The sequence below is a fragment of the Citrus clementina genome, unplaced genomic scaffold (genome assembly GCF_000493195.1).
Source record: "Citrus clementina cultivar Clemenules unplaced genomic scaffold, Citrus_clementina_v1.0 scaffold_3, whole genome shotgun sequence".
Classification (NCBI taxonomy): domain Eukaryota; kingdom Viridiplantae; phylum Streptophyta; class Magnoliopsida; order Sapindales; family Rutaceae; genus Citrus; species Citrus x clementina.
Window position 1 is genome coordinate 5,099,391 of NW_006262339.1, and position 57,064 is coordinate 5,156,454.

The 57,064-nt window shown below is 35.4% G+C and overlaps 5 protein-coding genes, 1 long non-coding RNA gene and 1 other non-coding gene across 8 annotated transcripts; 4 read left to right on the forward strand and 3 right to left on the reverse strand.

Annotated features, from left to right (window-relative positions):
- Positions 1-4,107: 4,107 nt before the first annotated feature.
- On the forward strand, positions 4,108-4,211 carry LOC112100435. The gene has a single exon (XR_002906807.1). It is a non-coding gene; the product is annotated as a small nucleolar RNA R71 (small nucleolar RNA).
- A 3,702-nt stretch (positions 4,212-7,913) lies between these two features.
- LOC112100321 lies at positions 7,914-8,513 on the reverse strand. The gene has a single exon (XM_024189437.1). It carries the CDS (start codon positions 8,511-8,513, stop codon positions 7,914-7,916), a length of 600 nt encoding a protein of 199 aa, XP_024045205.1.
- Positions 8,514-11,545: 3,032 nt separating this feature from the next.
- On the forward strand, positions 11,546-13,656 carry LOC18047100. Its single transcript, XM_024189811.1, has 6 exons — positions 11,546-11,700; positions 11,779-11,815; positions 11,914-12,146; positions 12,345-12,381; positions 12,472-12,740; positions 12,862-13,656. Exons 3-6 carry the CDS (start codon positions 12,066-12,068, stop codon positions 13,336-13,338), a joined length of 864 nt encoding a protein of 287 aa, XP_024045579.1. The 5' UTR covers positions 11,546-11,700; positions 11,779-11,815; positions 11,914-12,065; the 3' UTR covers positions 13,339-13,656.
- Positions 13,657-14,906: 1,250 nt separating this feature from the next.
- LOC18047101 (ubiquitin carboxyl-terminal hydrolase 3) lies at positions 14,907-19,593 on the forward strand. Of its 2 annotated transcripts, XM_024189285.1 has the most exons (11): positions 14,920-15,165; positions 15,354-15,415; positions 15,492-15,582; positions 15,979-16,110; positions 16,208-16,246; positions 16,517-16,622; positions 16,825-16,883; positions 17,021-17,095; positions 18,027-18,075; positions 18,204-18,280; positions 19,192-19,593. In XM_024189285.1, exons 3-11 carry the CDS (start codon positions 15,508-15,510, stop codon positions 19,276-19,278), a joined length of 699 nt encoding a protein of 232 aa, XP_024045053.1. In that variant the 5' UTR covers positions 14,920-15,165; positions 15,354-15,415; positions 15,492-15,507; the 3' UTR covers positions 19,279-19,593. The 2 variants fall into 2 exon arrangements, with proteins under 2 accessions (XP_006440219.1, XP_024045053.1); XM_006440156.2 differs by having other exon boundaries at positions 14,907-15,415.
- A 1,826-nt stretch (positions 19,594-21,419) lies between these two features.
- LOC18047102 (G-type lectin S-receptor-like serine/threonine-protein kinase LECRK3) lies at positions 21,420-23,972 on the reverse strand. The gene has a single exon (XM_006440157.2). It carries the CDS (start codon positions 23,932-23,934, stop codon positions 21,520-21,522), a length of 2,415 nt encoding a protein of 804 aa, XP_006440220.1. The 5' UTR covers positions 23,935-23,972; the 3' UTR covers positions 21,420-21,519.
- Positions 23,973-36,775: 12,803 nt separating this feature from the next.
- Positions 36,776-39,291, reverse strand: LOC18047103 (increased DNA methylation 1). The gene is made up of 8 exons (XM_024189448.1): positions 38,581-39,291; positions 38,430-38,496; positions 38,095-38,177; positions 37,738-37,982; positions 37,549-37,635; positions 37,337-37,436; positions 36,991-37,186; positions 36,776-36,894 (listed from the first exon to the last, which is right to left on the reverse strand). The coding sequence occupies exons 1-8, from the start codon at positions 39,289-39,291 to the stop codon at positions 36,776-36,778; spliced, it is 1,608 nt and encodes a 535-aa protein (XP_024045216.1).
- Positions 39,292-46,773: 7,482 nt separating this feature from the next.
- On the forward strand, positions 46,774-48,272 carry LOC112100310. Its single transcript, XR_002906645.1, has 3 exons — positions 46,774-46,832; positions 47,109-47,172; positions 47,854-48,272. It is a non-coding gene; the product is annotated as an uncharacterized LOC112100310 (long non-coding RNA).
- Positions 48,273-57,064: the final 8,792 nt, after the last annotated feature.

Here is a 57,064-nt window from a genome sequence, read left to right on the forward strand (position 1 = left end):
GCACCACCATCACTGATTATTGCTCGAGGGAATCCAAAGCGTGAAACAATGTTGCTTTTCAAAAATGCTATCACCACCTTGTGATCATTGGTCATACATGGAATTGCTTCTACCCATTTTGATACGTAGTCAACAGCAACCAATATGTATTGATGGCCAAAAGAAGGGGGAAAGGGTCCCATGAAGTCGATACCCCATACGTCAAAAATCTCAACCACTAAAATTGGATTTAGTGGCATCATGTTCCTTCGTGTAATGCTTCCCATTCGTTGACACCTATCACATGAAGAACAGAAAGTGTAAGCGTCTCGAAATATAGATGGCCAATAGAAACCACATTGTAAAACTTTAGTCGCTGTCTTCTTAGCACTGAAATGGCCTCCACAAGCTTGTTCATGGCAGAATGAAAGGATATTCTGAATTTCACTTTCTGGGACACATCGTCTAACAATTTGATCCGCACAATACTTGAACAAATACGGGTCATCCCAAAAGAAATTCTTTATCTCTGCAAAGAATTTAGCCTTGTCTTGCTTGGTCCAATGCTCTGGAAGTTTACCTGTAACAAGATAATTCACGATGTCAGCATACCACGGTAATACTTCCACATTCATCAATTGTTCATCAGGGAATGACTCATTTAATGGTAATGGCTCTGTAGTTGTGTCAAAATGGAGACGAGAGAGGTGGTCCGCCACAACATTTTCTATCCCTTTCTTATCTTTGAATTCCAAGTCAAATTCCTGCAAAAGTAATACCCAACGAATTAGTCTGGCTTTTGCATCTTTCTTTGTGAGAAGATATTTAAGAGCAGCATGATCTGTGAATATAATTATTTTACAACCAATAAGATATGATCGAAATTTTTCCAATGCAAACACTACTGCTAGCATTTCTTTTTCAGTAGTTGAATAGTTCAACTGTGCATCATTTAATGTCATACTAGCATAGTAAATAACGTGGGGAATTCGATCAACTCTTTGTCCTAATACTGCTCCTACTGCATAGTCAGATGCATCACACATGAGCTCAAATGGTAAGCTCCAGTTCGGGGCCTGAATGATGGGTGATGATGTCAACAACTGTTTTAATTTTTCAAACGCCATAAGACATGAATCATTAAAGATAAAAGGTACATCCTTAGCAAGTAAATTGCATAAGGGCCTAGAAACTTTGCTAAAATCTTTAATGAAACGTCTATAGAACCCAGCATGCCCAAGGAAAGATCTTACTTCTCTGACTGTTTTGGGTGGAGGAAGATTGGAAATGAGATCCACCTTGGCTTTGTCAACCTCAATACCTTTGCTCGAAATGATGTGACCGAGAACAATACCTTGTTTTACCATAAAATGACATTTCTCCCAATTTAAGATCAAGTTCTTCTCGATACATCTCTGCAGAACTAGTGTTAGATGATGTAAACATTGATCAAACGAATCACCAAAGACAGAAAAGTCATCCATAAAGACTTCAAGGAATCGTTCAACCATATCAGAAAAAATGCTTAACATGCATCGTTGAAATGTAGCAGGTGCATTACATAATCCAAATGGCATTCTCCTATATGCAAATGTGCCAAAAGGGCAAGTGAAAGTAGTTTTCTCTTGATCTTTTGGTGCTATGGGAATCTGATTATATCCTGAGTAACCATCTAGAAAGCAGTAAAATTCATGGCCTGCTAATCTATCAAGCATTTGATCAATAAATGGTAAAGGAAAATGGTCTTTACGTGTGACAGAATTCAATTTTCTATAATCAATGCATACACGCCATCCTGTAGTCACTCTAGTGGGTATCAATTCATTATCAGCATTGGTAACTACTGTGACTCCTGACTTTTTAGGGACAACTTGTACAAGACTGACCCATGAACTATCAGAAATTGGGTAAATGATACCTGCATCTAATAGCTTAAGGACTTCAGTTCTAACAACTTCTTTCATGTTAGGATTTAACCGACGTTGCATCTCCCTAGTAGTTTTAGCATTTTCATCAAGGTGAATGTAATGCATGCAATCTACTGGGTTTATACCTTTAATGTCTGCTATGGTCCATCCTAATGCTCCTTTGTGCTCTTTTAAAACATCCAACAACTTACCTTTTTGTTCATCATTGAGGGATGATGAGATGATTACCGGCAGAGTACTTTCTTCTCCCAAAAACGCATATTCCAAAGTGTTGGGCAATGGTTTGAGCTCGAGTTTCGGTGGTGATTCTGATGATGGAATGAGTTGCTTCTCTGATGGTGCTAGTTGCTCAACTCTTGACTTCCATTTATTAGTGTCCATAGATGGTGCTGAGTCAAGCAGGGCGTTGACCTCATCAACTGATCTGTCAATATCAAAATCAAAACCAAAGTGAGTTAAACATGTTTGTAAGGGATCATCACTAAGGTTTGAAAGAAAAGTGTCATCAACTAATGCTTCAATTAAATCCACATCAACAATTCCATCATCTGCACTGTGAGGTTGTTTGGCAATGTTGAAGATGTTCAGCTCCATAGTCATGTTGCCGAAGGACAACTGCATATTTCCAGTCCTGCATTGAATGTGAGCATCCGCAGTTGCCAAGAAAGGTCGGCCTAGAATAATGGGGATGTGCTTCCTTGAATCCTGTATTGGTTGAGTGTCAATTACAATAAAATCAACAGGAAAATAAAACTTGTCTACCTGGATAAGCACGTCCTCCACAATACCACGAAGTATTTTCGTGGACCGATCTGCAAGTTGTAACACCACTGGAGTTGGGTGTAATTCTCCCAGTCCAAGTTTCACAAACACAGAGTAAGGCAATAAATTTACACTAGCTCCTAAATCCAACAAAGCATTCTCAATTGTGTGGTTCCCTATACTACATGAGATAGTGGGGGAGCCTGGGTCTTTGCATTTTAAAGGAATTTTATGTTGGAGTATAGAACTAACGTTTTCTGTTAAAAATGCCTTCTTTTGAACATGCATGTTTCTCTTTTTAGTACACAAATCTTTAAGAAACTTGGCATAAGATGGAACTTGCTTTATAGCATCAAGTAAAGGGATATTAACACTTACCTGTTTGAAGATTTCGAGAATCTCACCTGTAGATTTTCCCTTTTTTCCTTTCGCTAACCTCTGAGGAAATGGAGCTTTGGGAACGTATTCTCGTGGGTTGGCTTCTTCTCTCTCCTCCGGTGGTGAGTCCTCAACGTTCACAGGTACAATTTGATTTTCCTTTGTCACCGGCATCTCCACTTTGTTGTCGATTTCTTTTCCTTTTCGCAAGGTCATTATTGCTTTGACCTCTCCATGCTGCTGTGGTGAACTGGTACTCGCTTCATGCATTCCTTTAGGATTAGGCACTGGTTGACTTGGAAATTTTCCTTTCTCAACAGTCATTGCCAAGGTCTGAACTGAAGAAGCAAGTTGTCCCACCATCTTCTCGAGGCTTGAAACTGATTGAGCTTGTGAGTTGAAGCCCGCTCTCAATTCATTTCGTAGTCCATCAATGGTGCGGTTCTGTTGCTCAATCGTGGAGTGAGTAACATTCTTGAAATTTTGGAATGCATCCTCCCATGGTCTGGGCTGAGAGTAATTCTGGTTCTGATTGTATGGTCTAAATGGTGGCTGAGAGGCTTGAGGAGTTTGAGAAATTTGTTGCATTGGTGGAGCTGGAGCTGCTGGTCCATTCTGTTGGAATCCTTGAGACCATGAAAAATTAGGGTGATCTCTCCATCCAGGGTTATATGTGTTGGAGTATGGGTTGTAATTTGATGGCTTTCTCATTACACCTATGGCATTGGCTTGATCTGAGTATGAGTCATGGTCATGTGGTTCTGTTGATTTAGCAGTCGATAATGATGCTATTTGTCGAGCAAGACCTTCAACCATCTCCTTGACTTCTTTGATTCCCGAAGTTGACTCGCCAATGTGAACCTCATTCACTCCTTTAATCCTTCTAGTATTCCTGAGTGATCGACTCCGTTGTTGGGAATTGTCCGCTTGTCGCTGGAAGAATTCCCAAATCTCTGATGCACTTTTTGACATTAGCTCTCCTCCACTTGTTGCCATTAGCCATTCTTGCACATTCGGCAATAATCCCTCCAAAAAGTATTGGCATTGGTGCCATTTCTCGTACCCATGATGTGGACACTTCAAGAGTAGCCCATTGAATCGCTCCCATGTTTCGAAAAATTGCTCGTCATCTTTCTGGGTAAACTCCGAGATTTCCCTGCGAATAGCATTGGTTTTATGCACTGGGAAATATTTATTTAAAAATTTTGTAACCATTTGTTCCCATGATGCAATGCTATTAGCAGGCAATGTATTAAGCCATGAACGAGCTCTATCTTTTAAAGAAAATGGGAATAGTCTAAGTTTAACATCATCATCTGAAAAATTCTCATATTTGAATGTTTGACAAATGGCATGAAAATCATTCAAATGATTATATGGATCCTCATTTTCTAGGCCATAAAATGTAGGGAGACAATTTAACACACTAGGTTTTAATTCAAAACTCCTAGCAGCTACATTTGGGTATCTTATGCATGACGTGCTCAAATTAGCTAAGGGACTAAAATAGTCCTTAAATGGCCTCTCCTGTGGTGCTTGTAAATCCATTTTATTTTTAACGTGTTTGTGTGTGCGAAGTGTTTTTTCTAATTCAAGGTCTATAGGTTCAAGATTAGGTAGTAATGACCTACGACCATGCATGCAAAATAAATAAAATAAAAATAAAGATGCAAACAAAACAAAAAATAAAGATGGGAACAAAACAAATAAAAATAAAGAAGAGGGAGAAATTACGATACTAACCTTATTGCGCTATTACAACCTTTCTATAAAAATACACAAAAATAAATACGTGAAAGAAATTAACTAAAAATTAAATTAATAAGATAAAAAAATAAAAAAAATTACAAAGAAAAATAAATTGAAAATTAAATCACAGAATTTTAAAGAAGAGAAAAAGAAAAGAAATACTAACCTTTAAATGTAGATTCACTTTTTTTTCTTTTTTTTTAATTAAAAAAAATAGAAGAAAACAAATAAAAGAAATTATTAAACAAAAAGTTTAATTCTATGAATTAAAATTACTTACCTCCCCGGCAACGGCGCCAAAAACTTGTTGTGCAAATTTTAATGTACTCGCAAGCGCACGAATCTATTGTAGTATAGACTAATGGTGACGAGTGTCGATCCCACGAGGAGGTGGATTTTAATTATATATAGAATTAATTTTGTAAATGGGTAGTTGGATTTATGGGGGAAATGATTTGGAATATGCTAATACTTAAATTAAAATGGCGAGAATAAATTCTAAAATTGGAATTGCAATGGAGAGAATAAATTGAAGAGAAAATCTATTAAATTGACGTACTTGGGTATCTGGATCCGTATCAACATGCATCATGGGCTAAATAATCCGTATTAATGCCAATTAAATCATGAGGGGGGAATCCACACCTCATGAACCACGCTCTAATCAATATGGTGCTAAGGGCTTATCGTGCCAAATAATAATAACCTTATACTAGAGAGCCGGTGTAACCAAGGCGGTATCTAGACAAGACTATTATTATTTGTCGACGAGAAGTCAAAACATCCACAAAAATTAAAGGGGAAGAGAAAATAAATTTACCAAATTAAGCCCATGACACATGTTGAGACTTCACCTTCAACCCAAGCTTGAAAGAAAATTAGCCACTCATAATTGAACTACGGGCAAAATGGGAATTTATTAAAATACGAAGAAAATACAAGATGGAGAGGGAATTACAGAAAATGGATCCCAAAAATGGATTCAGAGATATCAAATTAGGGGGGGGAGGCCCCCTTTTTATAGATACATGGAGTAAATCATGGCCATCGGATTAAAAACAGTTTGGACGCTCAGGATTGCGCCACGTCATCAGTCAACAATCCACGGTTTGACCACGCGGATGAACAGTAACACGGTTTGACCCGGATGAACAGTAACGCGGTTTGGTTGAAAATAATCCTGTGTGATGCATGCACCGTACGCGAGATTTTTCGTCCACTGATATGCTGCCACGTCACCATCAACAGTACATAAGAATTTTAGTCCAACAGGATCGTGACACCTCATCAGTCAATGCCACATCATCGGTCAATGCCACGTCATCATCCGTCTATGTGAACAGTGTCGTGAACAGTAACGTATACAGTATCGTACACGTGAATAGTACCGTACATGTGAATAGTGCCATTTTTCCTTTTATGCTCCTCCTAAGGTTTTCGACCGTCCTGAGTTCAAAAGTGATGTCCGTTTTGCCGTCTGATCTCTCCTTTATTGTGAAATGACTATAATGCCCCTAAAATACATAAATTACTTAATTAAAATAAAACACACGTAATTAAATCATAAGAATGTTAAATACATAAAAGTAAGGGTTGTTAGTAAGACTTGAAATGTAAAATGACAGTTTTCTCCTTTATAAATATGCATTTTCTAACACTCAACACAACGCCACATCAATTTGTACAAGAGTTTGTAACTATATCATTACTCTTTGTTTTTTATGTTCTTCACTCAAAATTGTTCAAAATAGTAATAGTAATGGACATAAAATTACTGATACTACAATTGCTTACTAATCTGATTTAAATTCTTATGTGCCATACTACAATTATATAAAGTGAAGACAATAATTTTTTATCATAATAGATGTAGTTAACAATGTGACAGTATAACAAAGTATTGTTAATCAATACCAATTTTCTTTGTTATTCATCATGACATTTCTCAACGTGTGCTATGGGTTTATATCTCAATTTTATAAGTGAATGATTTTTTTAGTTGTCAAAAATAGACATTTAATTAATAAGACACCTTGGTTTGATTCATATATGCATATTGGGATACTTACCCAAAAAAAAAATAAATGTATGTCTAATTTTTTAGTCCTAACATTGATTGGCTAGTTGTTTCTGACATTTTTGCCCATATATATAATTCTCCTTGTAAGGAAAGAAATCTAATAATATTATTATCTTTACCTTATTTAGTTATGGCATAAAAGAGTTTAATTGTGGTAATTAGTCCTAACACTGATTGGCTAGTTGTTTTTGACATTTTTGTGCATATACACAATTCTCCTCGTAAGGAAAGAAATCTAATAATATTATCATCATTATCCTTATTTAGTTATGGTATAAAAAATTTTAATTGTGGTAGTATTGTTCTTATCTGTCTGCTCTTTTGCATAGTTATCTTTGTTATTTAGTTATGGCATAAAAGAGTTTAATTGTGGTAATTAGTCCTAACACTGATTGGCTAGTTGTTTTTGACATTTTTGTGCATATACACAATTCTCCTCGTTAGGAAAGAAATCTAATAATATTATCATCATTATCCTTATTTAGTTATGGTATAAAAAATTTTAATTGTGGTAGTATTGTTCTTATCTGTCTGCTCTTTTGCATAGTTATCTTTGTTATTATTTTGACAATCTATTAAAAGAATCTAATTGAATACTATTTATTTACCTTAGGATTCTCTGCCTATTAATTTTCTCTTATTTGTTTGCTTTCTCTCTCTCTTTCTTTTTTTTTTTTCAAAATTTCATATTTAGATCTTTCATTAAAGAATAAACAGTATAAACAATGAAATATTAGATAGTGTGATGATAGAGTTACAAATTTTTGTAAAAATTTATTTTATACAAACAGATGTTGTATAAATTCATTGGTTGGATAAAAATACAAAATAATAAAAATAGATTTGATATGTACAAAGTCAATTATATCCTCTATATTTATTAAATTTTTTTTTCATTACAAGGTTATGTTTTTCCAGGTATATTGATTATAAATTGAGTTGCCTTTATTTTGTTTTTTTAAAATGGAAAAGATTTCATTAAGCAAAAGGAATTACAGAGTATTTAATAGCCACCGAGGTGGAACGAAATTCCACTTTTAGGGACCTGACATAGAACTTGCTGCTCTTGCAACAGAGTGAGCAGCAAAGTTCGCAAACCGACATACAAACGAGAATTGCACTTCTCCTAAAGACATAACTAGAGCTTGACATTTTTCGATAATTAATCCAAAACCATTTGGACCTGAAAACTCCTCAACCAAAGCTCGGAACACTTGTAGGCAGTCTATCTCTATAATAACACAAGGAAACTGCAACCCTTTAAGCCAACTAAGAGCTTCACAGATGTCAAGAGCTTCAGCTTCTCGAGCTCCAAAATTTCCTGCCATACCAGCACACCGTGCTGCCAAGAAACATCCTTCTGAATTTCGAAGCAGACAACCAAACCCAATCTTTCCCTGAGATGCAAAAACAGCTGCGTCCACATTGCACTTAACCCAGCCAAACTTAGGCTTCTCCCAATACAATGCCCCATAAACCTGCCTGGGAACATCATCATTAACAAAATACAGTTGCTTATTTGCTGCTTGCCACTGATAAAGAAGCTGCCCAGCTGAGTTAAGAACCTGATAAGCTGAGCTAGCTTTGTTGTTCCAAATTCTATCATTGCGATTAATCCAAATCCTCCAGCAAAGCATTACAACAATATTGCACTCATCTTTATTGCAACGTGTAAAGATGTGATCAAGCCAATCCAAGAAAGAAGAGCAGTGGCCAACAAAACCCACAGGGGAAGAGATTCAACAAGACTTAGCAAAGCTGCACTCAATCAAAGAATGTATAACAATTTCCTCATAAGCATTGCACACAATACAAGTAGAGGGAAAATCCACCCTTTTAGAAATTAAATTAACTGCAGTAGGCAAAACATTGGCTGCAGCTTGCCAAATAAAATTCTTAACCTTGTTCGGCACATTCAAGTTCCACAATTTTCGCCATACACCCGCAAAAAAATCAGGGGTAGTAGAAGTTAATAGTTTATAACAGCTACGAATCGAATAGCAACCTCGAGAGTCAGCCAACCAATACCACACATCATTATCTCGGCGGGAACTAAGAGGAATTTGCAGAATCAATGCTTTATCTCTTGAGTTGAAAATGTTCGAAATCACATCATGATCCCATACTCGTTAGTTAGACATCATTATACTACTGACAGATGTTGTAGCAAGTTCTTCATTAAAATTAGAAGAAATAAAGCCATCATTGAGATCTGGAAGCCACGGATACTTACTAATGGAAATCGTCTGTCCACTGCCAACTTGCACTCTACTCCCTTAAATCACCACGTCTTTTGCTGCCAAAATAGAGCACCACACATAGCTGGGATTGTGCCCTAAAGAAGCTCGCAGGACAGAAGTTCGTGGATAGTAATGAGCTTTAAGAATTTTAGCCATAAGAGAATCAAGACGGGTTAATAATCACCACAATTGTTTTCCTAGCATCGCAATGTTGAATAGATGAAGCTATTTAAAGTCAAGACCACCATAACCCTCTGGATTGCACAAATATTCCCATCTAACCCAAGTAATCCCTTTCCCTCCACTGTGATTGCTATGCCACCAAAAGGAATTCATCATCACTTCTAATTCTCTACACAACTCACTTGGCAGCAAGTAAATGTTCATAGCATAATTAGGCATAGCAAGTGCCACAGTCTTTAGTAAAATCTCTTTGCCAGCCCGAGAGAGCATCCGCGTACTCCACCCTTAAAGTATTTGCCAGAGCCTGTCCCAAATATATCTCAAGACTTCTTTCTTTTTCCTGCCAATGTATGATGGCAGGCCAAAATAGGCTCCATGATTAGTGGTGTTGGTAACCATAAGAATATCACATACTTGCCGAGTTCCAACTTCAAGCACATTAGTACTAAATGAGATTGAAGACTTGTTAAAATTAACCACTTGGCTAGAGGCTCGACCATACACCGCCAACAAATGCTTAATTAAGGAAGCTTCGTTGATGTTTGCTTGAAAGAAAAGAAAGCTATTATCTGGAAAAAAAACAAATGAGACACTGTCAGAGCTCCTCTCGCAAATTTGACTCCATGAAGCAAGCCATTTCTTTCTTGCCTTCAAATTAATGAGCTTAAACCTTCCGTACAAATAATGAATAAATATGATGATAATGGATCTCCTTGGCGAAGACCTCTGCAAGGAATAATCGGACCAATCACCTTACCCTCACGCAACACACTATACCGGACAGTAGAAATGCAGAGCATAATTAAGTCCACCCATATCGCATCAAACCCCAGCTTGAGCATCATAGCTTGAAGAAAGTTCTACTCAATCTTGTCATATGCCTTAGACATATCAATTTTCAAAGTAGCTACCCTATTTTTTCCTTGCCGCTTTTGCTTCAAGAAATGCAAAAGTAGGGATGGCAATGGGGTGGGGTGGGGGTGGGGAGGCCTACCCCATTCCCCACCCCGTTATAAATTTTTGCCTCCATTCCCCACCCCAGTCCCCAATAAATTTAGTGGGGTGGGGATGGAGAAACCCCATGTGGGGAATGATTTCCCCATCCCCACCCCATTCTCCATTTATTTATTTTATAATATGTATAAATATATTATTTTAATAAGTTAAAAATTAGAGATTTAAAATAAAATTATCATCATATTATAAAGTATTTAAATTCTTTTAAAAAAATATCTAAAAGTTTGAAACAATATCTTAAAATGATATTAAAAGTGAAAAAAATTTAAAGAGCGTAGCACCTTAAAAGAGAAAAGAAAATATAACAATGTTTCAGAGTTGAAAAATATTATAGGATTTTCTTTCATTTATATCTTGTTTATATTGCATAAAAATTAAAAAAAATTATTAATTGACATTATAATTGATAAAATAAAATTATTAAATAAGAATTAAAAACATATTTATATATAATGGGGATTGAGGTGGGGAGTACAAAACCAAATCTCACCCCAATAAGAATTTTGGGATTATTTTTCCCTCACTCCCCACCCCATTCCTCAAAAATTATTCAAAATTTTTCTCATTTAGGGTGGGGCTCCATAGGGCCCCAAATTCATGAAGGATTTTGTCATCCCTATGCGAAAGTTAAGTATGGATGGTTGTTGTTCTCCAAGAACGCAAGCCTGATATAATTTTCCTTTTGGAAAAAAACCCCACAAAATTATAGGAGGCCCACAGCCCCTACCCATTCTATTTTGATGGGTACCTCACCGCCCGAATTGACTTTACACCGGATTTGACGAAAATATAGCGCCAATTTGCGCCCGCGAAATTCAAAAAAAAAAATAATAATAAACAAAAACATGTTGCTACCACCGACCACCGTTATCTTTCTGCTGGGAGGGAGAGAATATCCAAATCAACTCGGTTCTCAGGTACGGATAATTCTGCTGTTACATATTTCAATCATTATCATCTGCTTCCTGTTTGGTTCCTTAGAAAACGCAGGAAAATGAACGAATTAAAAGGCTATTTTCAAACTCCCCATAATTCCTTTATTTATCCATAAATACATATGACAATAGAAATTTCTGAACTCTATAATACGATCTTTATTGTCACAGATTCAAGGTTCCACAACTCCGCTATCGCTTCCTTCTGGTCAGTACAGTTCTTTTACATTTGGTTTTATTTTTATTTATTTTTGCTTTTGCTTCTTTGTTGTGAGGGGGGGGGGTTATCAGAGCCGCCAGATGTTAGAAACTGGTTCTTGAGCTATGAGTATGAATCCCCTGTATTGGGCACAACTGATGGATTCAAAGATCCTGTTACTAGAGATAGCGGATGTTTCGTTTCCAAAGAAAGCACCGAAGAGACAGAAAATCATCTTATCATCAGTGAGGTACTTGAAACCGAAGACATTTATTTAATGATGCATAAGGTTAGAGTCTCTTTTATCTAATTATTTTTATTGTGATAGATTCTGGATTCCTCATGCTTGCCCTCCCAGGTTTCTGGTATGAGTTGCTTCTTTTCATTGTTCATTTATGACGTTTGTTCGAATGTTCGATGGTTGCAAGAAGATGTGATTTTTTATTTTTTCTTGTTTTGTTAGAGCCCGCTGGCATCGGAAACTGGTTTTCAAGCTACGCTTATGAATCTTTTGTATTGGATACGAATGATGATGTTCAAGATTCTGTTTCTGAAGGAAGTGAATGTGAAAAAGGAGGGTCTCTTGTGGGAGAACGCCATAATGGACAAGAGAATATGGCTGCAACTAGAGAAATTGATGTTAAGAGTGATAGTTCTTTAGGAGATGATGAGCCTGACGAAAAGTCCTCAATTAAGGTAAAATTATGATTATATTTCTATGGCCTTTTTGGCATTCTTTTTCCTTTTCTGGCTTATGAATAAAAAGGTGTGTCCAACATTATCTCTTGTAACTAGACATTATTTATTTACTTTCACAACTATTTATAGCACAGCTGTAAAAGCCAGCTGCAAAGGGCTAAGTTTCTTATATCTAACACATTGATGTTGATTCAGATTTTGGATTCTCCTGATCCATCTACAGTCTTTACAGGTTAGTATCACTGACTTTGAAAATTCATATTTGGTCGTTCAGTAATTTTGCACAAGTAAATTTCCCCTTTTTCTTTTTAATTTGTGTTAGAACCTCCTGATGTCAAAAATTGGTTCTCAAGCTATGCATATGAATCTCCTGTATTGGGTACAAGTGATCAATTTGAAGATTCGCTTCATTTAGAAATGGAACCAGAGAAATTTGTTGTTGAAGATAGCGATTTAGAGACAGAAGAGAAATTGACCATAATTAGAAAAGTTAGAAGTGGAGATGAAAAGGTTGATGAGGAGAAAGAGCATTATAATTTCACAAGACATAATAGCTCTATTGAAGTTCGTGAGCAGAAACAGGTTTGTAAGGTACACCTTCTGTATCTGTCTATCTCCTTGTTCCAAAAGAAAATTAAAATTGTTATTAAGGAGGGAAAGCATTTCACATATTTGTGGAAGTCATATTTTAACGTTTGTGGTCGTGTTGCAGAGAATTGATAGGATTGGAGGGAAGAGAAGTTCGTCTTCTCAGAATAAGATACATTCAGATAAGACTTTTAAAGACATCTTGGAAGGTAAAGCACAGCAAAGCAATGTCACGAGTCCATCCAAAGACATTAGAGAACTAAGCTTTGATGATGAAGGTTCTATCTCCAAATTGGAGCTAAAATTGTCCCAGAAGCTTGTTCTGTGTCATGGAATCTCAATGGAATTTCAAGCAGTAAGAAGGATAAACCTCAAACAAACTCGTTCCATACGACTGACTTCAAAGAGAAGTTCATGGAAGAAGTTAGTCCTTTATCACCTACGAGTAACTCTAAGTTGGCTCAAGATTGTGGAGCTTCGCCTAGGAAACAAACTCATAGGAGGAATGACAAGGAAAATTATCAAAAAGGAATTGCAGAAAATGGTTTTGTTGCAACAAGGAAAAATGGGAGTACAAGAACAGCAAATGCAGATTCTTTGAAAATGTCCCAAGGGATTTTATTAGAGTGTTCAAGGAATAATAGAAGTGTTTCGCCTGCTGGTGAAAAGGTTGTTGATAGAAGAAAGGCATTGATAGAAACGACCAATTATCAGAACTCTGATGCTTTAGAGGTCACTGGAAAATGGAGGTGTCCCCAAAAGGGTAAGCCAAGCCTCGGTCCCCCTTTGAAGCAGCTTCGTCTTGAGCGATGGATTCATAGAGTATAGAACTCTTATCAGTGTTGGGAGAAGTCTTGGACGCTTAGGAGCGACTTAAGCTAATTGGTATTCAAATTCTAAAATAAGCAAGCAGGATCAAGTGCAGTCAACTAGTTAAGAGCATTCTTATGTTTTGCAATATTCGTTTGACGAGAAGGAATTTTTTTTTTTGAAAAAACTTTTCTAGTCTTTTTAGATGAGTATCAAAAATCTATTTTTAGAAACGATTTTATATGTTTTGAATTGTTCTTAGAAAAAAGATTTTGGGCATTGGATAGTTTTGCAAGACAAAAAAAGTTCAAACTTTTTTTTAAATAAAAACTACAAATCAAACTTGGACTCTATGCTGTTAAAGGCGTTTGAATTTATTTGCCTTAAATAGATCATATCTGAATACTTGAAACCTTGAAGGTATGTTTACAATTTTAGCATAACTGTTGTGGGATAAATTCTCATATTAAATATATATATATATATAAAACGAGCGCCTGAGTGATTTGAACTCTTTTAAGTTATGTCATGTAATAGTGATATAAGGTGGAATATTTTTATTCTATTATTTTTGTAAATTCACTGTATTTTAAAAAATAATTATAATAATTTCCTGTTATTTTTAAATATTTGACAATTAATATTGTTCACCCGCGGGCCAGATTCACAATCAAGAATTTAAATGAACTAATCGTTGTTATGGTAGTATATTAAAAGAATATATATGAAATAATCCTCTTATTATGCTATTGTATACCAACAACTAGCAAGCAATTACGCAAAAGCTTGTTCAATTTGAATGAAAATTGCTGGGAAAATTATAAATAGATATCACCTATTTTAATAATTATTTATTTCAAACCTTTTCATTTATGTTAAAAAAAAAAAGAGAGAGAAACGTTTCATTTTAAATAATATGGTATTTAGTACCTCGATGTCAATGATGGGATGAAATATACTTTCTAAAATAATTTTAACAACTCAACAAAGAAAATTTTTAATATAAAATAGCATCTCTTGTATCTTATTATATGTACATCTCAACCGATCATAAAAGTAAAGATTAAAAAATTTAATGGATGAGAAAATGTACACCTTAAACACCTCTAAAAACAAGAAATTTGGATATAATTAAATCTTATTTTGTTTAGTGTTTCTATACAAACTTTGGGACAGAATTTCTAGGTTAGCTAGCTACTATAAGGCCTTGCAATTTTTCAGTGAAAAGAGAACTAAGCGGACCCGTTATGATTCCACAAGCAGTTTGCAGCCCATAAAATTTAAAGCCCACGGCCCACGTTTCTGTGGCCGACTGTCTATCGCTCTATCAAAACTCTCCTCGTCGTCGTCGGTGTGCTCGCATGGGATCAATTTTGAGTCAACGATGAGTGCTTTAACGAAGCTAACAAAAACACTTGCACATCACTGCGTCAAAAAATCTAAAACCCATTGGTGCAAACCTTCGCAGCCACTTTTAAATTTATTAATCTCTGAAAATATTGTTAACATCAACACTTCTCGGTTTCATCAGTACCAAAGCCGTAGAACTCTCATTCTAGATTCCGCTTCCTCCGAATCGGTCCAGCTTCATGGGTGGCTTGAAGCTGTATATTTTGTGGTAGCCTAATTTTTATCATTGTCATCAACTATTATATTTCATTAATTTAACATCGGCCGCCGCTGACGTTGTATTGTTTATTTGTTTCAGTTTCATAATTTAGATTTAAACTTAACAATTATTATTATTATTTGTTCTTCCGTAAAAACTCGAACACCTGTGTCCTGACGGCTGGCGTTCGCTTCCAGCCATTTATAAATAAAGACGGGGTATTTTTGTCAGACCGATAATATTTCAGCAGAAATAAAAGGTACACGAAACCTATATAAAAGGAATAAGGAAGAGGAAACGACATTATTTTTTATTCGGTGTTTCTTCTGATCTAGCTAAAGAGAAAGCACAATGGCAGCAGTAGACGAGCGTCCTTCAGCTAAGAGGTGGCTTCCTCTTGAAGCTAATCCCGATGTCATGAACCAGGTATTATTCTACTTTTCTTTTCTTTTCTATTTTGTTGGTTTTCTCGTTTAGTTTATAGATCATCCGCTGTTTGTTCACTAAAGAAGAGAATTGAAATGAATTTTTGTATTATTGTTATTAATCGCATAACAATTTCGAAGAGTTTTTTTTATTTGGTCTTTCGGTTTTCCTTTCTATTTTTTTTTTTTAATTTGAAATTTGATAGATTCTGGAAGTTGTTTGAAAGACACCCTTTTTGTTTACTGAGAAAAATGAAAGAAAGTATCTATTGAACTGCTTATCTATGGTTATGAGTTGTTGCTTTTATTACTTAAAAAAAAAATGGCCACATAGAGGTTTATTCTGTTTGTGAAGAGTATTCTTAGTTTAGTTTACTTCATATTTTTTATTTTGTAGTTCCTTTGGGGCCTTGGTCTTCCAGCTGAGGAGGCAGAGTGCTATGATGTGTATGGCTTGGATGATGAGCTCTTGGCAATGGTTCCACAACCTGTTCTTGCCGTGCTGTTTCTTTATCCCTTACCTCCACAGGTCTGTTAAAACCAAATTTGTTTCTTTATACTTGGTATGCTTCACGAGTATATACTTGTTTGCTGATTTTTTTTTTTTCAAATTTTGATTTCTTCAGAGTGAAGAAGAAAGAAGGTTGCAGGACAATGACAAAAAGGTGGGTGTGAATGTGTGATGATAGGACGTAGTTACTTTTGCTTTATTATGCTGTTCTGGATCATAAATCATCTCTTTTTAATTATGAATACATACATATCATTTGCATCCTCTTTGTTATTTTTTGGTTATAAGTCTCTTGGTTTTCCTCTTATCATGGTTGATCAATTGTTTTTGTTTTCTAACTGAGCAAATGCAGCCGGTGTTGTTGTTCACTTCTATTTGTGGAGCACAACTTCACTCCACTTTCCTCATTTTTTTCTCTCTGTAGGAATCTAGCAAGAATGTTTATTTCATGAAGCAAACTGTTGGAAATGCTTGTGGAACAATTGGACTTCTTCATGCTGTTGGGAACGTCACTTCGGAAATCAAGTTTCGTAAGTTGTGCTTACTTTTCCTTTAATTAAGTGTTGCTAGTGTAGCAGTGGTGCTGGCAATACAAATACTTTAGAAATGCTAGTAATGCATGCAGCTTTTCTTGCATTCAAGGTACCTCTAAATGCTCATAGTTATCAGCCAAGTGCTTGTTTGTATTGTCATGTATATTGCTTCCCTTTACATTTTTTCTTGTTATTGCAGAAGATGATTCATTCTTCGATAAATTTTACAAGTCCACAGCGAACTTGGATCCACAAGAGGTGATTCATTCTTGGTTCTATTTCTGCTTTTCCTTTTTTCCCACCCCTAGAGTTATCTGTTGACTTTGAATAATATTGTTTATTGCCTCTCATTTCTCACTTCTAATTGCTATGAGTTTTTCATATTCTTTCTGCAGCGTGCAGCATTTCTTGAGAATGATAAGGAAATGGAAGTTGCTCATTCGGTAGCAGCTTCAGCTGGTGACACAGAGGTATTTACACATGCTTGTTTTCATTATAATCAGTAAGGACACTAGTACGGCATGAGAATATCAGCTAAAATTTGTTAATCATATGGCTGGGCATTACATCTTCATGAGAATATCAGCTAAAATTTGTTAATCATATGGTTGGGCATTACATCTTCGTGAGAATATAAGCTAAAATTTGTCTAAAATGTATTGCTTTTGTGACCAAATGGAAGCTTAGCTGTTAAATTAGACATTCTCATAAAGCTGGGATTTTGGAAGTGAAAATTGCTGATTCATATTTGTGGTGGTAGTGATTACAACCCTCATGCTTTTGTGTGTATAGGTTAATAATCCATGTGAGTGTGATTCTATATGAATTACGCATTATACTGAATTCTAAAGGACCCATTATAAATTCCCATGAGAAGCTGGCTCTAAGAAATATCTTATTGTTTTATTTGGCACTATCAAGTAAGGTTTGGGTGCTACAGTATACTATTGGATTGGACTGTAGGAGTCTTAATTGTAAAAATGTGATTTGTCGGGTCAAATTACTTTCTTAGCAGTTATTATATACAAGGTGACATGAAAAGTTGACCAGTGTTGATCGCCGTCTTTGTGAAGTTTCATGCTCAGCTTCAAAATGTAGATTTAAATGCACTGGACTGGTGGTTGAGGATATACTTTACTGGCTATAGAATGATTGATTCCCCCACCTCCCAAAAAAAAAAAAAAAAGTGGAATTAAGAGTTCGCCAATCAATATAATTTTTCCCCTAACTTTTTTTAAAAAAAAAATTAGTAAGAGTTCGTCAATCAATTTCTTTTTTTCCGTTTCCTTCTGTTTTTTCCTAATTATCAAATGATGTATAACATCGTAAGCTCCAATTAGTTTAATATCGTAAGTTGCAATTGGTTTATCTTCATTTGTCTTACCATTTTCTTATTTACAGGCTACCGATGACGTGAATGATCATTTTATCTGCTTCACCTGTGTGGATGGTACATGCTTCCTTTCGATAGTTGACTTATTTTTTTCCCTCTCATATTGATTAGCCAATGTTCAGCTGTTAACCAGCTTTTGAGAAATTCTATCTATGCTTTTGTATTTATCAAAATCTTCTATGTAGGGGAACTTTATGAACTTGATGGAGGGAAGTCGGGGCCAATATCCCATGGTGCTTCGTCTCCAAGCAGCTTATTGCTGGTATGGTAATTAGCATTATAAAACTGTGTATTTCTACCCTCTTTAGATTCTTAGATCCCAAAAGAAGCAAAAATAAAGAAATTCTTCAGTTTTGGATCTGAGAAAGAAAAAAATATAAGAAAATGAAAAGACATCAATAGTCTTAAGGTCATATTTAGTATTGAGGTTGGACAGCTGTATCTTAAAATCTTTAAGTGTTTGGGAAATACTAACTACTATGATTTTGAAGTTAAGTTGATTTGAATGATGAAAAATCGATAATATTTTTATTATTTTTGTCAAAATAATTATTTAAAAGTAAACATTACTACACACTATTAATTTTTATTTCATAACTATAGTTTTTTTTTTCTACAATAGCTGTGGTTTAAAAGCTGCGACACCTTAATACCAAACAAGGCTAAAACTAAGTGAACTTTTCTTTAAAGAAAAAGAAGAGAAGAAATATTGATTACTCTGTAGGGCTATCTCTGAAGCAAGTTTAGATCATCAATATCTTTGTTGGGCTAGGGTTAGAGTTGTTGCACAAGGTTGGGTTTGGTTTTGGGTTTCAAGTATAACAAATTTTATCCTGATTGGATAAGCATCTTTCTGTTTAATGAACTACAGTCAAGGAGGTTCAACTTGCTAATGTGTCTTTTCATCTTTAACCATAAGCAAAAAGTGAGCGTGCCTTGGTTGTAGCTCTTTTTTGGCAGTTTTCTGATATTGTATTTCACATGTACTTTACTCTGAAGTTTGATTATTGGGAGCTGCTACCTTACATGTAATGTAAGGTATAGTCTCTCACAAATTGAATTGTGGGTCTCATTTGGGCCCACAGCCTTGTGAGAGGCTGTACTTTACATTACATGTAAGGTAGCAAAATCCTTGATTATTAATATTATCTATTATTTATTTATTTTTTACAGGATGCAGCTAAAGTGATAAAGGGCATGATCCAGAAAAATCCTGAATCACTGAACTTCAATGTAATTGCCTTTTCGAAGAAAGCTTGAGGTGCATTTTAATGTTGAGAATCTGAGCTTATTCAGTTCCTGCAAATGATAAAGCTTCTTACTGCAGTTTTCAGTTTGTGCACATCCACATATGCGCAAACAAACTAGTTCAGTGATGGTTGTAGGTCGACTTAGGTGGCTTTACTTTCAGATGGTACAGCATGTTAATTCTGGTTGCTGTGTTTCAGTTTTAGAGCAGATTCATTTTACACCTTGGGAGTGCCAGCATGACTCTTAGCCCTACAATGCATGTTATGCTACATTTTCTGCTGATGTTAAATTTAAATGGGTGAACAAATTTGGATTTGGAAACAAGGCTTATCCTTTTCTCTACCGATTAAAACATCACCAAGATTATTAAGACCTTGTTTGGTATTGAGTGAGGTTTATGTGAGGGAAAAGAAAGAAAAAACAAAAGCATATAGCTATGAAGAAAAATAAAAGTTAAAAATATTTGGTAAATATAATTTCTAAGTAGTAGTTTTGACAACAAAAAAAAGAAGAAGCAAAGATATTAGTTTTTTTAATTTAGTTTTTAAACATCATAACGAGTGTTTATATTTAAGTTGCTGTAACTTAAAAGTGACAGGCCGTAGAGTGCCCACCATAATGAAACAAGGCTATTAAAAAAATAAAAATAAAAATCTTTTAAGTCGGATTCTTTTTCAATAGGGCAAAGCTAGTTTCTTCTTTCTTCTTCTTATCACATATACTCTGTTAGTAGGGTATCTAATTAGTCGAATTAACAAGACATTTTGTGGATGATATAAGTGATTCTCATGCAAGGATAACTGGAGTTTAGTTTATATATATATAAGAAATCAAAGTTATGAAACAGCAAAACAAAGGCCTAAATAAATATGGTGGTAATCCGTGAATTGTTTGGCAAAGAGGGTGAGGGAATCAGCTTCTAACTTCTTCCTAGTCTCTTTGGGCGTCTCACCTATCTCTGTATTTTTGCAACCGCGCTCAACAAGCTTATTTGCGAGTTTCAAGAGCTTGATTTCAATCTTGAGCTTCGGTTCAATCTCAACCATCCCCTTACCAGGCTTCCTGTTCACTCCAACCTTGGTATCTTTCTTTGGCTCCACCGAAAGCTTGTTGGCCTGCATGTTTTGGTATCCATTAGTCTCTGAAACTCTTCTTGCCCTACGACTTGGCAATCCCATGGCCATGCATCCAAAACAAGATAAAATCTATTTCTCCTAAGTTTAACCCTAATCAAATCGACTTAATAAACCCCTTTTTTTTTGTTTCCAAAGGTTTGATAAGACTTGTTTATATGTTGGAAGATAAGTGGTTCCCCGCCCAAATAGGATTCCCATAGTTAATGCGGGTTCCAACTCTGCGACAACCGGGTCGCTCATGAAATAAGGAAGATTCCCACTTCTTCCTTTGAAAGCACTCTTATTTACTACTCACCAGTTCCCCTTAGTGTTTTACTTTTCATAATATCTACGGCTGTCTTAACCTTAAACAAAGTTAACGAAAAATGTGAAAGTTAAATAATTTTCTGATATATTGTCAAGTGTATGCCCAAAAAAAAAAAACTATAATAGCAGACAACTTTAAAAATGAAAAAATACAAAATAATAATAAAAAAAAACAGCCTTTATTATATTTTTCATCTATCTCCGCAGCAAATATCAGCTCCTAATAACTATAGAGGTGGCACCGACCTCCATCCCTGGGTAAATATTGTAGTGTACATAATGTGAATACTGTAGCTTAATGTGGTAGATTTTCTAGAAATTATAAATTTTAACACTGTTAATATTTTTTAAAAGAATTTTATAAAAACTAACATTTTCCAAGCATCTACATTTCCTATTATATGAATTTTGTCTGTGTGTGTATGGTAAAGATTAGTATTCTGTTAACTTTTTATAACTAGATGGGACATGACATTATGAAAACATTAGGACGAGGTAATAAAAGTTGATTTCTACTAGAGGGAAAGTGACAATCTCGGTAAATAATTAAAATTATGTATTCTCACTTTTCATTTCTTTCTTTTTTTTTCAGCTGAAAATTGCTTTGAGGTTAAACATCAAGTGATTTTAAAATGAAACTTCCATTTTTTATTATAGCCTTTTTTTCTTTTTTTGAAATCCTATCAATATATAAAACTTAAACAAGCTAATAACAATCCCCCCAACTGGTTTATGATACAGAACAAATGTGCCATAAACGTTTACAAATAAAATTATAGTAAAATGCACTTGCTAGTTAGTAGTGGCTTCAGCTTTCAATTAACTGCAGTGAATGAAGTGGGGGCATTGGGGGATTAGGAACTTCCAGATAACCTTCTAACATTTGCACGATCATCTTTGTTGTAGGCCTTTTTAGTGGATCTTCTTGAACGCACCACAGTGCTGTCATCAACCATTTACACACCCTTGATTTGTCAGCCATAGCTGCTTTATCATTGTCAACCAAAACATCTAGTCTTCCTTCAACATAGCAGTCATAAGCCCAATCTGTTAGTATTGCACTTCTTTCTTCCTCCAGTTCCATCTCCACACTTCTCCTACAGCAAATGATTTCCAATAACACAACACCGAAACTGTAAACATCCACTTTGGCCGAGACAGGTACATTCTTGAACCATTCTGGAGCCACATATCCTCGAGTTCCTCTGATCACGGTGCGCGTTCGAGACTGATCAGAGAGTAACAGCTTGGATAATCCGAAGTCAGAAATTTTTGCAGTGAAATCTTGGTCTAGAAGTATGTTTTGAGGCTTTATGTCACAGTGGATGATGGGAATATTGCATTCTTCGTGCAAGTACAGAAGCCCTCTTGCAATCTCCAGGGAAATCCTGACTCTTAGACTCCAGTCAGGTCTTGGACTTGCAAAAAGTAGGTTAGCCAAGGTGCCATTCCCCATGAATTCATATACTAAAAGCCGGTTAAGACCTTCGTCACAGAATCCAAGTAGCTGGACAAGATTCTTGTGATGTGTTCTGCCGATTGCCCTCACTTCAGTTTTGAATTCCCTTTCCCTTTCTTGTGCCAACTTGTCCAATTTCTTGACTGCTACAGCATTTCCTGAAGCGGATTTGAGGACACCTTTGTAGACTATGCCAAAAGAACCCCTCCCTAGTTCGTCCTCGAACCCATTTGTTGCTTCATTGAGTTCAGCGAGCGAAAAGAAACGCAAATTTGTTTCGGAAATACTTGAACGTTGGCCCTTGTTTCCATCTTTTCTCTTGCGCCACACAAAGACGAGAAGAGATATTGCCAGTATCAAAAGTCCATTGAAGAATACAGAGCTACCTAATAGAAGTGTTCCTAGTAAGATTGGCATTCCTTTCTTGCCACAAGTATTGCCATCAAAATCAACAGGAAAACCTCCTTTCCTTACTTTGATGAGAGCTTTTGTAAATCCTGTTCCTGCATTGTCATAGGCCCCAAGGGAAAGGGGGAATCTCTTCTTCCAACATCGTCTAGCATTATTATATATGGCAACAGCACACAAGCAATCATGCAAGCAAGATGTTTCACACTCTGTTTGATCATAAGGTTCCAACCTTTCATAATCTCCAAAAGGCCAATTTACATCAACGAGTTCCCTTATTTCATACAACTCTTCTGCATTTCTAGATCCATGATCTGGTCCACAGCCTTGCCAGTAATTTGGCTTGCAACCACTAAATATGTTAGTTGGATCCACAAATAAATACCCTGGAGGGCATTCACAAAAAGGTCTCCCATTTTGAAGTAAGCAGTAGCTATTGAAGCCACAGGCACCACTACCGAACTCATCAGATATAGAAGTGCAAATGTTGTTAGGAAGACGTTGTATAGTAAACCAGCTTTGGTTAGGAGCAGAATTCTTTGGATAAGCATATTCTGTGAATACTCCATCAAAATCCAATGTTGCTCGAAAATAGTGGTCCGCAATAGGAGATAGTCTATTCCATTGTGGCAATTGAACAATTTGACCATTATTTTTTTTTATGTATATGTCAGCTGACTCATTAAAAACCAGCTGATGACCAGACTCAGAAGAATTAGCGCTGTTAGTATCACTGGTATAATAACTTTTGTATTGGAATGGGGTTGGCCAGGCCACAGGAATGAGCAGAAGGCTTCCATTTGAAAAATGGAGCTCAAATCTGCCTTTGGAGAAGTTGGTTTCTGTAAGCCTGGAAACCAACACGCTACCCAAATCTAATATTTGGGTGGGCAAGATGGTGTCTGTTGGACTTTTAAAACTCTGCCAAGCGTAATCGGAATTGTTACCAGAGGCTATAAGCACAAAATTACCTGTATCAAGCATGGCAGCATCGGATACAATTTTGTTGCGCTTTTCATCCCATATTGCTTGGCCTCCAGGAACTTTAAGCTGAAGGCCGGTGGCAGTAAGTTCAAGTGTTGATCCTCTGGGAGCTAGGACTGGGTGGTTGTCTTCATTGGCGTGCCAAATGATGGTTCTTTCAGGTATTTTGTTGAACCAGATGGCAAGCAAGAAAAGATCCGAACTGTTGTTTAGTTGGCGAAATCCGAAAGCAAAATCCCTTGAAGGTGAAATCCATGAAGAGTTGTTGCTGGTGCTTGATAGAGTTGAACCCAAAGGTATGTTGGCAGCGGATAAAAATGGTAGCAGTGGAAGAGAAAGCAAGATAAGACAAGAGAGAGCCAAAGAATCCATGGCAGGTCGTTATTGCAATTGCAAAGAAGGGTTGCATTTACTATAAGAAGATGGTGCTTTGTTATTAGTCAATTACACGCACTTTTAAGCCACTAAACTTTAGCCGAATTCATACCACACAATTGTAAAGTCATGGGTTTGAATCTGTTTAATTTTTTTTCTCAATTTAAGTGAAAACAGTTTTTTTTTTTTAATTTAAGTGAAGTAAATATTTCTCGAATACTAAAAAGGATAAAAATTTAAACAATTTTCATAAGAATTGATATAAACTAACCCTATAAATAATTTGATTTATAAATATAAATTATAATCTCATATAATATGAGTTATACTCTTAAATAATAATTTCATGTAATAAAAAAAATTACATACACTTTGTTTGATATTTGCAATTGAAAAATGTGGTTCACTTGAGTCACTTCGTGAAACAGTTAATTCGTGAAACAACGTAATCATGTTTGTTTTGGGGAATTGCTCATTATACGTATACGAATGAAACACGTAAAATTTTTCATTTCATAGTCTTCTTGCAGGAAATTTGATGGAACTATCAAAGTCAATGGTCATGACTGGCTGCCCCCTCTCTACATGATGGCTAAATCAATTAGTGTAGATATCACAGCATTAATTCAGTTCGATTCCAAATCCCCAATTAGTTCTAAATTAATTTTTAGATTGTTTTTGGGAGATCTAAAAGAGATTTTAAAATTTTAAAAGTTAATTTTAGTATTTTATAATTTATTTTTGAAATTACCTTTGATAAGATCATCTCATCCTATAGTAAATTTGGAGAAGTAGTTTTATATATTATAAAAATTTAAAATTATTCTTATTAATTAAAAAATAAAATTATTAATTTTAAAGAGATTATTATTATTATAAACTAAGGTAAAAAAATAAATTACTAATATAAACTATATACTTTAATTTTTAATTATTATATATTAACAATACAAAATGTTTTTTATATATATTTAAAAATATGTAAATAAATTTTATTCAACATAATGTCTAGTTTATTTATTTATATTCTCACAATAATTTAACCATAAGATTTATTAAAATACTTTTAAAAATAAATTTTATCAAATATTTAATTAATCTCTTAATAATAAATTATTTTTACAGCACTATTAAAAATAATTATTTCAAAAGTTACAATATCACCAGTTTCAAAAAAAAAACAATTCACAATATCACCAAACTGCTCCAAAAGTCTTCGTACACATCCCGACGTTTTTTTTTGGGGGGGGGGGGGGGGGAAATAATTGGGCATATGCGGGTCCCACATGCACAAATCAAAAAAGAAAGTTGGCCTTTTGGATTCACGGCCTCTTGATTTTTCAGTCGGAAACCAGATCGATTGCCAACCAAGATTCATTTACATGTTTATAGAATCAGATTATTATTATTATTCAGACCCAAAAAAAAAAAGATTATTATTATTATTATTATTATTATTATTATTATTTTGGCAATAAACTTTTCTTCAGAGCCCACCCCCAGAAAAAAAAAAAAAGTTAGCTTTGATGCATATTCAATACGCACCCTGATAATGTTTTAGATGCAACTACAATCTTACTAGTTTAAAGTGGTCTAGATGAAGCACCTTGAACAAGGCTAAAATCAGAGCAGGATTTCAGAGGAATAAACGATTGAGCATCGATGACACAACTCCTCCCTGAAAATGTTAAGGTTTGTGTGCAGCTTTTGTTACTTTCTTTGATTCTTTCGCAATAGCATAAGTGGCCAGCAGCCAAGAAACTCCTTCATCAGATGCTCTAATGACTAATATCATCATTTTACAAAACCGAAATCACCGGGATAGTTTATGAACTTAGGGTGCGTTTGGGATTGAGGTTGCACTAAAATATTTAGTAAATATTAACTACTGTAGTTTGGAAGTTATGTTAATATATTTTTTCACTTGTATCTAGGGATGGCAACGGGAATGGGAGGGGAGGGGACCAATCTCCCCGTACCCATCTCCGATATTTTGCGTATGTCCATGTCCCCGTCAGAATTATTTGAGAGAATCCACATTTCCTCCCCGAATAATAACAGGAAATCCTCGAGGGTCCCCGATCCCTGAATAACTAATACAATTTTTTTTTTCGATTTTGAGTTAATCATATTAAAATAAAAAATTCAAATAAAAGTAAAGTTCGAAATATATCTTACATTAATATCCATTACAAAAGTCACATACATTAAATTAGTAAATAACGCAGCATGCAAATGATACAAACTTCTTTTACAAACTATCATGAACAAATTAATAGTCTAATACAAAATTGTTACAAATAAAATCGAATTTATATTCAAAATTAACTTTTTCAATGGTGGCATGGACACTTTATAAATGTGGATTATTCTCTTTACAACACAATAGTTAAATCGGAGCAAATCAAGAGCAAATATTAGATTAGATTAAATTAGATATTAAAATTATGATTCGCTGTGGGTAATTATAACATCTAAAAATAAATAAAAAAATAGATTTAAGTTTAAAATATTTAAAGAATATTAAAATTAAAAAATTTTGGGCTAATAGAATCTACTCGGTCTTTTTAATGTCCTAAATAAAAATTTAGGACTTTAATTAGTTAATTAGGCCTAAAAGTTTAATAATATAAATATTTTGATATTTTTTATTTTTACCAATATTTATAATTTTATAATTTAAATTTTATTATTTATTTACTAGTAATTTAAAATAAATTAAATTAAATTAAAAATTAAAATGGGAAAATGGGGAGGGGATGAGGATGGGGATTCCACCTCATCCCCGTCCCCTCCCCGAATAAGAAATTGGGTAAAAAAATTTTTCCGTCTCTTTCCTGAATAAGAAATTGGGTATGAAATTATCCTTATACCCTCCCCGAATGGGGAAAATCCCCGAGGGTACCCGTCTCCGTGAGGATTTTTGTCATCCCTACTTGTATCATGAAAAATCTTTTATATTTTTAATAATTTTATTAAAATTATTATTTAAAATTTATATGTACTACATATTACTAACTTTTATTTCATAATTATAATTTTTTTTCTACAGCAACTACTCTGTAAAACCTCAATCCCAAGCACACCATTAACCTACCTCTCCAAACCGCCATGTTGCCCAGCACCTTGACAGAAAGAATAACTTCACGTCCATAAATTAAAACAAGCTTCTTAATTTGGTAATGGGTAAAATATAATACCAGATACACAAGGCAGAGAAGTCGGCGACCTTCATAATTTCGCAAGCTTTGTCTCGAAAAGTTGTCCTTTCTTTATTGAAACCGTAGACAACTATCGTCTTTATTTTTATTATTTATATGACGTGTCGCCTTAGTTCTCTCCTACAGACGTTCTGTCGTCAAATCTATGGACCGACATCATCATCGTTACGACGATTCGTCTGATTGATTTTAAAATAGACGTCTTGTCGTCTATCCCCTCTGTTCACCTAATGTTAAAATTTCATCTATTTAAAATTTTTATCATTTGTACACTATGTTTTAATTTTAATTAATTAATTACAAGGCAAATTTTTAATTACACATTGTTTTATCTTCGGCTGCCTCTCAAAGAAAAGTGTGCTTGTCATCAAAGATAATGCAAAATGTTAAGGAAGCTCACTGTACAAAGTAAAAGAAGGAGAAGCTAAAGCTGACAAAGATTAAAAAGTCTATGATGTCACATGATAGTAGGCAAAGTGACAGCTCAACTGCCAGCTCAGCATAAATTGTTGAATTTGTTATTATTCATTATGTACACTTAAGTATTGTTTGTTTTTTAGTCTGAAATTTTAATTTAACTTTTTTTAGATATTTATTTATTTTAGATTGTTTGTCTTTTAACTTATCACTTATTGTCAGACAATTTTATATGAATCGAAAAATTAGAAAAAGTCAACTTTTATCTAAAGTTTAAATGGAAAATTTTAATTTCAAATCTCAAAAATACCCTTAACAATTCATGTATTTCCAATATTATGTATAAACTAATATTTTTTTATTATTCTTGAAGTTATTTTTTTAATTGCTTTTATTTTTTATTCACATAATAACATTAACTAAACTGAAATATTGAACAAATCAAATTATGTTTATTGTGATGAATAAAAAATAAAACAAAGTATTAACTTTCTCATAAAAGTTGATGTTATAATTACATCTTTTATTACAAAATTAAATTAAGATCAATAATGATAGATCTTTTTAAAGCTACCAAACTAATCAACCTGTGAAAATTATAAATTGTGAAGAACAAATATATGCACCACTTAAAAGGATATATATGTCAAATTACGAGCTTTTAAATTTTTCTCTTCAAATGTTGAAAAAAAAAAGTCATTCGAATATCTTTATTCAAAACCTATTCAAATTTCAACTAAATTCAGACCTATTTAAATTTCAGATAAAACAACAAACGCAACCTTAGTTGAAACTTAGCTCGTATTAATCATTTTAGTTAGTTATGAATTAGTTACAATAATGATGCCTAAGCAGTAAGTATATGTAATACCCCACACCCGATTATTTTTTACTCTCCACCTATATAAATTGAGCGTGATTAAAAGTTCAAGTAGTCGGATGTATTTTCATCACGGGGACCGGTATAAGTTTAATTTGTATTAAGTTTAAGTGGAAAAAAAAAGGGAAATTTACGAAAATAACCATAAATATTTTGTTATTTATGCAACTAATCCTCTGAACTTTTTTCTATCAACATTAGCCAAACACAAGCCTTTCTCCCTAAATTACCCTTCTTTACAGACCAAAACTAATCGGCATCGTGGCATGAGTTATTTTCAAACTTATTGATCTGAGTCGGAGGATGAATCTGATGACAGGGTGCCTGTCGCACCAAAACTTGAAGTTGTTCATGATGATGTTTGTGATTCGTCGGAAACGGTGGCGTTTTGGCCGGAAATTTGAGATAAGTTGTAACTGTTTGGTGATGCTTAGATTCCGGCGATGGGTTGGTCGATCGGAGGTGGGGAATAACGAAAGAGGTTGAGCTCGTGGAGAGGAGTGGATTGATTACGGTGGTGCTGGCTAAATCGCGGCGGAAACCGGTGAATGACGGAACGGTTGGCGCGGCTGTTTTGGTTGTTTTTCCGGCGATCTGTGGCTAATCAACGGTGTCCGATGCTTGGGGTTTGATGGCCGGCAATTTATGATCCGTTTAGTGGTGGTTGCGTCCGGATCGGTGACGGAAAACGAGAGCCGGCAACCTTGGACGGTGGCCGCGGGCTGAAGCTTTTGTTTCTGTTCTGTTTCGGTTTTTTTTTTTTTTAAATAATGAAGCTAAACGGAAGAAAACAAAAAGGTGAAAGGAAAAGTAATCTCTCACCCGCGTCGAAGTCGAGAAAAGTTAGAAGCAATTTGGGCACGAAGATTATGGAAGGAAAAGTAATCTCTCACCCGATGGATTTGCAGGTGAAAGCATTAATAATAATAATGCTGATAGAATACAACTTGACAAATTTTCCATCTTAAAATCATGCAACAAGCCGCAAAAGATTAGATTTTTTTTAAAAAAAAAAATCAAGCTTTTTGGCCACAGAACAAGTTTTTTGGGGGAGAGATGAAGGAGGGGTATTTTGGTCTCAAAAGTTATTTTATGGCTAATGTTGATAGAAATATTTTTGAGGGGTTAAGATGAAAAAAATCAAAACTTTAATGGTTATTACTGTAAATTTCCCAAAAAAAAAAGAAAGAAAAAGAAATCGGGTTTTATATATGGAAATGGGGGAAACTATTTTTGATTTACAAAGAAAGAGGGAGAAGGCACGAGAGAGAGAGAGAGTGTGTTTGACCCGGTTTGACCCGCAACCCGACCCGGAACCCGCGACCGTGACCCGGCATTTTCTCCCGATTCCGGCCACCTCACCGGCCGTGCTTGGTACCGATTTGAAGCTTGAGAGATGAGCTACGTATCCATGCCGTCCTTGCCGCCGGAAATCGATCGGAAAGTCACCGATCAAAGCTTTGAAGTACTGCGGAATCGCCGGCTCGATTTGCCGTGATTTCGTCGGTTTCCGGTGAAGCTATCACTTGGGTTTTGTTCCTTACCTTTCCCTCTGCCATTTCCGACTAACCACTGACGCCGGGGACGTCGTTTTGCCGTTGATTGGCCATTGATGGTTTCACGACTTTGGGAGCTCGATTTGTCGCCGTTGCCGCGCGTGGGAGGTCACGGCCACCACCATTGGACTCAGCGTGGCTTGAACTATTAGACCTAAGCTTTCCGTCGCCGTCGGATGAATTCCGGTGACCGTTGACCGGCAAGGGTATTTTGGTAATTTCACAGTCTAAGGGTAATTTTGTAATTTCAGATTTTGTGGGTATTTTGGTAATTGTTGTAATTGAGGATAAAGTTGGTAATTTATGATTTTGAGGTTAATTTGGTAATTTTGATATGAGGGTATTTTGGTAATATTGAATTCAAGGGTAATTCGGTAAGTTCATAAACTTGAGGGTGAATTTGTAATTTGTGGAATCAGTGGATAATTTGATAATTTTAGGTTAAGGCAGTGAGATAATTTGAGATTACAAGGGTAATTCAGTAATTTAAGTGTTAAGGACATTTTGGTAAATTTACGCTCCGAGGGTAATTTCGTAATTTCTGCCATTGTGGTTAATTATGTGATCTGAATTGAGGACAATTTAGTAATTGAAGATTCTGAAGATAATTTGGTAAAATAATGATGTTGGGGGCATTTTGGTAATTTTGGCATGTAGGGGTATTTCGGTAATTTTGTGCATGCGGAATAGTTTATTGTTGATAGATATTCGTTTCGAGAATTATTATGTAAGATTAGTTGTATTTCAAATTTACGGAGAATGATTATGGCGTTTCCTTGATTAGGAGGATCCGCGAACGAGAATCAACCCGCAAACGTTGTCGACACCGAGTCTGGACATTGTCACTGTGAGTGGAATATACGAAACCTATTTTTAGAGTTAATTATGATAGTAAAGCGTGTTTGCGGAATAAGTATTTTAATTGTTCTGATTTAATGATTTCTTGAAATGGATTTAATGTGATTTCCTCGAAATGGATTTTATTCACGTGTTGATATTATATTAAAATGTTTGGTTAATGATTTTGCGTATCGATTGTAAATAAAGAGTGATATTATTTGAAAGCTAAGAAAAGTGGATTCAAATGTGGTATGATTTAAAATATGATAAAGAGGTATGTGAATATGAGTACAGTGATTGTTTTTGAAATCATTAGATAGTACCCTTCCCCTCCAGATACAGTGATATAAATGATATGAGATGAGAGGCTTTTGAGGCCCGTCTGAACACACATAGAGGCTTTGGGCCGTGTGCTTGGGCGCTTTTGCCTTTTGGGGGCATATGCATGCGGTATGATGATTATAGTGATACAGTTATTGAGATACAGTGATACAGATATGGCCTACAGATAGTTATTGAGATACAGTGATACAGATATGGGATACAGATCAGTTATTGAGATACAGTGATACAGATATGGGATACAGATCAGTTATTGAGATACAGAGATACGGTGATACAGATATGAGATATAGACAGTTGAGATACAGATGAGATATAGGCCTTTGGGGCCCGTCTGAGTACACACAGAGGCTTTGGGCCGTGTGCTTGGGCGCTATTGTCCTTTGGGGATTAGATTATGCATGCACAGATATAATGAGATATGAAATAGTATTTCCTTGTCTATCTGTGTAGCTCCGGGGTGTGACGTTACCCAGATAATACGTCATTGCCCGTCCGTTGAGGTTCGGATATGACGAGATTATTTCCCTGGGTACTTGTTTGATGATAGTTTTGGTATTCAGTATTTGATATGATAAGTATTATGTTTCCATCGATTTTATGCAGATTTATGTAATATAGTATTTCAGTGACTGATTTGAATTAAATAAGTTTATATAAGTTCTTATGATATTCTGATGAAATTGATTTGAGAAATTGATTTGGGAAAGATTAAATCATTTTAAAAGAATTGATTTTCCAAAATTTCTATCCACTCACTGAGTTCACTGAGTTTTATACTCATTCCACTTTTATTATATTTTCTCCCCCCCCACAGGAGAATTGCAGGTACATCAGTCGACTCAGTAACGAATGTTAGTTTTGAAATTGTGACCACGTGATGGTGTTAGGAGTCGCAGATTTAATAATTTTGATTTTTGGATATTGTGAGTTGTGTTTATTTATTATATTTTGTAATTAAGGATAACCATTGATTTGGGTGATGTTTGATATGTTGACTTGAGAAGTCGGTTGTGGAGGATGGAAGAATATTGAATTATTTTAGGAGTATTGTTTTGTAAATTGCAGGTTGGGAATGTTTTATTTATAAGGGAGATTCTGCCAAAATTTTTATAGAATTCTTAGATTTCGTTAATAGTATCGATTCGATTTTACGAGTTTAGATAGACTCGCCCTGGGGGTGCGGGGCGAGTCGTTTCAGTTGGTATCAGAGCATGGTTTTAGATTCTGTAGATTTTACTGTCGTAAATAGAATAAGTTTTATTGTTATTGTTAGGGCCACAGCGTCCTCGCTGTGCACACTGTTCAAGAGGCACCCGACAGGGCTCCGCTCTGATACCATCTGTCAAGACCCGGCCCAAGTCCACTAGAATATTGTCCGCTTTGGGCCGTAGCCCGCACGGTTTTATTTCCAGGGAAGCCCATACTACCCCAAAAGGCCTCCTAGCAACTCAGGACTTGTCCCCCCTTATAGCCCAGGTTTCACCTCCGTGCTTTGTCAAAGTGGGATCTCTCAGTATAAATTGATGTAATTGTAACATTTTGTTTTAAGCAATAAAACTAAGAAATCTGGAACATTCTCTGAGATATTTTTTGAGCCACCAAACAACTCCATTTCTGTTTCTTTCACAAAAGATCCGCGAAGTATGCTGGCTTAATGCTTTGAGCTACTCCTATGACACTATTTTGATTGTTCTGTACTGCCGCCCAAACGGAGCATCTAAATTTCCCAAACTCATTATCTAATAAACTCCTAAACAACAACTAAAACTAATAAATTTTTGTTCCAATGCTAAGCTGAGATTTTTATATATATATTTTTTTCATGCACGTCCACAAATGCGTAATTAAGATTTAATACATGTTATATTTTTTTCCAATAACTACCAACCATAGTATTAACAAAGCAATAAGGTTTTTGTCGTTCTTGGAGTATTGTGTCTTATCCCTTTAATTCTTTCCACATGGGCAGCCTATTATCGTGACTGTTGAAGTACATATGTGATTGAATGGAAAAAAGACAGTATCCCATAAGCATCCAAGATTTGCACAGAGCTAAGCTCAATCTTAAATTCAAATCAAAACTCGCACCACTTCTTTGAGAATGAAGGAGCAAGAAAAATAGTCCTAATATAGCGCCCAAAAATTACCAAAAAAATGAGATAAGAGAGACGATGATTTTTTCTCTTTGCTATAACATTTTCTGCCAAACCGACTAGGAGTATTTTTTACTTTATTTTATTATCTAAAATTTACATTAAAGACTCTGTCTTTAACATCTGACTTAAGTTTTTGAGGATTATTGAGAGTTACAACACTGGCACACTTTACAATTACGACTACGTTATCGTGTTACAATTATAATTTTGTTCTTTGAAGCCGAAATTTAGCATCAACATAATTGATTAAGGAACTAGAATTTGCATCTTCAATTTAAACATAAAATTTAAGTTAACACATATATCTACCGTATATTAAAAGTAATGTGTTTTCAATTGAAAATAAGTAGAATTGGTGAGCAGGGGTGGCTCAATCATATTTTAGACCCTAGGCAAATTGTTTTAATTAGGCCTTCCAAAAACTTTGAGGTAAAATGTATGTATTAATTTTATTAAAATTTTATTTATTTAAAATTAGTTTCTCTAGCTTTTGAGATGCATAATTATTAATCAAATTTTTATATTCTAATTTTCCTAACATATCTTTCTCAATAGACAATATAGTTAACATATTTAATCTTTCATATGATATATTTGATCTTAAATAAGCTTTTATCAATGGCTCCTTTTTGAGATTAAACTAACTTTTCTATTCTTCTCTTGTTTTTGAAGTTTTTTGTATCCTAATGCATATTTTTTTAGTAGACATTTTTTTTAGTGAAACAAAAGTAATTAAGCAAACAATTATGCTAGATAATTACAAGAAAACAACCTATGAACACAATAATACTTTTAAAAAGAAACAAAAACAACTGAATAACATAATTAATTAATAAGAGAATGGAAAGATAGAACCTAGAAATTTGAGAACTTTACTTTGTTGTATTGAGCCTTTGAGCAGCAGTGAATGATAAGTGAATAGTAAAATAATTGATTTTTTTTAAAGTGAAAAGTAGGGTAGAGAAAGTAGTTTTTTCACCAAAGCAATGAAGGTTTCATGTAATTTTTTTTATTGGAAAAAGATATTAATGGATAATAATTTTAAAAAAAATGTGGCCTTTATAGAGTTTTAGATGAAATATATGGAAGAAATAAATGGGATTAAAATTCTTAATTATAATGTTAAAATGTGACTTTGTAAGGATTTAGTAGTTTGTTTATGGAAAATATAAAAAAAAATAATATAAAAAAAAAATAAATAACTATAATTTAGGAATAAAATTAGGGACATTCATCTATAGTGGGGCTCTAGACAACCGCCTAAGTTGCCTAGAGAAAGAGCCGCCTATACTGGTGAGTTTACTAAAAAGTAAAAATGGGTTGAGAAAGAGAGTTTACATCTAGCTTCCGTCGAACCAAAATCCTAATAATAACGTTGCAAAGTTTCACTAAGAACCTGTCACATGTGAGTGTGGTTAAAATATAGTTGCAAGAACAGCTGATGTGGCAGCCAACTGCGCCAAAGTTAGTTACAAAATTGCTAGCTCAGCTATGTCTGTTTGGAATTCTGTAATTACTGTTTTCTTTATCAAATTCTCTTAGCATTAGCTTTGCATGATTCGGTTATTAATTAAAATGGTTGCTAAAATAGTACTTTAAAGACGTATGTTTTTAACTAATATTCATTAATTGAATCAGAAGAAAGAGAATGATTTTTTTTTAAATGTTTTGGAATTCTGTAATTAGTGTTTTGTTTAATAATATAATAAGGGTAATTATCTTAGCATTCGTTTAACATGATTCGCTGATGAATTAAAATGAACTCCAAATTGTTGAAATAGTCCGTCAAAGACGTTTGACTTTGACTAATCTTTCATTAATTGAATCAGAAGAAAGAGAATGATTTCCTTTAAATGATTAACGTGGCATGTTCTTGAGTTTAAATCGAATCTATGACCCTTGGCCATGCATTATTTTTATCTGTTGATATAAGCGTGTCCACATTCTGTATTCTCTAGTAAAGGAGTTTGTGCATTTGGCTAGTAGTATCCTCCTTTGACTTATTAAGGGAAATTTGAAATTATTGTGCAGGGACTTTATCCACTAATAACGCAAATAAAATTGTTAGCTATTGACTATAAGAGGATGATTTGTTGTTAAAGTGAAAATTGATGTCTAGTAAAGGAAAAATTCCCGAATATTTCCTGTGTGGATACCCTCTCTCTTGATTAAATGAGAGCAGCACATTGTAAGAATCAAATGGAAGAGGGTGAAAGAAAGAAACTTTCTGTTTCACTCTAAATAGCAATAGAACAAATTACAGTTTACATACGTATTTGAATGTGATAAATATAAGTAACAATCCCTAATAGGTAATAGTGAAATTGACTCGCTGGTAGCTTCATCTTCCGGTACCTGCAATGCTGAAAGGAGGGCATAGGGGATTAGGAACTTCCAAAAGACCTTCTAACATTTGCAAGACCTTCTAACATTTTCTTTTTTAAAATTCTATTACTGGCTTAATGTCATGCGACAAGTGTTTTGCGTAGCAAACCCGTGCGGCACTTAGGTAATTTTGTCGAATGTTGCTAAGTAAGCCTTGAGCTTCTCGACTAGCTAAGCCTAGAAATTTTCGAAGAGCTAGAGAAAAGAGAGCAATGGAATTGAATAAGTCATAACCAATTCTTATTATTTTTGATACGTTAATTTTCCATGTTTATCACCTGGACCCCCCCCCCCCTCTTTCATAACAAGTAACGGACAGCTAGCTTATCATTTTCAGTAATTTAATTAGTAACAATAAAATTGCATAATTCTGCCCTTGTGTATGTGCTGAATGGACTGTTCGCACCCCTATGGTGTATTAATGGGCTTAATAAAATTAGTAGTCCGTTATATTTGTACAAAGAAGATATGATACCCATTTTAAAAGATTATTTAAGATACCCCTAAGAATTTCGTCGTTTTAAATTCTTGACACGCATACCTTTGTTTGTTTGTTTTTTTTTAAGTTTCAAACGCAGCTCAAGCGCTCATCAAGAATCAATGGTCGACTTAGATCTAAAATATTGAAAAAATATCATGAATAGCATGCGATTGCATATTCTTACATAGGCAATCAACGGGTAAAAGTTTAAAAAATCTCCATCGTTGAAATATTGACATTTTTACTGTTATTTTTTTCTTTTTGATTTTTTTAATAATATTATCTTCTTAAAATAATATTCCTTTTTAAGACATTATTAAAAAAAATAGATTATTAATTTATCCCCAAAATAAAACAAAAACAAAAAGAATATATGTTAATTTTTGTGATTAATATATAGAGAAAAGCCTGTTAGATGATGTCCCTTTCATTTCAAGCCTGGGATTTCTATTCACAAAAAAAAAAAAAAAAAAATTGGGGTTTCTATATTTTGGCCCTTGCCGCACCACTTCCTGAATGGCGTATGACGAACTTGTTCTTTCTTACATAATTTCCATTCAAGCATCGTCATCTTCTTTAGGGGGTTCAAGGTTCAAGTCAAAAAATGCAAGCTTTTCGAAGCCTTTTCCTCGAACCAGCCCAGTACCATTCTTATTTGCCTCATCAGTCTTCGTAACTGTACATAAAAGAGCAAAGAAATTGAAAGAAGTGTGTCAAATACAGATGATGAAACAGTGCCGGAGCTTGAAAATTTATGAAAATAGAGAAAGACCTGCGCTAGCTGCGGCGTGTGTCACCAAGGACTTGTGTAATCTGACGGCGCTTGGAAACATCAATGTGTTATACTTGATTAATTCCGTCATCAAATTACTCTCAATGTGGGTAAATCCATACTTGTTGATCCACATTGGGACAAGTTCAGGGACCGATGGAATTACAAGGTTTTCCACATTGAGCATACGAAGAGCCTGAAAATTAGATTCGCATGAGAGGTTGTACCAAGCTTTAGAAGGTCAAATGCCAATATCAAACAGACTAAGCAGAAGGTTATTCAGCACAATGAAATGAACAATATGACACAGTGCCAGCTGGGTGTAGCTTAAGGCATCAGCACTCACTGATTCAATTTGGGCCAACAGTTTCTGCAGCATTCTTCTTCCCCTGAATCTTTCACGGGTTCCGATAAATGGCATCTCGGCAAACTTTGTCCCATGTACTCTGTACAAATAAAGTGAATACTCCAAGTTAAACGAAAGCATGTAGCTGCAAAACGCATGTATATATGTACTGGATCATACCAGAACACATGAAATGCCAGTAGCAATCATACCTTATTGATGCCACGGAGATAAATTCATCATTCCTCTCCAGTATAGCGGTGTAAAAACCTCTAAAATTTACCCGCCTCAGGTTAGACCTGAAAGAGAGAATTTAGAAGAAGGAAAAGGCTATGTGTAAGCATTTTCTTGAATGAACAAGAGTGACAGAAAGATTTAACGGAAGGATCTAAAGCGCTTACTCTCGATTGTAGATGACACTTTGAGTGATGTTAATACCAGTGTAGCGGTCAATAACTGGCATGAAAATTTCTTCCATGACCGTCCATGCTACAGAAACTTTTGAGTTGCCTATTGTAATCTCATGCAAAATCTCCCCATTCGAATGTGGGTCCCGATCTAGCTTCATCTGGACAAGACTCCAAGTATATCCATCAGCAAGCTCTTTTCGGACTCCCAAATGCTTCTCTTGGATCTCCGAGAAAACCTGTTCACAAATTCCTTTTCGAAATTAAAGCATACATGCATGCATTAAGGTGTTTTAATTTAAAAAAAAAAAGAATGCCCATGAATGTGTGTAATAAAGAATTCACAAATACCTCTTCACAACTCTTCCCACAAAATTTGGTTGGTGAATCAGGACTAGATGGTTGTCTTGGAGAATTAATACAGTCCAGGTGATCTGTATCAAGAATATAAGTTAGAACTTAGAACTTCGGCACTATCCAAATAGTGCTATTTCAAAATGTGCTTTCTAATGATGTACTGTCAATTAATTTCCACATTGAAATTTTATGTGTGTTAGTGAGTAAAGAAGCTGTTCTCTTTCTTTCACATCAGCTACGTAGCTCAATTACTGCTCTTATCACAAAGAAATTAAGCAAGTGTAAAACCTTACATCTCCTTTGACATTGTTTGCATTCGTGCAAATCACCTGGCCCGCCAGTACCACAAAATTTGCAAATGCAGAAAGGACACAGCCATTCTCCTTGCGGTATTTTCTGCATTCACTCCAATTTCTTAAGATTTTGCAACTATATATGCAAAATAATAATAATACCAACAATAAATGAACAAAATCCAACCTTCATGCCCATGCAATCTGGATGAAAAGTAGAGGGACATTTCTCACAACAAATCAAGTCACCCCCATCAGCGCAAATCATACAGGCATCATCGTTCAAGTCAGAAGCATCTTTCTGAGGCTCAACAAGGTTAAATCCACAGCGTGCCAGTTCTTCCGGACGCAGTAACCCCTTGTAATAAATCCAACCCAAGAGATGACATCCCCAATCCACTAAGTAGATGTGGGCATATGGCTCCTTAACATGACCTTCGTTGGCATGTTCTTCAAACCCGTACACAGTAATCACCTTATGACAGCAATTACAACGCACACCGTCTCTCTTAATGGTTCCTTCTATAATCTTTTCTTTATCGCGGATGTACCAAACTCTCATACCTTCGAAAATGATCCCCAGGTCTATCATCCATGATAGTATTGTCCTTTTCTTGGAAAACACTCCCCTGTTGCTCTTGTTTGATGCACCTGGCCTTCGACGCAGTATCCTTCTTCTTCTTGTTGCAACAACACCACTATTCCTTCTCGAACTTCCAAACTCAGTAGCCTGGTTTGGATTATTAATGCACGGGTTTATATTGAAGTTCTTTCGAGAGCTCCTTTGATAACTTGTTCCAGCTACGTAGTCAGGATCAGAATAGCTGGAATCATAATCCTGGCTTTCTGATGAGCTGCTTGATACTTCTAAAATTCTCTTCTGTTTCCTCTCCCTCATATTGCTAATTTGGTTACTGTAAAAATATAACTGAAACATAGACAAAAGTAAATGCCGGTGTAGAATGCTAATAAATTAATAAAAATATCAAATCATGCCTATGATTTTTTATGTGTATATATATATATGCAACACTCAAATCAAACTCGAAATCATGCATATATTTCTGATACGTTTCCATTTTAATTTCCTTCTTTGTTCAGATTAGCAGTTTTTATCTGAAATCTCGAATCATAAGTGCATAACTAGTAGAAAAAGAACAGCTAGCTTCTCATTTATATTGATTTAGTAACTATTTATGTAATTGCATAGTTCTCCTTTTGTGTTTGTGCTTTCTTGTGAATAGTGGAAATTCCATGCTATTTCGTAATGCAAGAATGATCAACTCAATAGCGATTACAAACAAATCTTAGATTAGTCAAAATAATTCCATGCTGCTGTGAAAACATTTTTATGCGTAAATGACTAGAAACGCCTATTCAGATTTATACTACATTAACTTTAAATTCATGCATTAGACTCACATTACTACAAAAATTAATCAAAGTAAATAAAAATAAGATGTTTATTATAACAATAATGTTTGGGATCAATATTATAATAAAAATAAGATGTTTTTTTATAAAATTAATCAACATTTGAATCCCAACTTGAGTGTCAATGTTATGTATCATTTATCTATTGGATGATAAATTTCATTGCTAGTAAAATTACTTAATCATTATCTAATGGATGGATACCACATTAGTTGGGATTCAGATTGGGGAGAAATTCTAGAATACATCAGAGATACCATGTTAGCCATACAACAAGTAAATAATGTTATGACATGTGTGCATTTAGTTTGAAAAACCATCATGCAAATGGTAATTACATTAAATTCAACTACACATGACATACATGCATGAATTGGTTGTAATACATCAGAGGTATTTTAAAATTTCTCTAGATTGGGACTTATGACGTGGGACATCTAGCATTGCTCTTATTAAAATAATCATTATGAAAGTACTCGATAACTAGCTTATAGAAATGAACCAAACCAAACAGAATCGGTTTATCTTGTTTTGGGGAAAATCTAAAATTTCAACTTTAATTGTGGCTTCCATAAAGTAAATTAACATTATCAGTTCATGCATAACACACACATACACATTCATATATATATATATATATATATATATAATATCTGAAATAGCGATTGTCTAGAAATATTACCTAAGATATTTTTAAGGTGGCCACCACTTTAAATTCTCAAAATGCAAGCAATTTCTTCAGCATTTTAACTACGGATCGTCAAGAATGATTTAAAATTTTCAGATCTAGAAAATCTTCTCATACACAAAGAATCGGTATACTAAATTTAAACAGTGAAAAAAATAGTTCTTTAATGAAAAATAAAAAATGAATAAATTATTTGATGGCAGTGAAGAAAATTTTATTTAGATTGCGAGTGGCTAAAGGGTGGACAACGAGAATAAATAAGAGGGAATCAGAAAATGAGGGAGAGAAAGTGCAAGAAAACGAGTAGATGAGTAAGAAAAATGTATATAGAGTAGATGCGAAAGAGAAAGAAGAATATATATAGAGTAGATGCGAAAGAGAAAGACATGAGGCAATAGCGTGTAAATCGCATGCAAGTCTATTTGTCTTTGTGGCATTGAATTTGAAATATATTTCATGGAAAGTGTTGAATTAGATTTTTGCATTTCTTTCCTAAAAAAAAAATTGTAAAAATAGTGATAGAATCACAAATTTTTATACAAACTGACTTGGCACAATCATATTAGTTAAAATAAATCGTGCGGACTGCGGCATGTTTTGATCTAATCAATATCTAGTTATGTCATATTAGTTTGTATAAGAATTTGTAGCTCCATTATTACTCATAACTACATAACCTTAAGATGTACTTGAAGAGTTTTTTTTTTTTTTTTAATTACATGAGACTATTACTCAGATTACAACTCATATTTCATACAAATCTTATATAGCATTGTCCATATTTTACCCTTTCTAGATTTTACAAATCTTATATACCACTTACTGCCTTCAATCACATTGAGAAATGAAATTAAACCCCCATAATGCGTGTTTATTAGTCTATTACTCATTTACATCATCTTCATTATTTAGCTCTATATTGATTATTTATATATGAATTGTTTAATGAGTTATATTTATAAAAGGACGCATATAAACATGATTTTATGAAGTCAGGATCTAGTTTTCGTAATTAGCTCGGTTTATTAATTTGCAACTCTTACACATAAAAAGACTTATGGGCATTGTAAATTTATAATGTTAGGTTACAGGCATTGGCCAAGTGTTAAAAATAATAATACAATTTTAAAAATCTAATGCTACCAAATCGCTAAGTACTATTAGTTTTATGTTTTTAAAGTTCTTAATAAAGATTTTCACTTTATCTTCTTAATTAAAAATTAGAAGCTCTGGAAAGGAACCAAAAAATAAAAGAAAAAAAATTAACGTCAATGTCCATGCAATTTGATGGAAATAAGTAAAGGGAAATTCCTCATAACAAATCAAATTTTCGTTATTTAAGATACTTAATTAGTACATACGTTTAGTATTATTTTCGTACGCAATACATGAGTTAGGAGTATTTTGTTATTTATGTCCGTTCAAAAGTTTTCAAAACAATGATAATAATGCGCGAAAAATACTAATATTGCAAATCTCATAACGATGACTAACCAGAGTTCAATTCTTAGTTGCAGCACTACACTCACAAAATTAAGATGTGAGATTTTTGTTATAATTGATGTAGTAAATGATCTGGCATTATAACATCTTCTCATTGTGTCACATGAGTACGCAAATATTCATATCTTAATTCTATCGGTATATAATTTTTTAATTCTTAGAAACAAAAATTTAACTAATAAAACGCCTTGGTTTGATTCATTTACATATTATTAAATTTGCCTAAAAAAAGTGATGACAAAGTTACAAGCTCTTTTACAAATTTATTTTGTACATACTGCTATGGTTTAAATTCATTAATTAAATGAAAATACAAAATAATAAAAATAAATCAGTGGAATAAGAGCTGTTTAATCCAACCAATTAAGTTATACCACACAATTTATACTAGAGGTATTTTACTCTATTTTTACTAAAAAAGAAAGAAAATCTATACTTTATTTGGCTAGTAATTTTCACCCATATTTAGAATTCTCCTTGCAAAGAAAGAAATCTAATATTTTTATCATCTTTATTCTTATTTAGTTTTCTTATAAAATAGTGTAATTATAACAGTAGTGTTCTTATCCATCTACCCTTTTGTATAGTCATCTCTACCCTTCTTTGGGTTCCTTTTTTAGTCTTAACATTAATTGGCTAGCCATTTTTGCCCATACAGAATCCTCCTTGTAAGGAAAGAAAATCCAATAATATCATCATCTTTATCCCTATTTAGTTCTCTCATGAAAGAGTTTAAATGTGCTAGTATTATTCTTATCCCATATACCCTTTTGCACAGTTGTCTTTATCCATGTCTCTGAGTTGTCTCTTATATGTTTTTCTTTTTTATGAGTTGAATATTTAGTTATTTCATTAAAGGGTTTGAATTATAAAATACCACACTTGTACAAATAAATTTTATGTGACACTCATTTATTGGTACGTCACATTAATTGGAATACGAATTAAGATCCAATTATTGGGATCGCTAGCCCTATTATTATTATTATTATTATTATACGGTGTTCTATCATATCTTATGCAGATGATTGCCATTAAATCATTTCTTTAAAATGAATATTCAAGTTGTAATATAAGAGTATCTCCAAAAGACTTTTTAGATTTTACTCTTCAAATGTCAATTTACTTACAGATCTGGTAAATAAATATATGAAAAAATACAATCTCCTCCAAAAGACTTATCAAAGAAGAATAAGTTAATATTATTTTAATTAAATCATTTCATTATTAAATTAAATTGCTGTTATATTTTTGAAAGGAAACATAAATAATAATTATTGTAGTCTTATCTTTTAAATAAATAATAATAAAGTATTAATAGAAGAGGGAGAAACTCACTCGACAATATTGAAGAGTGAGAAACAAATCTTATTTAAAGAATCTAAATTAACGTGTCTTTTAAAGTGTTTAATATTGATATGACTCTTCAAATAAGAATTAGAATTTAATTTGAAGAGTTTTTTGGAGATGCTCTAAGTATTGTAAATTTCTTGAATTACTATAAAATCATTTGGATGCAAATTAGTTTATTTGGTAAAATGTCTTGAGTGAAAAATAAGAATTGTGAGTTCAAACGTCGCTATATGAGTGAGAAAGTAGAGTAATGATAGACATCCCAAATTTTATTTTAAATGATGTGTCATTCATTAAGTAGTTAATATTTTTTTTCTAAAATCCAAGTGAATTAATTGAATTATTTCACGAACTAATTGATGAATGCCACATCATTTGAAATAATTTTTTAGAATAAAAAATTTAGGGTATGGAGCACTACTGAAAAAAGTATTTAGTTATTCTTAGACTAAAAAACAAATAATAATAATAATAATAATAATAATAATAATAATAATAAATAATAATAAAATAATAATAAATGGCTACACTTCACTATAAATTTGCCACCTACAATCTCTCAAGTTGCAGTTAACAAGCATATTATCTCTCTTTCATAAACCTATCTTCTCTCCTTACCTTTCTTATAGTTCTAAAGCTTTTGCCAAACAAACTAGATGAACAATATGCTCTTCAGAATACTTAAAAATCAGTGAAAGCTATTGAATGGAGAGACCATTTGAATTACTCAAATACTTCATCACGTTTCATATTGATTATGAAACAAAAGTGTGGCCTCTTCTTAGCAGTAGTATAGAAGAGAGATCAAAGTGTTTGAATTACATCGAATTAGTGATTAACCAGAATGTTTCGGTTGAAGCCACGCATAGGTATTTCTTTATCCTTCGTTTTCTTTCTCATTAAGTTTGAATTTCAAGCAATAACAATTATGTTTGACAAAATATGTACACATTATAATAGGGAAATAAAAATTTATATTATTTGCGCGAAGACCGAGGATTGCGGCGGACACGAGAAGGTATGCTGCATATTTATTTTCTCTGTTCATTGATTAAAAAAGTGATTTTTTTTGTCTTGGATAATATCTTCTGTGTTTTTTCAAAACATTATCGCATAATTATCTTCTTGTTTTGCCATCAGGGCAAGAAAGCACCATAATTTGCATTCATATAAACAACAAGAAGGGATTTTTATTAACATATTTTTATTGTTTTGCCTTTGTCAAATTCATTCGTTCGCAGGAACTATACGACTTCTATATTTTGGGATTTCTATATTTTGGCCCTTGCCGCACCACTTCCTGAATGGCGTATGACGAACTTGTTCTTTCTTACATCATTTCCATTCAAGCATCGTCATCTTCTTTAGGGGGTTCAAGGTTCAAGTCAAAAAATGCAAGCTTTTCGTAGCCTTTTCCTCGAACCAGCCCAGTACCATTCTTATTTGCCTCATCAGACTTCGTAGCTGTACATAAAAGAGCAAAGAAATTGAAAGAAGTGTGTCAAACAGATGATGAAACAGTGCTGGAGCTTGAAAATTTATGAAAATAGAGAAAGACCTGCGCTAGCTGCGGCGTGTGTCACCAAGGACTTGTGTAATCTGACGGCGCTTGGAAACATCAATGTGTTATACTTGATTAATTCCGTCATCAAATTACTCTCAATGTGGGTAAATCCATACTTGTTGATCCACATTGGGACAAGTTCAGGGACCGATGGAATTACAAGGTTTTCCACATTGAGCATACGAAGAGCCTGCAAAATTAGATTCGCATACCTGCGCTGGCGGCTGCAGTGGCGGTTTGAATTACAAGATTTTCAACATTAAGCTTACCAGGAGCCTGAAAGTCGATCAGATTCGCATTAGAACTTGTTCCAGGCAGACATATATTGAAATGAAAAATATGACACATACAGCTGATTATTAGTAGCTTCAGCACCAGCACTTACAGATTCGATTTGGGCGAATAGTTTCAGCATCATTGTTCCTTTGTAGTCCCCGCTTCTGAACTTTTCACGGGTTCCGACAAGTGGAATCTTCGCAATCTTGGTCCCATGGACCCTGTAAAACTGAAGTGATGAATGCTCCCAAGTTAAATGAAAATTGGCTGTTGTAAAATATGTATGTACTGGATTGATTGTACGAGAACACACAGAATGAAGTGATGAATAATCCCAAGTTTTTCTTAAACTGAACCGATTAGTTCACAAAAACTAAAATAAATAAAATTTCATAAAAATTTAATCTAAATTAATCAGCTCGATTCCACTTTGCTTCCCCAGTTTATTGTATTCAATTGAAATATTTGTTGAAAAGTTTATTTAGATAATCACTGTAGTATTGCTTGTGTTTATCAATTATATTTTCATGGATATATTTTAAAAATAATCTAACCACTAAACCATAGTTAAGCTGGCAGATTGAATTAACCATAATTTTTATCTTATACGTTTACATTATTGGTTTTCTATATTTTATTATTAGTGTTTCTCGAAGCGAAAATCATATTTAAATTATAATAATTTGATATATATTATTAGTTTAGCAAAATTTGGTTTGGGGATTAAAAGGAAAAAATTGGGAGATCGAATGACAAAGTTAATCTCTTAACCAATAACAATAACCGTTCATGCAATCTTTGAAAAAATGTAAAATTAATTGCCACTTCAATTAATGTTTTCATAAAATAAATAATTAATTAACATTAGCAATTTTTATAAAATAAGGTAAAGGTGATTGAAAGGAAACAGTATTATTAATCCAATTCCAGAGCTTAGTTATAGTTCAGAATCCTGGACTGAAGATTCACTACATGTATTATTTCAAACAGTGATTGAAAGGAAACAGTGATTCATATTGTAATACCTGTGAATGTAAAATGGCATGAGGCGGTGAAAGAGTTTATAAGCAAAGGAATATGTTGGAAACAGAGGAAACACATGCACGTGTAAAACAGAGAGAGAGAAGCTGCCAACTTACCCGATCTTGACCCGCCGGATCCGACCCGACCCGCGACTTTAACCCGGACGGATTTCACGTTTCCGACCACTGTTTTGGCCGAGCTTGGTACCGATCTGAAGCTTAGAAGCCGACCGTCGTTCCCCTGCCATCCTCACTGCCGAAAACGAACCGGAACGCCGGCGATCGAAGCTTGAAACCCGCGACTGCTTCACTTTACTCCGCCGAGATTTTCGCCGGTTTTGAGTGACACCACCGGTTGGATTTTGTTCCTCATGACTCCCTCTTCCATTTCCGACCATTCATAGGCACCGAGAGTCGTCGTTTTGCTGCCGGTCGATTGTTGGAACTCACGGCTGTCGAGCTAGATTCCGGCGTCGTTGCCGCGCGTTGGAGCTCACCGCCGGTACCATTGAACTCAGCGTGATTGACACTTTAAGATTCGAGCTTCCTGGCCAGCGTTGACCAAATTCCGGTGACCGTTGACCGGCAAGGGCATTTTGGTAATTTCACACTATGAGGGCAATTTTGTCATTTCTGAGCCTGTGGATATTTTAGTAATTCATAGAATTGTGAATTGGGTGTAATTACGATTTCGAGGATAATTCGGTGATTTATGATTTCGGAGCATGTTAATGATTTACGGACTCAAGGGCATTTTAGTAATTTTATCGTCACGGGAGTTGTTAATTATGGATAAATGTTCGTTTCGAGTTATTGCATATATTTAGTCGGAATTCCGATTTACGGAGAATAATTATGTCGTTTCCTTGATTTAGGAGGATCCGCGAGCGAGAACCGGTCCGCGGACGTAGACGATAACCGACTGTGAACACCGTCACTGTGAGTGGAATATACGAAACTTATTTTTAGAGTTAATTATGATAGTAAAGCATGGTTGCGGAATAAGTATTTTTAAATGTGCTGATTTAATGATTTCTCGAAATGGATTTTATTCACTTGTTGATATTATATGAAAATGTTTGGTTAATAATTTTGCGTATCGATTTTGAATAAAGTGTGATATTATTTGAAAGTTAAGAAAAGTGGATTCAAATGTGGTATGATTTAAAATGTGGTAAAGAGGTATGTGAATATGAGTACAGTGATATAGATGAGGGGTAATAAGGGAGGCCCGCCAAACTGAGGGGTAATAAGGGAGGTGCGCGCTCTGATTGTAAGGAGGCCTTTGGGGCCCGTCTGAGTACACACAGAGGCTTTGGGCCGTGTGCTTGGGCGCTTTTGTCCTTTGGGGACTAGATTATGCATGCAGAGATATGATGAGATATGATTTTCAGATTTGTGAAATCGATATGATTTGGTGATATGATTTCTATGGTTGGTAATCTAATTTAAATATTTAATGATTTATTTCTGATTTCTCACTTATGGTTTAATGAAACCGTGTTTGGATATGCTTATTTCTTTTAAAGTAAAGATTAATTTTCAAACCTACTATCCACTCACTGATCTCACTGAGTTTTAAACTCACCCCGTTTTTATTATATTTTCCCCCCTCACCAGGAGGTTGCAGGTACACCAGACCGACCCAGCGACTGTATATATTTTGAGTCTTGGCCACGTGATGGTGCTAGAGTATATAAATGTTTTTGTTGGGACATCTTGGTCATCTTGTTCTTTTGGGGTTGTATATTATATAACTCAGTATTTTTGGTTGAGTATGTTGAGCACTGGAGTTTGTTGTATATTCATATTTGTACTTTGGGAGTGTTATATATATAAAGGAGACTCTGTCGAATTTTCAGCAGATTCTTTACGTATAATATTATTTTTAAGTCTGTTTTGATGTAACTAGATAGACTCGCCTGGGGGGTTTCGGGGCGGGTCGTTTCAGTTGGTATCAGAGCATGGTTTTAGATTCTGTAGACTTTACTGTCTTAATCATAATAAGTTTTATCTTTATTAAAGTCAGAGTTTATCTCTTGTAGGCACCATCATGCTTCGTCGTAGTAGTAGACGTGGCCGTGGCCGTGGTCGTACTGGGCCAATAGCTGGGTTGACTTCTGGTAGTGTACCTGCGGGGGAACGTGAACCCGCGAATGAGGGGATAGTTGAATCCTCTACGCATGGAATTGCACAACAGACACCGGGGGATGCCCCGAATATTGAGCAGTCATTTGATAGGCTGGCTCAAATCATGACTACAGTTGTGCAAAATCAGACTCAAGCACATGTCGGTAATGCAAATACTATTGAGCGAGTGAGGAGTTTAGGGACGAAGAGTTTTAATGGTTTCGGAGAACCACCTGAGGCTGAGTCATGGTTTGTTAAGTTAGAGCGTATTTTTGATGTGATGAAGTGTCCAGAAGATGATAGATTATCCTTCGCCACTTTCCTGCTCGAGGATAGAGCTTACCATTGGTGGCAGACAGTGGAGAGACGATATCAGGGACATGCTGCGATTACTTGGGTTATTTTCCGCAAGGAATTCTACGATCATTATTTTCCTGTTGTATATCAGGATATTAAACGGAGTGAATTCTTTCGGTTGGTTCAGGGATCCCTGACAGTTGAGGAGTATGAGAAGAAATTTTTAGATCTCTCTAGATTTGCTACATCTGTAGTCGGTGATGAGAGAGAGAGATGCAGACGGTTCGAGGATGGCCTCCGATTTGAGATTCGTACCACCGTGACTGCATCACGATATACTGAGTTTGGGGAGGTAGTTGAGGCAGCCAGGAGAGTAGAGCACAGTATTGCAGAGGGACGTAGAATTCATGCACTGAAGCAAAAGCGTAGCCAGAGCTGGGCAGAGGGTGACTCTAGTAGTAGGCCGCCCAAGAGAGGGGGTATTCCTACGAGTTATTCTGATAGTATGCAAAGGAGTCAGGGTACAGGCTTCAGAGGGGACTCGAGACAAGCTGTTAGTCATAGTTCTGTACAACCATTGGTAGGGAGTAATACCAGGACTCAGGGACAGTACGACCGTAGTAGCGGGGGATATCGTGATGATCGTTCTAGGAGTTTCCAGCTAACTTCTTGCCCTTCGTGTGGCAGGAATCATCAGGGCCAATGTCGTGTTGGAGACAGAGTTTGTTATTTATGTGGTCAGCCTGGACACATCAGGAGATTTTGCCCTACTTTATCTCAGGGTGATAGCTCTACAGGAGGGACAGCCTCACGGTACCGGCCTTACTCTAGCCAGATTCAGGGTCAGAGAGGAGTGCAGACAGGAGGTTCTACATCTACCTTTAGGGGTCAGACGACTGCTTCAGGTCAGAGAGGTCAGTCTGGTCGACCTCATACTCAGGCTCGAGTTTTTGCTTTGACGCAGCAGGAGGCACGTGCTGCACCAGAAGTTATTATGGGTATATTATCTATCCTTGGCCGCGAGGCTCATATTCTTATTGATCCTGGATCTACACACTCTTTTGTTTCTCGTGCTTTTGCTATGCATATAGGGCGAGAGCCCGAACTGCTAGATTGCGAATTAGTTGTTCGTACACCTACCGGAGAGTCAGTACTTGCTCAGAGTGTGTATCGAGATTGTATGATTGGAATGGGTGAACATGAATTTGAGGCGAATTTGATTTCCTTAGAGATTTATGACTTTGATGCTATTTTGGGTATGGATTGGCTTGAATCTCATTATGCTACGGTGGATTGTTTCAAAAAGGATGTTGTGTTTAAAAAGCCAGGGAAAGCTGAGGTGAAATTTTGTGGGGAGCGCAGAGTTCTACCCTCATGTGTTATATCTGCTATTAGTGCAAGACGGTTGTTAAGAAAAGGATGCTCAGCTTATTTAGCTCATGTGATAGATACAGAAGCTCGAGAATTGAGATTGGAGGATATTACAGTAGTTAAAGAATTTCCAGATGTTTTTCCAAATGAACTTCCTGGAATGCCACCTAACAGAGAAGTTGAGTTTTCTATTGACTTAGTCCCTGGAACATCTCCAATATCTATGGCACCGTACCGAATGGCTCCAGCAGAATTGAAGGAACTGAAGGTTCAATTGCAAGAGTTGGTAGAGAAAGGGTTTATTAGACCTAGTGTGTCCCCGTGGGGAGCTCCAGTCTTATTTGTTAAGAAAAAGGATGGGACTTTTAGACTCTGCATCGACTATAGGCAGTTGAATAAAGTTACGGTACGCAATAAGTATCCACTTCCGCGTATTGATGACTTGTTTGATCAACTCCAAAGGGCAAAAGTATTTTCTAAGATTGATTTGCGCTCGGGTTACCATCAGCTTAGAATTAAAGATGTTGACGTTCCTACAACAGCATTCAGAACCCGTTATGGGCACTATGACTTCTTAGTGATGCCATTTGGATTGACAAATGCCCCAGCTGCTTTTATGGACCTGATGAATAGGGTATTTAGCCTATACCTAGATCGGTTTGTGATTGTATTCATTGATGATATTTTGGTGTATTCCCGAAACGAGAAGGAGCATGCAGAGCATTTGTGGACTGTTTTACAGACTTTGAGACAGAAGCAGTTGTATGCCAAGTTCAGCAAATGTGAGTTTTGGTTGGACAGAGTCGTATTTTTGGGCCATGTGATATCAGCTGAAGGTATTTATGTTGATCCTCAAAAGATTGAAGCAGTTGTGAAATGGGAACGGCCTACAAATGTCACAGAGGTTCGGAGTTTTCTTGGGTTAGCTGGTTATTATCGTAGATTTGTGGAAGGATTCTCCAAGATTGCTATTCCTATGACACGATTAACCAGAAAGAATGCTAAGTTCCAGTGGGATGATGACTGTGAAAAAAGTTTTCAAGAACTTAAGACATGTTTGACCTCAGCACCAGTTCTTACACTTCCATCTGGTAATGAAGGATTTATGGTTTACAGTGATGCCTCTAGGCAGGGATTGGGTTGTGTATTGATGCAGCATGGGAAAGTGGTGGCTTATGCCTCTAGACAACTTAAGAAGCATGAACAAAACTATCCAACACATGATTTAGAACTAGCAGCAGTGGTGTTTGCACTCAAGATATGGCGGCATTACTTATATGGAGCAACATGTCAGATTTTTACCGATCATAAGAGCTTGAAGTATTTGTTTACTCAGAAGGAGTTGAATTTGAGACAGAGGAGATGGATCGAACTGATTAAGGACTACGATTGCACTATCGATTATCATCCAGGCAAAGCAAATGTGATGGCTGATGCACTAAGTAGAAAGTCTTCCAGCTCTATCGCTCACTTGCGAGTGAAATATGTACCTCTGTTGATCGAGTTGAGATCTTTGGAAGTCGAGTTGAATACTGACAATCGTGGAGCTTTGATAGCTAACTTCCGCGTTAGGCCGACTTTGATTGACAAAGTTCACCATATGCAAGCTCAGGACCCACAGTTAATGAAGTTAAAAGAGGATGTGCAGAAAGGTTTACGAACCGATTTTATGGTGAGAGAGGATGGAGTTGTATTCATGGGTAATAGACTCTGTGTACCTGATATTAAAGATTTGAAAAAAGAGATTATGGAAGAAGCTCACTGTTCAGCCTATGCGATGCATCCTGGTAGTACGAAGATGTACCGTACCTTGAGAGATCATTATTGGTGGCAGGGCATGAAGAGAGAGATAGCAGAATTTGTTTCTCGATGTTTGGTCTGTCAACAGATTAAAGCTGAACACCAGAGGCCTGCAGGGTGCTCTCAGCCGCTTCCTATTCCAGAGTGGAAGTGGGAGCACATCACTATGGATTTTGTGGCGGGACTTCCACATACTCAGAAAGGACATGATGGTGTTTGGGTGGTTGTAGATCGACTTACAAAATCTGCTCATTTCTTACATTTCAAGATCACTTATTCGATGGACAAGTTGGGAAGTATTTATGTGGCTGAAATAGTTCGACTTCACGGAGTACCTGTGTCCATAGTCTCAGATAGAGATTCCCGGTTTACTTCTAAATTCTGGACTAGCTTGCAAAATGCTTTAGGCACCAAGTTGAACTTCAGTACAGCTTTTCATCCACAGACTGATGGACAGTCAGAGCGAACTATTCAAACTCTAGAGGATATGTTGCGAGCTTGTTATGGAATTTAAAGGAAATTGGGACAATTATTTACCTCTGATGGAGTTTGCTTACAACAACAGTTATCAAGCTAGTATTGAGATGGCACCATATGAGGCTTTGTATGGTAGAAAATGCAGGACTCCAGTATGTTGGGATGAGGTTGGTGAGCGGAGGTTATTCGGTCCAGAACTAGTCCAGGATACGAACGAGAAGATACAATTGATTCGGGATAGATTAAAGGTGGCTCAAGATAGACAGAAAAGTTATGCAGACAAACGTAGGCGGGAACTTGAATTCGAAGTTGGTGATAGAGTTTTCATACGGATATCTCCTTGGAAAGGGGTGCTTCGATTTGGGAAACGTGGGAAGTTAAGTCCACGTTATATTGGGCCGTATGAGATCGTGGAGCGTATTGGTCCGTTGGCATACCGATTAGCTCTACCACCCGAGTTATCCAGAATCCACGATGTGTTTCATGTTTCGATGCTCCGGAAGTACATATATGATCCGAGTCATGTGTTGTCGAAGCAACCAATTCAGTTGAAGGAAGATTTGACTTACGAAGAGGAACCGGTGGAGATACTGGAAGAGAAACACCAAGTTCTACGTTCTAAGACCATCCCTCTAGTAAAAGTGCGATGGAAGAATCATACAAAGGAAGAGGCTACCTGGGAGCGCGAGGACTTAGTGCGAGCTCAATATCCCTATCTTTTCTTATCAGGTACGTAAATTTCGAGGACGAAATTTTTATAAGGGGGGAGGATTGTAATACCTGTGAATGTAAAATGGCATGAGGCGGTGAAAGAGTTTATAAGCAAAGGAATATGTTGGAAACAGAGGAAACACATGCACGTGTAAAACAGAGAGAGAGAAGCTGCCAACTTACCCGATCTTGACCCGCCGGATCCGACCCGACCCGCGACTTTAACCCGGACGGATTTCACGTTTCCGACCACCGTTTTGGCCGAGCTTGGTACCGATCTGAAGCTTAGAAGCCGACCGTCGTTCCCCTGCCATCCTCACTGCCGAAAACGAACCGGAACGCCGGCGATCGAAGCTTGAAACCCGCGACTGCTTCACTTTACTCCGCCGAGATTTTCGCCGGTTTTGAGTGACACCACCGGTTGGATTTTGTTCCTCATGACTCCCTCTTCCATTTCCGACCATTCATAGGCACCGAGAGTCGTCGTTTTGCTGCCGGTCGATTGTTGGAACTCACGGCTGTCGAGCTAGATTCCGGCGTCGTTGCCGCGCGTTGGAGCTCACCGCCGGTACCATTGAACTCAGCGTGATTGGCACTTTAAGATTTGAGCTTCCTGGCCAGCGTTGACCAAATTCCAGTGACCGTTGACCGACAAGGGCATTTTGGTAATTTCACACTATGAGGGCAATTTTGTCATTTCTGAGCATGTGGATATTTTAGTAATGCATAGAATTGTGAATTGGGTGTAATTACGATTTCGAGGATAATTCGGTGATTTATGATTTCGGAGCATGTTAATGATTTACGGACTCAAGGGCATTTTAGTAATTTTATCGTCACGGGAGTTGTTAATTATGGATAAATGTTCGTTTCGAGTTATTGCATATATTTAGTCGGAATTCCGATTTACGGAGAATAATTATGTCGTTTCCTTGATTTAGGAGGATCCGCGAGCGAGAACCGGTCCGCGGACGTAGACGATAACCGACTGTGAACACCGTCACTGTGAGTGGAATATACGAAACTTATTTTTAGAGTTAATTATGATAGTAAAGCATGGTTGCGGAATAAGTATTTTTAAATGTGCTGATTTAATGATTTCTCGAAATGGATTTTATTCACTTGTTGATATTATATGAAAATGTTTGGTTAATAATTTTGCGTATCGATTTTGAATAAAGTGTGATATTATTTGAAAGTTAAGAAAAGTGGATTCAAATGTGGTATGATTTAAAATGTGGTAAAGAGGTATGTGAATATGAGTACAGTGATATAGATGAGGGGTAATAAGGGAGGCCCGCCAAACTGAGGGGTAATAAGGGAGGTGCGCGCTCTGATTGTAAGGAGGCCTTTGGGGCCCGTCTGAGTACACATAGAGGCTTTGGGCCGTGTGCTTGGGCGCTTTTGTCCTTTGGGGACTAGATTATGCATGCAGAGATATGATGAGATATGATTTTCAGATTTGTGAAATCGATATGATTTGGTGATATGATTTCTATGGTTGGTAATCTGATTTAAATATTTAATGATTTATTTCTGATTTCTCACTTATGGTTTAATGAAACCGTGTTTGGATATGCTTATTTCTTTTAAAGTAAAGATTAATTTTCAAACCTACTATCCACTCACTGATCTCACTGAGTTTTAAACTCACCCCGTTTTTATTATATTTTCCCCCCCTCACCAGGAGGTTGCAGGTACACCAGACCGACCCAGCGACTGTATATATTTTGAGTCTTGGCCACGTGATGGTGCTAGAGTATATAAATGTTTTTGTTGGGACATCTTGGTCATCTTGTTCTTTTGGGGTTGTATATTATATAACTCAGTATTTTTGGTTGAGTATGTTGAGCACTGGAGTTTGTTGTATATTCATATTTGTACTTTGGGAGTGTTATATATATAAAGGAGACTCTGTCGAATTTTCAGCAGATTCTTTACGTATAATATTATTTTTAAGTCTGTTTTGATGTAACTAGATAGACTCGCCTGGGGGGTTTCGGGGCGGGTCGTTTCACATATTACCTACGATATTTAAAAGGAGGTTGCCATTGTAATTGTTGTAGTTGTTGGGGTAATTTCTACCACCGGAGTTGTGTTGAGATCCTCTGCCCTGGTATGGAGGTCTTCCACCGCTTTGATTTCTGCCTCTTCCACGTTGACCAAAGAAGGCTTGGTTTTGATTTGTGCCAAGTCTAGCTTCTTCATCTTTTTCTACGATCACAATATGTTCATGGTTTTGGAGAGCATTGATGAGTTGTTTAAGGCTGGGATATGGAGGTTTATTGAGCATTGTAGTTTTGAAGTCAGCATATTTGGGACCTAAGGCTCTTGCAATTTGAAAAATTTTGTCATCATCGTTCATTGGTTTTCCAATGGCTGCCAACTTGTTGCTGACGCCCTTGAATTTCTTAAGAAATTCATCAAGCTTGGAAGATCCTTTCTTTAGAGAATAAAGGCTATCTTTTAGCCATGTTTCTTACTCCTTAGTTGCAGGTAGCATGATCTCTTCAACAGTGAGCCAGATTTCTTGAGCCGTCTGCAAGCCGATAACCATGCTCAACACGTCTTCATTCATCATACTTCTAAGCCAAGTTGTGAGAAGTCCATCATTATTTTTCCACATGAGAAAATCTAGATTATTTATCTCCTTCCCCTCTTGCTCTATCATCTTCGGTGGAGTCTTAACATCAACTATATAGTGATTTAGCCCAAGGGCAAATATAAGTGGTTGAACATGAGAACTCCAAAGAAGATAATTTTTGGTGTTGAGTTTGATTGGAACCAAACTCGAACACTGATGGAAAGATTGAAGGGATAGGGATGGTTCTGAATTTGAACTTGAAGCCATGAGGCTCTGATACCATAAAATTAGTTGAGATGCTTGAATATGGTGAAAATAGTAATTGTTTTTGTCTCTTAATTCAATTGCTTGAAGTTTACAAATATAAAGACGTTTAAGATGCTGTAAAAGGAAAGACAATATTTACAATAATTATAATAATCATATAGCCGTTGTGATGAATCCACCATGACACATGCTGCTATATTTTACATCAATTATGGCTTAGACGAGATGTTGGAAATCCTTTTGCTATGGCTGTACAAACTACCATATTTGTTGCTTGCGACTTGTCGTTATCAATGGCTACAGTAATTTGTAAATTAATATACACAATATAGTCTTTGACCCGACATATATATTCCCTTGATTTGCGGACAATAAAAGTTTTAAGTCATTCTAGTATTACGTGTCGTAATATATATGTAGATTGGAAAATTTTCCAATTCAGGGTCTTAAAGTGTGGGAAAATCTGAGAAATAATTAAAATCGTGCAGTTTTAAAGTTTAATTTCATAATGTTATTAAGCCTAATGGTTTTAAAACTTTCCTGAACTTTCCAATACATTTCAGACAAAAAAACTACTACATACATACATATATACATATATGTATACACACACACATATATATGTCTATATGTATGCATGGATGTATGCATATATATATATATATATATGCAGGGAAAGGATCAGTGGCTCATTAAAATTACACTTATTCTTACACTATTTTTTTACCCTTGGAATAGGATTGGATGTAACTAGTAAAGCACAAATATTTTGTAAGCTTAAGCAGCCGTTACTGATCTATAATTTTAGTTGTTTGTGGAACTGTGGATCAATTAATATTGGCTTGAATAAAAATCAATGATTTTTGTTGAAAAAGTTTTTTCCCATTAGTACACTTGAAGATCGATCATTGCATATGTGTTTCAATAAGTTCTTCAGCTTCAAGTTAGCTGATTTTACTAGAATTCTATTACTAACGCATGAAAATATTGTCAATAGTATGGAAGTGAAACAATTAATGAGAAGATGAAACAAAACACAAAGCAAGATATAAGTTAAAGAATAAAATAAAATAAAAACTATGGATCGAAAGGGAAAATTCTATAATTCCGTAATGAAGATTATAGCATCAATACCATGATAAACATAAATATTGTAAATTACGCATAGAATCACTAAATTTAAAGTAAAACCAG

What these genes read in the sequence shown, in the direction of transcription:
- LOC112100321 (XM_024189437.1), bottom strand. Translation starts at nt 8,513, where the DNA reads ATGCTTTGCTGGAGGATTTGGATTAATCGCAATGATAGAATTTGGAAC.
- LOC18047100 (XM_024189811.1), top strand. Translation starts at nt 12,066, where the DNA reads ATGGCTGCAACTAGAGAAATTGATGTTAAGAGTGATAGTTCTTTAGGA. An exon ending in ACGAAAAGTCCTCAATTAAG is followed by an intron (nt 12,147 to 12,344) that starts GTAAAATTATGA and finishes ATGTTGATTCAG; the next exon opens with ATTTTGGATTCTCCTGATCC. An exon ending in AGCAGAAACAGGTTTGTAAG is followed by an intron (nt 12,741 to 12,861) that starts GTACACCTTCTG and finishes GTCGTGTTGCAG; the next exon opens with AGAATTGATAGGATTGGAGG.
- LOC18047101 (XM_006440156.2), top strand. Translation starts at nt 15,508, where the DNA reads ATGGCAGCAGTAGACGAGCGTCCTTCAGCTAAGAGGTGGCTTCCTCTT. An exon ending in ATCCCGATGTCATGAACCAG is followed by an intron (nt 15,583 to 15,978) that starts GTATTATTCTAC and finishes TTTATTTTGTAG; the next exon opens with TTCCTTTGGGGCCTTGGTCT. An exon ending in TTTATCCCTTACCTCCACAG is followed by an intron (nt 16,111 to 16,207) that starts GTCTGTTAAAAC and finishes TGATTTCTTCAG; the next exon opens with AGTGAAGAAGAAAGAAGGTT.
- LOC18047102 (XM_006440157.2), bottom strand. Translation starts at nt 23,934, where the DNA reads ATGGATTCTTTGGCTCTCTCTTGTCTTATCTTGCTTTCTCTTCCACTG.
- LOC18047103 (XM_024189448.1), bottom strand. Translation starts at nt 39,291, where the DNA reads ATGAGGGAGAGGAAACAGAAGAGAATTTTAGAAGTATCAAGCAGCTCA. An exon ending in GTGGGAAGAGTTGTGAAGAG is followed by an intron (nt 37,983 to 38,094) that starts GTATTTGTGAAT and finishes ATTTGTGAACAG; the next exon opens with GTTTTCTCGGAGATCCAAGA. An exon ending in AGTGTCATCTACAATCGAGA is followed by an intron (nt 37,636 to 37,737) that starts GTAAGCGCTTTA and finishes TCTCTCTTTCAG; the next exon opens with GTCTAACCTGAGGCGGGTAA.